Source organism: Bidens hawaiensis, unplaced genomic scaffold (genome assembly GCF_021521415.1).
Source record: "Bidens hawaiensis isolate Kalapana, Puna unplaced genomic scaffold, B.hawaiensis_p1.1 tig00014406_1, whole genome shotgun sequence".
Taxonomy (NCBI): Eukaryota; Viridiplantae; Streptophyta; class Magnoliopsida; order Asterales; family Asteraceae; genus Bidens; species Bidens hawaiensis.
Window position 1 is genome coordinate 504289 of NW_027492248.1, and position 72089 is coordinate 576377.

The 72089-nt window shown below is 34.8% G+C and overlaps 2 protein-coding genes and 3 pseudogenes across 4 annotated transcripts in view; 1 reads left to right on the forward strand and 4 right to left on the reverse strand.

Annotated features, from left to right (window-relative positions):
• Nucleotides 1–1692: 1692 nt before the first annotated feature.
• Nucleotides 1693–31410, reverse strand: LOC143546612 (uncharacterized). Its single transcript, XM_077038245.1, has 3 exons — nucleotides 31035–31410; nucleotides 5758–6656; nucleotides 1693–2064 (listed from the first exon to the last, which is right to left on the reverse strand). The coding sequence occupies exons 1-3, from the start codon at nucleotides 31408–31410 to the stop codon at nucleotides 1693–1695; spliced, it is 1647 nt and encodes a 548-aa protein (XP_076894360.1).
• An 11360-nt stretch (nucleotides 31411–42770) lies between these two features.
• LOC143546635 (putative RNA 3'-terminal phosphate cyclase-like protein) lies at nucleotides 42771–45959 on the forward strand. The gene is made up of 6 exons (XM_077038265.1): nucleotides 42771–43050; nucleotides 43742–43891; nucleotides 43959–44140; nucleotides 44221–44396; nucleotides 44886–45096; nucleotides 45720–45959. The coding sequence occupies exons 1-6, from the start codon at nucleotides 42846–42848 to the stop codon at nucleotides 45927–45929; spliced, it is 1134 nt and encodes a 377-aa protein (XP_076894380.1). The 5' UTR covers nucleotides 42771–42845; the 3' UTR covers nucleotides 45930–45959.
• A 484-nt stretch (nucleotides 45960–46443) lies between these two features.
• On the reverse strand, nucleotides 46444–59640 carry LOC143546649 (myosin-11-like; annotated as a pseudogene).
• A 3224-nt stretch (nucleotides 59641–62864) lies between these two features.
• Nucleotides 62865–64524, reverse strand: LOC143546636 (steroid 5-alpha-reductase DET2-like; annotated as a pseudogene). The gene is made up of 2 exons (XR_013137622.1): nucleotides 64208–64524; nucleotides 62865–63327 (listed from the first exon to the last, which is right to left on the reverse strand). The product of XR_013137622.1 is annotated as a steroid 5-alpha-reductase DET2-like (transcript).
• Nucleotides 64525–67158: 2634 nt separating this feature from the next.
• The window catches only part of LOC143546650 (ubiquitin C-terminal hydrolase 12-like), a 15497-nt pseudogene continuing 10566 nt past the window's right edge, over nucleotides 67159–72089 (reverse strand). Inside the window, exons 17-31 of the transcript XR_013137626.1 lie at nucleotides 72065–72089; nucleotides 71866–71954; nucleotides 70923–71194; nucleotides 70725–70832; nucleotides 70283–70338; nucleotides 70023–70200; nucleotides 69687–69788; nucleotides 69525–69596; nucleotides 69334–69399; nucleotides 69165–69230; nucleotides 68998–69084; nucleotides 68476–68592; nucleotides 68292–68366; nucleotides 67827–67913; nucleotides 67159–67491 (exon numbers count right to left, since the gene is read on the reverse strand). The exon at nucleotides 72065–72089 is cut by the window's right edge and continues 53 nt beyond it. The product of XR_013137626.1 is annotated as a ubiquitin C-terminal hydrolase 12-like (transcript). The remainder of the gene's footprint in view (nucleotides 67492–67826; nucleotides 67914–68291; nucleotides 68367–68475; nucleotides 68593–68997; nucleotides 69085–69164; nucleotides 69231–69333; nucleotides 69400–69524; nucleotides 69597–69686; nucleotides 69789–70022; nucleotides 70201–70282; nucleotides 70339–70724; nucleotides 70833–70922; nucleotides 71195–71865; nucleotides 71955–72064) is intronic.

Here is a 72089-nt window from a genome sequence, read left to right on the forward strand (position 1 = left end):
ATCAAATGCCATTGAAAATATTTTATCTTCTAGTTTATAAGTTTTTATAACATAATCTAAAATTTCAAACAAATTATCTCCCGTATGTGGATACTCAAAGAGTTCGAAAGCAATGGTGCGTTTCATCATTTCCCACGATGACGGGTCTACCCAATGAGCGGTGACACAAAGATAAGATTCGGGTAGACCATGTGGAGCCGACCAAACATCACTAGTTAAGTTTATTCCCGTATTTATATTTTCAAAATATGCAATTAGTACCTCTTTGGCCTTCTTCCACAATTTTAAACAATAACGTTTAAGAGTATGACGACTTACGTGAGTGTATTGTGATTGAAGCGTATCTCGAATCATGGCGGTTAAGCGAGGGTTGTCGAAGTGGCTAAACGGCAATGCTTCTTGAATCACAAACTTCGCCATACGATCTTGAACTCGATCAATTTGGTATGTAAATATTCCGCCTTCACTATCCATTTGCGTTTGTTGCGAATCGACGTTCTTTTTCAACGCCTTGCAATACGGTTTTTAGATGTGTTTCTTCAAATTTGAATTCGAAAGTGGGTTTAAATAAATCCCACAAAACTTGCACCGAGCCTTCAATGAATGGTCACTCAATTCATTGAAATCCCAATTGCACCAAATCTCTTGATTACGATTATGAGGTACAATACGAACGAAACTTGGTTCGGCGTTGGAACCTTGACCAACCGATGATTGTGAGGCAGCCATAACAACAAATATGAATATAGAAAAAGAGAAAACAAGAGATTAGAGAACTCAAAACGTTGTAATAGCGTTTTTTTGTATTTTTTTTGCGTTCGGGTTTGCGTTTTGAGTGTTGTGATGAACCCATGACACCAAATACCTATTTATACTAGTAGTGGGGTGCTTGGGGGAGCCAAAAAACGGCTATTTTTGACCCCAACGGTCAAAAAACGGCCAAAAAAAACGATTTCCAACGGCTATATTCGATCCAACGGCTAGAACCGGTTAGGAACCGGTTCCGGATGGTTCGGTTCCAGAACCGGTTCCGGTTCGGTTCGGTTCCTACCCGCCCCCACTCAGAAATGCAAGAACCGGTCACGGATCATCGGGTTGAATCAGATAGGGTCCGGTTCCTACAAAAAACGGGTAGGAACCGGTTCGGGTCCACCGGTTCGGTTCCAGGAACCGGTTTCGTTGAACATCTCAAGGTTAATGTGTGATTATAAATTTATAATCCATAATCCATCTTATAATTATTGGATTTTAAAATGTATTGGCCCACTTTTTTTATTCATACTTCATTTGGTAAAGTTTAGGTTATTAGGCACAAACCAAAATCTATTTGATAAATAATGTTAGGTGTTAGCTATTAATGGATCTTTACAAATAACCGCTTAGGCGTTAACTATTAATGTAACTAATTTAATTACTATATTTTTTCTATATTTATTGGTGTAACGATTTCGTTTAAAAATATTAGTTTATATGCATTACTCGTTATGGCCTACGAGCCTTTTTATTTCGGTTTGGCCGAGGTACGTAAATTCTCGGAGACACCCCTTGAATTACGAATCTGATCAGACATGTTATCAGTGGCAGATCCAGACATTTAACTCAATGGGGGTAAAATATAACCAATAAAAATACATGACCTGAAAATGTAAAAACGGACTTCATTAAATATAACAAAACAAAACAAAACACATATTACAATTGTCCTCTACGAGATTTCATCTTTTGGAAACGATTAATTACAGCTTCATTCGTAACACTTTCAAACGCTTCTTTTTCGATGCTAAAAACCACACAAGCATTCAAAAAATCCGGACCAATTCGATTACGCAACTTTGTCTTTACGTTCTTCACTACCGAAAAACATCTTTCAACCGTTGCGGTTGCAACAGGTAAAACTAATGTAAGCTTTAATAATCGATACACCAAAGGAAATGAAATATGTTTTTTTGTTTCCACCATAACTCTAGCAAAATCGGCAATACCATTCAAGTTAGCATATCTTTCATCTTTTCGCACACTATCAATGTACAAGCCAAGTTGATGTGAAAGAGCGATTTTTCCCGACTATCAAAATCATATGGATAGAATTCACATAGTCTCATTAACTTCGACTCATCAAACTTAGAAAATGAGTCATACGAGATGAAAGCCGTCATGTTTTGAAGTAATTCCGTGTTTATCTCATTAAAACGATCACCAAACTCTTGAATTAGCATATCAACAACGGTGTTAAAACACTCAAAGTTATAGTAATGTTGATTGGTGAAATCATACCTTTGCCTTTTAGATCTGTGACCTCTTTCATTAATGTACTTTTCTTCCATGTTCAATATTTGTGACAATCGTCAATTTCAGGTTAACTCCGTTAACTCAACTTCGTCAATTCAAACTTAAGATCATTGAATCTATAACGCACACTTCATTATATTTAAACTAGGGTTTAAATGACGCTTAACACTTACTACATGTGTAGTCTTTCGGGAATTGCACCGAAACGCAAACGAGTTGACGCAAACGATTGATGAATAAACGAAAAACGTCAAAACAATAATTATGTGATAATTATGTGTTAGACTTATGTGTTGTGTGATAACATGGTTATAAACGTTAACTCAAGATGTAAACAAGTTAGTTTAAGCTAGGAAAAGTAATACTTAAAAGTGGAGGGGCTAAAGTGTAACATAGTATTCTATAAATACTATGTTATAATAAACCCTAACTCTTATTTTTCTTTCTCCCAAAACCGATCAGCCACCCCCTCCATCCCTCTTGGCTGCCGTCACCTTCACACACACATACAACCACCAAATCAAGCCCTTGATTGAAGAACTAGGTGCTAGGAAGGTATAATTGATTATCCTATACATTCTTATTACTTGATTTTGATGTTTGTTGGGTTAATTGTAAACCCTAAGCTGCCGATTTCATATATACATGTAATCAATATGATTGTTGTTGATTGAGTAATGATTTGATAAGTAGAATTGATATTGTAACATGTTGATTGTTGTGTCTTTGATTTGAGTTCAAACAAAAACCCTAATCTTGTGTGTAATGTGTAATTGATGTGCATGGATGGTGTTTATGGAGTCTAGAGGGTTATATGAATGCATGATAGTTCATAGATTGTTATTATGTTGAGTTTGGATGCAAACAGTTTCTGGACAGAATGTGTATTTGATGTTTAAGTGACTGTAACGAAGTGTAAACATGAAAATTGGTTGAGATTATTAATACTACAGTAAACTAGGTTGAGTCTAGTTTCTAAAGAATATAAACTTGTAATTTTTGGACAAGTAGAAGTTAACTTTTATGATTTTACAAAAGCGTTGTGCAAAGCTGAGCTGTTAGACATGCTGTTAGGTTGTTTTGTAAATTTTATATCTCATGAACTACGAGACCAATTGGGTTGGTTCCACTTCTGGAAGTTGACTCATTGAGTTAGGAACCTAACCCAAGTGGTCTTGCATTTATTGGATTTTTCGTTTAACGGGAATTGCAAATAACATTCTGTTGCGCATGAATTTGACTGTTATGAGTTTGCTGTAATGATTTGATGATTGTGATAAAACTATGTGGAATAAAAATATAATAAAATATGTTCTGGAAACCTAAGACATATAAGCTTCTGTGATGATTTTTGGTAAATTAATTGAGATGCTATGATCGGTGGAATAGTACAATCTTTTAAGTAGAATTTCTGTCTCGGTGAAACTAGCTGCTGAGTTTTGTGAAAATGCATGAAATATGATACTTGCTAATTTATTATCGTGTTTTGACCAAATTGCCCTTGAGGGGAATGATTGCAAGATAATTGTCGTGTTTTGACTAAAATGCCCTTGCGGGGAATAACTGCTAATTGATTGTCATAATTTGACCAAAATGCCCTTATGGGGAATGATGGCTAGTTAATTGTCATGATTTGACCAAAATGCCCTTACGGGGAAAAATTGCTAGTGATGTACTTTATGAATACATGACACGTATATGATTGCTTACACATGTAATGTGTCACAAATACACTTGTTAAAGTCACACACGATTCACAAACGAAACACGAAACATGTTATGTGCATAGGTATTATGTGCCGGGTCTAGAGACTCGATAATATTCCGACACTTAGAAAAATCTCTTTGTTGTTTTAGAACGCTAGAGAGAGTTTTTCTGTGACGCGCATTCTTGGTGATTTAATTTGGGAAATTCTTCGCAAACAGTGAGTTTCACTTTCCCCTCTTTAAACTGTTTTCAAACGATTTTCACTTGAGGGAGATAACATACTCCACAACGCATTTAAGATTTTGTTATAAATTATATATCACTTGTAAAGGCTAAGTGGCAAACGAAACATTTGAAGTCCTACACATCGAACCGGTTAATATTTAGAATAGCGAGTCGCTGTTGAGTAGTACTACTGGGTTTGACAAACCCCACCCAACGCTAAACTCGACTGGAGGTCGAGCGGGTGTAATTTTGGCTAACACGTACCATGGTCTGGAGGACCTGGTGACAAGGCACTTAATAAACGAGTCAGCTTCGGTGTCGAACACTTAGTAAATACTTGCTTTATAGGCTAGCTACCTATAGATATATAATTGACATAACACTATCTGGTAACGCAAAACGCTGTAACGCAAAACGATTTATTTTTATATAACTTGTGAACTCACCAACCTTGTGTTGACACTTTTAGTATGTTATTCTCAGGTAGCCGAGGCGGGCGCGCGGTTTAGGAACATGCATTGCTTGACACATTCTAATTATGCAAAACTTATTTTTAACGGTTATCATTGGTTTTAAGTCGTCCTGCGTGACGCAACTTTTGATTAAAGGTTTTTACGCTTCCGCATTTATTTACTCGTAAACGTTTTCATGGTTTTGAAACTTTATTTTATGGTTTGATTATAACTGATGATTCCGATCCTGTTAGTTCACACCCTCTGACGGTAAAACTCCGTTAGTGGATTTTGAGGGTGTGACAATATTTGAATATTGTTTTTTCCACAAAATAAATGAATTTTCTTTAATAGTGGATTAAAACCACTTTCTCTAAAGTCTTGCAGCTTTCTTTTAGTTGATTCAACTAATAAAACAGCTTCCATAATATCTTGATCTTTTCTTTGAAGAGATCATGATAATATATCTGAGAGCCCTAGAATGTGTAACATCTAGTGCAAATAAAAAACAAATTCAAACGAGCTCAAAAAACCTAACATGTTGATTGCTTGATTTTGGGTAGAAGGGTTAGTGCACTCCTGTGTAACATGTTCAACGACTCTCATGATAGAGGGAAACATATCAACCAAACGTAAAAGTGTTTTGTAATGAGAATTCCATATTGTATCACCGGGTCGTATAAAAGAAAGCTCTTGGTTTAATCCACTCCCTGTTTCAAGTATGCCACTACCAATTTTTTTTTCTACTCTCTCTTTTTCATTTTCACGGAGCATATCTGTTCGTTACAAGAACCACAAACCACATTCATCAAAATGCTAATATTATCGAAGAAGTTCACAACACCTAAATGTTTTTTTTGCAACCGTCACAACTACTAACTGAAGCTGGTGAGCAAAACAATGTACATAATATGCCAAGTTATTTTCTTCTAAGATCTTTGCTTTTAAACCATTGAACTGACCACACATATTGTTTGCTCCATCATATCCTTGACCTCTTAACATTTTAAAACTTAATCCATATTTAGCAAAAAAAAAAAGTGTCGATAGCAGACTTGAGGGCCGAAGAAGTGTCTCCATTACATGAACAAGACCAACAAATCTCTCTTTAACAAGTCCACGTACATCAACATATCGCAAAACAATTGCCATTTGTTCCTTTTTTGACAAGTCACTAGACTCATCAACCAGCAAAGCAAATATATCATCACCAATTTCTTTGAAAATAGAATTTAGAACTTCTTCCTCAAAACAATTAGCAACATCTTTCTGAATACTTGGAGATAAATACTTATTATTACCTGCAGCTTTTGGTAATTTTCGAAGTTCCTCATTATGCTTATAAATTAGGTCCCATATTTCCAAAAAGTTTCCTTTGCAAAGAGACGTTTTACTTTCATCATGACCACGAAAGGATAACGTGTTTTTCAAACATAATCTGCAATCATCAATAGTAGCATTTAGCCGAAGCCAATTTGCTCTCTTCACAATATCATCTTGCTTCTGAAAAACGGTGGGGATAGACTGCTTTTGATTTAGTAGATCTTCACATCTTTTAAGTGCTTTATTGTGAGCACTACCAACATCACCCACATGTGAAACTAATCTTTCTGGTTTATTCCAAGAATTAAATCCTTCTTTTGAAAATACATTACGCCCACCTTGGTTTCCAACATGATATGCAAATAAGTAACAACACAAACAAAATACTTTGTCTGCTTTTATACTATTCTCTAACCAATTACCATATTTATCAAACCAAGTGAGACTGAAATGTTGCTCTTTACTTCCCAACTTTCTTTTTGGGAACTTATGACCACGTGGTTGGCAAGGTTCATTAATCCAATACTTTCTCCGTATCTCATCTCTTTGATTTGGGTGGTAATCCAAAATTCTTTTCCTATCAGCGGGATCCCAAGGAAGATTATCTAGATCAACTAAACTAGGTCCAGATATTGGTTTATAAAAACTTTCCATAGCACCTATAAGACAATAAATTCAAGCATTAAAATATCAAAAATTCAAAAATTATACAACTATTGTTGTAAACTGTAAAATAACTCTCACAGTATTCAAGTAAGTGACAAACAAATAAAATAAAACTAATAATATGAATTATAACTTTTAAGTTCTAAATGATCAAATTTTAACAATAAACAATTGCTATTGTATACAAAACATTACCCAAAGCAAAGAAATAAAGAATTGATAAACAAAGAAACAAAAAATCATATGAACCTTAGTTGATTGAAGCTTCAATGGTCGTGACGTTTAAAGCTTGCCGTCTTCTCTTTTTTTGATATGATCATTAATATTTTAGGGGTTTTAGTTTTTTCCTATCAATAATTCATTAACAATGTAAATTGGGCTTTTTAAAATATATATGGGCTGGGCTATTTAGGCTAGAAGTTGGGAGGATGTGGGGTAACAAAAAAAAACGTAAAGGGGGGAACTTCTATTTTAATCAAAGTTCACTAAAAATATTAATACATATGCATATTATAAATAATTGAGTGGGGACCTTACCACCCCCTCACATATGCCTGCATCCGCCAATGTATAAGACATTAATTATTTTAAAACCCAGTGTAACACACAATATTTTTTAACAGTGTAATATATGTTATTATGTGCCCAGTAACAAAAAAACTAGAAAAAAAAAATTAATCAATGTTACACACGATTAACAAAAAAAAATGTGTGACATGTTACATATGTAACATCTCGCACAAATATAGTGTTTGTGAACTACCACTAGAAACTCTTCAAATTTTTCTGAAGCACCTAGAAATACAAAAAAGAAAAACAAAAGATCAACAATATGAAAAATATAATGTTTGTTATTAGTATTTAGTAGTATCTTCTCACAAAAATATAAATTATTAATAACCATACCAGGTGTCACTAGTGGGTCATAAACTTTGGGTTTTGAGAAGGTTTGTAGTTTTCTTGCTTCTGAAGAAATTAGGACTAGAGTAAAAAGAACAATGAAGATCAACCATTGTTTTCTAGTAGTGATCAATGTAACGCTAGTGAACTTCATTTTAGAAATTGGGCTTATATGCTGGTGTGTTAGTTTGATTTATATAGAGGATAATATGATTGTCTTTTCATAGAAAATAAGGAACAATAAACGAAGGGCAATGAGGTGAAAGTCTACCCAAATTTCCATGTATTTAATCAACTTTACAAAACAATAAAAAGTTTGTCTTTATGACTTGACCCTGTACGCGGTCCTGATTAGACTATTTCAACGTATGGGAAAAAATGTCTTAAAAATAGGGATGACCGTGGGACAGCACCTGTATCCGAATTTGTACTTGTATCTGTACTCGATTGTACTCTATCGAAAATCAATAAAAACACGTACCAATACTTGTACCAAATTTTCGATATGGTACGGGTATTTCGGTACGGTTCCGTTTTTGTACCACTTTACTTTTTATTTCCAAATCTTCGACGATCTTGAAACCGGTACGAGTAACAAACAACCTGAATTAGCCCGGGTATCGCTACTTTCACAGGTACGTGCCGGGTACCAAGTTAGTACATGTACCAAATTGGCCATCGATTTAATGATAAGATAGTATTGAAAAACCATAATTCGGTCGTCGACTTTAAGTGATTTGTTTGTTGGTTTGAGTCTTGGATGTTATATTATTTAATTTTGAAGAAACGTTTGGTACATGTTTAATAATAACATGGTTGGATAATTTATTTTATAATTAAATATGAAGAATCCTAATTAAACCTTTACATACTATAAACAGGTACAAAATACCAAATGTACCCGTATCGTACATGTACACAATTGTACCTATACCAAAATTCAACAAAAATGAGTACCAATACCCATACTGAATAACGTAATCGGTACGGATACATGAGCGTGTACGAATACAATACGGGTACGAGTATGGGTATTTGAGACAAAATGCTCATCCATACTTAAAAATGTGTTATCGCCATTCACATTTTGACGCATTATGAAAGTTCCTTTTAAGGTGGTGTTGAAAAAATAAATAACAAAATGATGTTTAAAAATAGAGTTAACAAATATATGTTTTACTTTCTCTCATTAACTAATGGTCTAATAGTCTAGTGTTTGTCTCTTCAAAAATAAATTGATGTTTGAACTAATTGTTCTTCGACCAACGAACGTTCTTGTGTTTGGATGGGGAATACTTGTGTGGACCTTACTAAAGTGTCTTCTCTTGTCGTGCATAGAAATACCGGGTTTGTTGCAAGGTAGGTCGTGTTAAAGATGAAATCATGAAAAATTGCTAAGCACGAGAATGCATGTGTCGAGAATCAACACACATTCATTTCTTTTGCTTTCGATACATTTGGGTCTCTTGCCCTCGATGTTGCTACGTTTTTAAAATAGTCCAGTAGGGTGTGCACGGTAACTTATCTACGCTGAAGAACTATAACTTTGTTTTCAGTAGGATTTTTGGCATTCAAAGGGGTGGCGATACAACTTGTTGCATGCTTACTTGTCTCTCTATTATAGTTGGATTCTTTTATTTTATATTTAAAGTTAGGGGGAATGGGAGATTTTACATAGAAAAATTTGTTGCTAAAAAGAAATAACTTGGATTTTTGTGTGTGTTTTTTTTACTTGTACGGCACATTTGTTCTTCACCTTTCTAGATACTATGTTGCGAGTAACATCGGTGTTGCCTAGTGAAGGTCTCGGACAGGTTACGCTCTCTTACTCGGAGGACGATTAATTTCATGGAAATCGAAGAAACAAACTGTCATTTCCCGTTCATCGGCTAAAGCTAAATAACGAGCTATGGCATCCACGGTTAGTGAAGTATTATGGATGAGATGGCTCCTAAAAGAGCTTGGTATTAATCAATATGGCCCAACCACATTATTCCGCGACAACCTCGCAGTTCAGCATATAACCAACAATCCTGTGTTTCATAAAAGAACAAAATATGTTGAGATGGAGCTACTTTGTGAAAATAAGAGTGGAGTCTAAAGAAGTCAAATCTATACACATTCACACGAAAATGCAACTTGTCAATCTCCTAACAAAAGCACCTGGAATGCAATAACTTCCTACTTTATTTGGCAAGTTAGGCATTTGTGACCTTCATGCTCCAACTTAAGAGTATTCCCAATGGGTTATCTATACACATCTCCGTTTCTAAAATTTAGAAAAGTCACCTAAATAGCCACTCCAATCCATTCCCTATCTCCAAACTTTATTTCTAAATTTTAGTGAAATGGTATAGGAAGCCTCCAAATTTAAAGTGTTGTCACAACACTATATTTCCAACTACCCTTCTATAAATACATACTAGAAATCAATTTATATGGCAAAATAATTATGAATTAAGATTTTAATGGAAGAAAGAGAAAAAAATAATAAAAAAATAAATATAGAGATGAGAATGGAAGATTGATTGGGGGAGGATTTTAGAAAATGATGTATAAATTAAAGAAATTGTACTTTTTTTAGTTAAATTTTAAAGATGGGGATAAAGAACACATATACCATGTCACAAAATCTAAAGAATTACCAAATTATTAACCAGGCTAAGTGTTTACAAACCCCCAAACAGGAAGAACGAAAACTATATGATTCCGACTATATGAACGGATCAGAATCAGAAATACACCGACATAAGATAACATACAAATCTAGACTCATAAACAGATACACAAAATCGATGAACCCTAAAACATGAGCCAAATTGAGAATCGAGAAGATGAAAAATAACCAACCAAAAAAATAGAAAATATTTCTTTGGTTTTAATAAACCCATATAGGTTGGGCCTTCTCATCTCATGCTTTAGGTCCAAGCTAGCATCCAAGCCCATAAGTAGCCATCCAGCTAATCAACCCAATAACACTCCAAAAGCCCATATTGTCTCCACAACATATCTATCTATTCTAATAAAAGACTACTCATTCTTGCCACTTGTCAATTTCTTAGCCATCCTCACATTTTTTTCAACCAATTTCTATATATGATCCTTATCTTTTTAGTCATTTCAATATATGAATTCAGATTTTATTAAATGCAAATCTTAGCCCATTCATTCATTAACATCAATTTTGAAATAAGAAAATGAGAAAAAATCAAATTGAAGTTGCAAACATGTTAGAATAAAATTTTAAAGTCATGGGTAATTGCAAATTGAATTAAAATAAAGGTGTATCACTGTCGAAGTATTCAGATTTGTATTGGAACTACAAATTGTTTTTAAACTGAGATTCGAGCAGCAGTACATAATTTTTTTAATATAAGATTGGTTTCAAATTTGGATTTAAAATTTTCTCATATGCATTTGAACTCAGAAAAATGTGTATTTTCTTAATTATCTCCAAACGTTATGTACAAATATTGTAAACATGGAGAATACCTACTATATACATCTCGGTGTTTAGCATTAAATTATTGAAGTTGAATATTATAATTATAATTTATATGTATACCGATTTACTATATGAAGTATATGTCATTTATTTATATTATTTTTTTGTGTAGTATAAAAGATTTTAACAATAAGAAAAGAGTTAAGTGCCATTTTTATACCTGTGGCTTGCTCAATTACGTAACTTTGGTACCTTTTTCGAATTTTTTGCAACTGGACACTTCACGTTTCAAAAACATGTCATTTTAGTAATTTTTTCTAACCCCGTTTATTTTGTCCGTTAAGTCAGGGGTAAATTGGTAATTTTATTTAGTTTCTCTTTTCTTTTAAACTACTTACCCTTTATATCATTTAAACCCTAATCCCAAAATCAAAACATCAGATATCATTTAAACCCTAAATCCCCTCTGTCTGACTTTGAACAATCAACAATCAAGCAATTTGATTTCACAAATATGGCTGAATTATACTCATCACTTCTATCATCAGAACCCTTATCGCTTGTTCGTGGACACACACCAGCTACGAATCGCCATTCTAAGAGCTAATTCACCGTTGAAAAATCGGGCTTGGATCCGTCTAGTTTAAATGGAACAAAATAAAGCTCTCGACATACCTCTGTTCAAACGTATGGCTAGAGGAAACTACCACTGGCCAGAGGAAACTACCACCGGATCAACCATCAATAAGCCGGAAATCATCTAGAGGCTTCTTTTTCTCCGGTGCCGACGCCGACGACTTGTGTAAGGAAATTATCCACTTCTTTAGCTTACCATTCCTCACCATATCTTCTAAGTTTACCAATTCAACAAGTGTGCGTTGTAATACATCATAAATAATTGTGAGTGGTTGGTTGAAAGCTAAAGACCTTGTCGTTGGTGATAGAATGGAAAAATAAGGGGTTTGAAGATTTGGGATTGGATGAAGAGAGGATCCAGATGATATGATCGATGTTTTCAGGGATTATGATTTAAAGTTTAAAGATGTAAGGGGGTGTTTGGTAGAGGGAATTGAGGGGTGAGAAATGGAATTGGAAAGAATTCTCTTGTTTGTTTATGAAAGAAAGAGGTGAGAAATGGAAATAAACCATTTCCATTTCTCTGATTTTGTTTCTCTAAAAAAAGCGGAGAATTGATTTCTAGGGTTTCATTTCTCCCATTTTCCTCCTTTTCCTTTCAAACTCTTTCTTTTCTCTCCGTGTATAGAACTCAGGAACAACACCGACCGCAATTACCATCGACATATTGAGATTCGTTGTTCATTGCCCTTTATTGCAGTAGACCGTCGCCGCCAAGCGACCTTTTCTTTCTCCGGCAGTTCCACCAACACTAGAAGGTATAGTCGCTCGAAACCTTGCATCATTCCGATCGCTCGACCAGATTGTTACTGTTACTGGTTCTGATTTTTGTTGTTCTGTTTTGGGTTATTTGTTTGGTTAATTTATTTGTCAGTTATTTATCGTTTGTTTTCTGCTGCAATGAGTACTCGATTTTAGTAATTGAATAGATCAATTTTTAATTCTTTAGGCCTGCACCCTTGATGGCGCTTGTACCCTAATTGTATTTACTTCGTAAGAATAAATGTTACCAGGGGATATGCTAATAGGGATTAGAATGCATGAATCCAATGATAATGGAGTTTGAGAATTTCAGTTATCGATGTTATTATAGGCAAAATGCCAGAACTATCTCACAAGAGAAAACACATCTTATTGAGTTTGTTTCCAAGTGCTCTCACGCTCCAAGTTGTGATAAGATAAACTATTGGCAAATAGTGCTTTGTGAGACAATGATCCATGTAGTTTGTTTAGTGCTAGAATCTGGATATTCTATTGTTGACATAATGATATAAATATATATATATATTATACAGACATGATACTTAACTGATACAACTCCAGCTTGCGCACTGAAACCATCAGTTAGACTCGTAAGCTTTTGCATATTTTATATTGCACTTTTATAGAGAAAAAACGTGTAATAAATTAAATTGTTTTTAGAGGTTTTTTTTTGCACAACCTATACTTGCAAACATAGAAGGTGTATGGGCAGGTCTCTGATCCTTGGCTTGAAGCATGTATGTGAAATTCTTGCCAGGTGGGATTGGACAAGTTGTACCATAAGTACCATCTTGCCATGAGTTTCTTCTGTGTTGTAGTCCATTCCTGAAAAAATAAGTTTAGTGACTTGTGCATTATTATTATTATTATAGCATGAAATCTAACATAATAATGTCACATGAGCATTCACATATATTGTCCGTACAAAATATGCAAGTATTTAATACTCCTCTATTAAAAGGGGTGACCTTTTGAAAACAAAAAACATTCAGCAAGTCGGTGAATAAAGTAGCCTGTAATCATTTTTCTTGCTTTCATGATCACTTTGTTGCTAATATTTGGATTATATTTTAGAGTTATTTGTTTTTCTTGAATTTTCTTATATTTTTATGTGTAGATGGCAAGATCACCTTCCAGACAAAGAATAGTTGCCATAGGTGCATTTTATGTCATTTATGTTACGATTCATTGGTGGATGTTGTGTACTTATCATTTGCGTCGGTCGATTGAGTCAATGACTTTACGTACAAAATATTTAATGAGTTACCATAATAGGCGTGAAAACATGGTGAGGATGGTTTATGAAAGTGATGTTACGAGTGTTGTTAACATAAGAATGAATATACATGCATTTACAACACTTTGTGATATGCTAGAAACTAGAGGGGGACTAAAGAATAGTAAAAACATGCTAGTCGATGAGCAAGTTGCTATGTTTTTACATACCCTTGCTCATAATGCAAAGAATAGGATACTAGTCAACAGATTTCATCGGTCCGGGAAAACTGTAAGTCGGTATTTCAAGTTAGTCTTAAATGCTATATGTCGATTACACAAAGAACTCTACAAGTCATCCGTGCCAGTGCCAGATAATGAAACTGATGAAAGATGGAAATGGTTTAAGGTTAGTCAAACACATTTTTTATTAAAGATATTTTTTGCTAACATAAATTAGTAAGTAATGTTTTCTTTTAACTCAGGGTTGCTTAGGAGCATTAGATGGAACATACATTAAAGTTAAAGTCCCTGCTATTGATAGAAAACCTTATAGGACAAGAAAAGGGCAGATTTGTACTAACGTACTCGGAGTATGTACGAGAGACCTTTTATTTACGTATGTCTTAGCGGGATGGGAGGGTTCTGCAGCTGATAGTAGAGTTTTGCGTGATGCAATCAGTAGACCCAATGGTCTTAAAATAACTCCGGGTATGTGATAGACAATTTTCAAAGAATATACATAGATTTAAGTATGATAATTAACATAGAGTTTATGGTTAATTGTAGGAACATACTACCTTTGTGATGCCGGTTATACAAATGGTGAAGGATTTTTAACTCCATATCGAGGTCAACGTTATCATCTTAACGATTGGTCTCGTCCTCCTACGAATGCTAAGGAGTCCTTTAATATGAGACATTCATCAGCCAGGAATGTTATAGAAAGATGTTTCGGAATGATTAAAGATAGATGGGCTATTTTGCGTGATAACTCATATCATCCCATAGAGTTCATGCCACGTATCATCATTGCTTGTTGTTTATTGCACAATTTCATACGAACAACAATGAGTGAAGACCCTCTTGATAACGAAATCCCAGTAAATCACACACAACCTGCAAATGACCATGTCAATGTTATTTCTATGATCGAGCCCTCACAAGAATGGACCGATCGTAGAGACCTTCTTGCTAATGATATGTTTAATAGTTGGACTGCGATGCGTGCGCATCGTGCCAACAATGTTTCTTAATTATGTTTGACAATTATGTATTTTTTATTTGTAGAACCAAGGATGTTTCTTATTAGTTTATTTATGCACTTTATTTGTTTCTTATTAATGTTTCTTGTTATATTTGTATTTGTAGTTACATGAATTATGATTTTTAATTGTATAATTATGCATTTGTACGTAGACATGGCAGATTCAAATATAGTGAGAGGAGTTACTCGGAGCAAGCATACCTGAACAAATGATGAAGATGCAAAGCTAATTGATGCATTAATGGAGATACATGCATCCGGAAAGTATGCTGGTGCTGACAATGGATTCAAACCAGGTTATTTAAATGGTGTTCAACAATTGCTAGATGTAAGTCTTCCTAACTCTGGCCTCAAAGCAGAACCACATATAAAGTCTAGGATGAAGACATGGAAGACACACTTTAGCATTGTATATGATATGGTGCATACAAGTGGGTTTGGTTGGGATGAACAAAAATGTTGTATTATTGCCGATGATAGTGTTTGGAATGAATACGTGAATGTATATTCTAAAAAAATATATTTTTTAGATTTTAAAATTTTAGTCTAATTTATTTGTAATTGTCTTGTAGTCTCACAAAGGTGCTGTGAATTTTCGTGACAAGTCATTTCCTTTCTTTGACAAATTGTGTACCATATTCGGTAAGGATAGAGCTACTGGTAGTAAAGCAGTTGACCTTGGAGAAGAAGATGTTGTTCAAGAGACGCAAAAAAGCTCACCTGTTGATATTGAAGACTTTGATTTTGTTGATGAAGCCGTTCCAAATGTTGATAGATCTGAAGGACAAACAGGAAGTGTGACAAGCAAGCGCAAAAGAGGTAGAAGCACGGATGCAGATGAGATATATCGAGAGTCTTGCAAAGATATCAAGGAAGTTTTGCTTCGATTTGGGGAGATGGTGGGTGAACAACTTAGCAAAGAAGGTATGGAGGCTCGTGAAATCTATGAAAAGGTTAGTGATGAGTTGAAAGCTTTACCAGGTATCACTACGAAAAAACGGTTCAAAGCAGCTCATTTGATTGGTAAAGATGTGGATCTAGGACGTTCTTTTCTTGCGTTGACAATAGAAGAGAAAATTGAGATGGTCGAGTTGTATACCAATGGTTCAATGGGATAGTTGTGTATGGTTGAAGTATGTTTTGTATGTGAATTGGTTTTAACTATGGTTGATGTTTTTTTGCTTAAAAACTATGTTTTGTATGTGAATTGGTTTGATCAATGCATATTTTGGTTGGAATTTATGCATCTTTTTATATGTTTTTTATTTTTTAATAAATATTTGTTATGAAAAAAATACTTGTGCGAATGATAAAGTTGATATAATTCTCTGTTTATTTTCTATGTACCAAACAAGAGAAATGATTCTCAGCTATATTTCTCTACTGAAATTTCTGTACTACCAAACAGAACCGTCAATTATCATTCTCCAGACCAATTCCCTTTCTCTGCAATTCCATTTCTCTACAATTCCATTCTCTGTACCAAACACCCCCTAAGGGGATATAGTTTAGAAAGAAAAAATAAAGTAAATAAAATAAATGAAATTACCAATTTACCCCCGACTTAACGGACAAAATAAACGGGGTTAGAAAAAAGTACTAAAATGACATGTTTTTGAAACGTGAAGTGTCCAGTTGCAAAAAATTCGAAAAATGTACTAAAGTTGCATAATTGAGCAAACCACAAGTATGAAAATGACACTTAACTCAATAAGAAAATCAATATTTAGTTCAATATTTTCTTCTATAACTCAAACCAAAATGTTTCAGAAACATATATATTTCATATTAATATAAAATAATAGCTAATCCGATTAAAAGTCATTTACCATGCTTCCAACAAATCCGAAATCTTTGATTTTTTTTGTTCTATAAGTTGTTAAAATATGTCTATCGATTAATTAAATAATCCGACAACTCCTAAAATATTAACTAATAACACGTGATTAGTATCCGAATTTAAACATTCCTTATCCGATGCTTTCAACTATTATAAATAAGAATTACTACCTTCACTTTATGCAACTTTAAATCTTCTAATTTTCTACTAACTGGAAATAATCTATCTATTCTAATAAAAGACTACAACTTTTGCCACTTGTCAAGCTTATAGCCCTCCTCACCATTTTTCAACAAATTTTCATATATAGTCCTTATTTTTTAAATCATTTCAATATATGAATCCAAGTTTATGTTTATTAAATGTAAATACTAACTGAATTAGTCATTAGCATTAATGGTGAAATAAGAAAATATTAAAATTGAAGTTGCAGACCCGTTAGAATAAAATTTGAAAGTCACAAGTAATTGCAAATTAAAAAAATAGAGGTGCAATATTGTCGAAGAATTTTAATTTGTACAGTAAACTACAAATTGTTTTTAAGCAAGGATTCAAACAGTAGTGCATAATTTTATATATAAGATTAGTTTCAAATTTGAATTTAAAATTTTCTCATATGCATTTGAACTCATGAAATGTGTATTTTCTTAATTTTCTACAAATATTTTGTATAAATATTACAAACATAAAGAATACATATTATACATATATATCTTGGTGTTAACATTAAATCATTGAAGTTGAATAGTATAATTATAATCTATATGTATAACGATTTACTCTATGAACTATCTGTCATCTATTTATATGACTCTTTTGTATAGTATAAAGGGTTTTAGCAATAAGAATATCAATATTTAGTTTTCAATATTTTATTCCATAACTCATACCAAAATGCTTCAGAAACATATGTTATGACATGATTTATACTTTTTCTATACATTCAACTATATTTAATTTAATATGTCTTATAAGATAAATTACTTAATTAAAAGCATTTGATATTTTAAACCAAAAAAATTGGTTCAGTCCCATTCCATTATTTTCGTTTTCCAAAAATCATTCAGGATATTGAAACCTAAAATATCGTTTTCATCAGTTATTTACATAATTCGTATATTGTATTAAACTATACAAATACAACGAATTGAGGTCATGTCAGTGTTACATGTTGGTTATTACATAAATAAAGTGTTTATTATGGTTTATATTCAAAATAATAAAATTAAACAATCGATTCATTATATGTGGAATGAGAACAATCGACTTGGACTAAATCCCGATAACGCCAGTGACTAAGTCTTAGCCTTTAATACCTAAAAATATATATGATTTAAAAACTATGTTTGGTTGGAAGTAATGGAATGAAGAGGGAATGTAATGAGAGAATGAATGGAATGAACAAGGGAATGAAATGGACCATTACCATTCCTTTGTCTTGTTTGGTTAACCTCTGGGAATGAAATAAATAATTACTTTATGCTGTTTGGTATCCAAAAACAATTGTAGGAATGAAATAGAAAGAATAAAAATATTCCTGTCCCGATATATATATATATATATATATATATATATATATATATATATATATATATATACATATATATATTACTAAAAAAAACTAAAAATAGAAAAACTGAGATGGCGACGGTGGTGGTGGTAGCTCCGACGACGAAAATGGTGGTGGTGGTGGTTAGGCGGGGTGGTTTTGGTGGTGGGGGGTGGTGGTGGTAGCATCGGTAGTGATGGCGATGGTAGGGTGGCAGCGGCGTAGGTGGTTGTTAGGCAGCGACAATGGTGGTGGTGGCGGCGAAGGTGGTGGCGACGGAGATGGTGGCGGTCAGGTGGTGGTCGTGGTGATGGTAGTGGTGGTGGTTGTTTTGAGGTGGTGGTGGTGTTGAGAAAGTAGAGTGAAGGAGGAATGGAATGAAAAAAAAAGAAGGGGTTGGGAAGGAATGGTTTTGATGGAATAGGATTCCATGTGAAATGGGTGATTCCATTCCATTGAGCAACCAAACACTATTTTTTTCATTCCCACGTAATGAATCATTCCATTCTTCCTGTCATTCCTGCATACCGAACGCTACCTAAAAGTTTATTTTTGTTGACCCGAAACCTAGAATTCTGACCCAAGAACCAACCCGAATTACTTTGGTTCAGGTTCGAGTTAGTATTTTCTTAGGCTCGAGTTTCTCGAGTCGGGTTAGTTTGGGTTCGGGTTTTCTTGGGTTGGGTTTCAGGTTACGGGTAAAAATGACAGTCCTACTTCCAACTATTATATATAACAATCACTACCTTCACTTTATGCAACTTTAAATCTTCTAAAATTCTTTTAACAAAGAATAATCACTATTATTTGAACATGGTTATAAGGTTAGTATGTGTTTGTCATTTTCCTGGTAATTACATTCATATGAATGAAACAAATCATTTTGTTATAGTTTAATTTTCGGTTCTTATGCTGCTTGATTATACAATTTTTAGTTAAAAAATATAAAATCAATTAAAATTTTGTCATACACAGAATATTAATGACAACAAATTTATCATGATCAATCAATATCAAATTCTAAAGATTTCAAGGATGATTATAACATCAAAGTGTAGGTAATATGATTTTTGGGATAATCGTGTTTTTTTTATAAACATAAGCAGATGTTCTTAAATGATATCATATTAATTGATTAAAAGCTATGATATTTTATATGTATGAATAGTTTTTTGAATAGTTTCATGGATATATTATCATTTATCTAGAGTTGGTATGTATTTGGAAAACCTTTTTTGTCACACGGACAAATATACCTGGCTATATCGAGAGTTATAAACAGACCTATATGTTACCTTATTAAGAGTTTTATAGAAGACATGGACTGAAGATTTTGATTTTTGATAAACAATGTATACCTACTAATGCAATCACGAATGTCGTGTAAAATGAAGTTTTTACTTATTTGTAACATATTTGTGTAATCTTAGTTATCTAATTTCTTTAATTTTAATGTTAACTGTAATTGTATTAACAATATATGATAAATTTGTTAAATGTATTTCACTTAATGGTTAAAGTTTAAATTTCTCATCAATTACCCGTGTAATACACGGGCCTCAAACTAGTCACTTTTATATTTTATGCACTTTAAATCTTCTAATATTCTACTAACTCGGAATAATCACTTTTATTTGAACATGGCTTTAAGTTTAGTATGTCTTTGTCATTTTCCATTAAATGAAATAAAAAATCAATTTGTTATATTTTAATTTTTGATTTTATATGTTGCTTGATTATACAATTGTTTGTCATACACAGAATATTAATAACATCAAATTTATCATGATCAATCAATTTCAAATTCTAAAGATTATGAGGATGATTATATAATCAAGGTTCAGGTAATCTGGTTTTTTGGATAACCATGTTAATTGATTAAAATGTATGATGTTTTATGTGTCTGAATATATTTTTTTGTTAGTTTCATGGATATATTATTATTTATCGAGGGTGGTATGTACTTGAAGAATCTTATTTGTCACACGGACAACTATACGTGGCTATATCAAGAGTTATAAGAAAACCTATATGTTACCATATTAAGAGTTACAGGTAGACATAAACTAAAAAGTTTGATTTGCGATAAAAAAAATATATAGCAGCCCATATAATCACAAATGTAGTGTACAAAAAAAGTTTAACTTATTTGTAACATATTTGTGTAATCATAGCTATGTAATTTCTGTGATTTTGATGTAAATTGTAACTGTATAAAATATATGATCATTTTGTTTAACTTTATTTAACTTAATGGTTAAAGTATAAAACTTTCATCAATTACTCGTGTAATACACGGGCCTCAAAGTAGTTAAAAATACAATACTAGACAAAAATTGTTAGTATTTATGCAAACAAATGTTTGACATTAAGGGGAAGTATGAAAATCATATATTTTCTTTTATTTATTCCCTTAATTAATTCTTTGTTTCCTTTTTCTTCCCCCTTGACTACGTTAGGTTGTTACAACTTTTGCTATTTATTTATATAAATTATGTATTGCACTATGATTAAAAAAATAAAAATAAATCGTTTTATTCAGTAATAGTGTATACATAATTACATACATAGAAATTGCATCTACAACGGCGTTAGAGATCACGGTATTTTAATGGACTACTTTATGTTGCTATCGGGCTAGCAAAAACACACATATCTCTATATTCCGGCAGACCGCCGCCATCGCCGAGCTTTAGCTACCGGAAAATAGAAGATTAGAATATGGGGAAGGTATTGTATATGAGGCTTAAAGGTAGTTAAAACCTGAGACAACGAGCTTCAGCTAAGACGAATGTATCCCGATATGACCAATTTAGCTAGTAGCCCATTTAAAGGATTCGTTGGTTCAAATAAAAAATATTACTAGTACTTACAAATTAAAATTGATTAAAATTATCAGTTCATAGTTCATACATTATTTTGACTTCAATTTCCTTACAGTGTACTAACAATATGTTATGTTTCAAACAAACGATATATATAAAATAAAACAAAGATGAATAATACGACCCCAAATGAATAAGTGTCCAACTAAATACACATAATAATATCGCAGGCCTTAATTATAGGAGTTTACATATAATTAAATATTCCCTCAAAAAGGTTCATGAACAACGATACATGAAAAATGAAGCACTTTATAGCATACGTACTTACGTAGCTCAGCCCAACCATATGGTCAACAGGTGACGATGACGAGGTGGCATAGGCGAAAACCACCAGCACTTCCAACAATTACCCCGACTCGCACCGTGCCACCGCCACGGGAATTGACTCACTCTCGGAATGTCTTGTTCGTTACTTGTATAAATGGGTCCTGCATATACACAAACAAAAAGAAACTAATGTACATGTAAATTAACACACACACATGATAGGGCATATACAATTTGAAAATCCACACAAAACTCTTAATAACCCAATGTAACGATCATTTTTTCTTAATATATGCTATTATATGTGCCCACTAACAAAAAAAAACTTGCATAAAGAAAACTAATCAATGTTACGCACGGCTAACAAAAAACATTTATGCGTGTGTTACATGTGCTAAATCTCGCCATCATAAGTGTTCCTAGGAGGCTTTTAGAAACATACGTTTTGGCTTTTGGCTCACATGCGAGCTAGTGAAGTACTCCTCGAATGCACTTACATTGTAAACCCATGCAAATAAGAAGTAAAACAAGTTCAAAAACCTCATAGAAACTCTTATGATTTTTCTAAAACACCTAAATTACAAATAATCAAATCAACAATATGAAAAATATAATGCATATTATTAGTAGGGTATCTTCCCATATAAATATAAGTCGTTATTAACCATAACATGTGACACTAGTGGGTCGTAAACTTCGGTTTTCGGGGAGGTATGTAGTATTCTTGCTTCTGAAGAAATTAGGACTAGAGTAAAAAGAACAACGGAGATCGACCATTGGTTTCTAGTAGGGATCAGTGTAACGCTACTGAACTTCATTTTTTGAAATTGTGTTTATGTGCTGGCGTGTGTCTTTGATCTATATAGAGGCTAATATAATTGTCTTTTTTTGTGTAGAATAAGCAAAATAAATGAATGGCAATGGTTGAGTTGACATTCAACTCAAATTGTCAACTATTTAATGATTAACATTTTGAAAACAAAAAAAAATTATCTCTTTACGACTTGACCCCATATGCGGTACTTTGACAATTTCAACATATGAAAAAAATGTCTCGACCATACAATTAATTAGATCATACTTAGACCAAGCGTGCTGGCACGTTATGTGTGCGTTATGGAAGATCACGTCGGGAGCACCCACCCCCAGCCGCCCCGGCGTTTTGAACATAACTCTGACGAGGTGTCACATGACGCATAACGTCTAGAGGTGGAAAGTTATGACTACATATGGCTTGACTACACCCGTTTTTTGCAACAAAAAAAACATAACTTTGACTGGACGTCACATGACACATGACGCATAACGCCTAGGGTAGAAAGTTATGACTACACATGGTCTTAGAGTTTTGAAGAGAAAAATGTTTCATAACGCCTGAAACACTATTCCCCAGGACGTTATAAGGTTTTTTGGCCTTTGGTGTTTTGGTGAAGGCACTTTCCCTATTTTATTCCTTCAACAAATCATTTATTTTCCTACAATCTATATTTAATTTAAATTATAATAATTAATTAATAACTGTGTAATGATTGAAAGGGGAAGGGGTTGTGGCTTTTATATCACTACACCACTTTTTGTATAAAGCTCCCTTTATGACATGTCTGCCAGATATCACATAACGCTCGTAAGTGAATGGTTACCACTACATACGGGCTTAAAAATGTCTTCTTGGCATTCACCTTTTGAGGCATCATGAAAGTTCTTTCTTTTTTTAAGGTGGTTTTGAAAAATGTATACAAGAATTCGGTGTTGTTTAAAAATAGAGTTAACAACTAAGATGTTATTTTTTTTATTTTTTCTCTAAGACCTAATGGTCTAGTAGTACAATGTTTACCTCTTCAAAAATAAGGTGGTGGGTTTAAAACTTCAAATCCTTATAACTACAAAGTTAGAGGGAAATGTGGGATTTTACGTGGAAAAATTTGTTTTTTTTGTTAAAACACTAATAATAAAATAATTTGGTATTTTTGTTTTTTGTTTTACTCGTACTCTCTTGCACTTCTTTCAATCTTGCTTCTTACTCTTGTCAGTCCTTCATCTTCAACAACAATTTCCCATTTCTCACCAAGAAATCATCCCCCAATTCGTCTTGAATGACTTTTTGTAACAAACCTTCATCTTATCCATCTTTGATTTCAATTTCTTCATCCTCCAATGTTACTTCCAATACTTGTTCGCTTGCTTCCGTCATAAATGTTGTTGCTATCTAAAACAAAGCCACACAAATTGAAATAAGAAAATGGGTTCCTGAAACTGGATGACATCAATGTTAAAGCAAATACCACCGAATATGGATAAATGATAATATGCAGTACTTTATCAAAGATTTTAGGTTGAATGCAGTGAAGATGTCGATGAGAGTAAGTAAGAGAGTGAAAACACCTCCCCTAAAGTATTTTTCTTAGATCATGAACGAGACCCCTTACATACATAAATTTCACATATACAATGATGTTAGAGATAGTGGTTTTCTAATGGACCACTTTATAGTGCTATCTAAGAGATATCCCCGTGGTCTTTTGGGGACCACCTATGCTCGTCTTGGGACCACTTGATGTCGTTGTCTATATCGATGCAACTTGATTCTATGTAGATTAGTCGTTTTGGGACATTAATGTCACACCCCAATCTTAGGCCTGGAAGTGCGACTCGATAGTTGGTACCAGAATTGTAATTAAATCAGAGTTACGGTTAATTAGCAGAAGTATTTATAATTAAAAGGATCAAAGTTGTAAAATATTTACAAAACAAAAGATGGAACGAAAGTTCCATTTACGTTTACTTGTTTTATATTTACAAAACCACCATTTAGTTATATTATCTTTTTAACAAAAATTATCCGATCCATCGAAAATATTTTACTTTGTTACCCCTCGAGGGTTACGCGTGCCTCGGCCCATCTTGGCTTAGGAATAACATAAGTTAAAACAATATCATTATAAACTCGAGCCTCTACATAGGTCACCCCAGCAAGACACCGCAGCGTACCGACATACTTAGGTACAATAAATATACACAAAGTCATTCTCACTCGAACATACTTTGGGTCGGCCCATCGTGGCTGGAGGTCGTGACCAGGCGTGGTGCGATGTGCCCACCGCATTTAACCACATATGTAAGGATCCAGACAAAAGTATACTACAGCCTGAGGGCTAGGCTTTTACTCTTATTCGTAATGTTTTTAGAGACACTTAGTCTCATGTAAAGTTTTACACATAACACGTTTATTTATTTGAAAACAAGTTTGTAAAAGTGGGGCGTATTCACCCTTGATCGGGATCGGTTTCCAACACCGTCCTTGCGTACTCTTTCTTGCTATCTCGCACCTATAGTACGAGTATAACTTTTATTAGTCGGATATACAATCCGGCTTAAGACCTTTAGTCTTATGACCTCGATGAACCTTTAGTTCAATAATCTTTTACTTTAAAACCTTTAGTTTTAAAATATTATTTATAAACCTTTAGTTTATTTTAAAACCCGACGTTTCTTTTTCTTTAAGAAACGTATTCTTTATTTATTATTTATGAATACACATTATACTTAAATAATAATAACTATAACAAAGAGTATATAACACATATATATACACACATTTCTTTCTTTATTTCTTTTCTTTGTTATATCATTTATTCTCGAGGTATATATTTTCGACTTAGGGTTTAAGCCTTTAATATTATATTATTATTTTAATCGGGTATTAAGCCTTACCTTTCCTCGGCTTATAATTCCCTAGATACTACTACACCGCTTAGCCTTTTCAACCCTCGTCTTGATCGCCACTTCACTTCGGCACGCAACTCGAGACACAAACGATTCACGACACGTACTTCGAGAATGATCATCAGGACGTCGGTACGGGAGTGGTAAGAATATCGAGGTATAGCACGTTTTTCGAGGAATCGGGGCACGGTTTTCGAGGTGGATCGTTGGCACGAATTTCGAGGTTTAGAGAGAGAGTAGAGAGATGATTGTAAACTGATTTTGGGTGTGATTTATGAAGACACCGGACCTTGCTATTTATAGGCAAATCTGGTGTCCCATCGCGTACCGCGCCCGGGTCCTTGAGAACCCGTCGCGTACCGCGACGTAGTCCTGATGACGCAGACAGTAGGTCTGCCACGTGTAGCCACGTAGCAGACGGTGTGCCACGTGATAACACGTGGCGGACGTAGTGCCACGTGTGGACACGTGGTGAAAAGGTGTCAGGCGTGTCAGGCCACGTCATCGCGGTACGCAATGACGTAGGCTCAACAGCGATCGCGTACGCTGTTGACTTTTTCTAGAAACATTGACCAAGCCCTATCGCGGTACGCGATGGGCTTGTCTTTTGTCCCGTCGCGTACCGCGATGGACAAGAAATCAGATTTTTCAGTTTAGCCCTTGGGGTTTGGAAGTTGGCAGAATTGGTCCTTTAACTTTGGAAAATTGTCATTTTTGGCCCAAAATTCCCGTGATGTTACATCCTCCCCACCTTGAAATAATCTCGTCCTCGAGATTGCTTTACGAGAACAAGTGGGGGTATTTATTTCTCATTTCGGACTCGAGTTCCCAAGTATACTCGGGTCCTCGTCGGGAATCCCATTTTACTTTCACAATTTTCAAGGTTCGTCTTTTGAGTTTCTTTAATTTCGAGTCTTCGATTTGAATTAGGCGTTCAACGAATTTTAAATTCTCATTAATTTCTACATCTTTTAACGGCATTGCTAAAGATTCGTCGGCTAGACATTTACACAGATTCGAGATATGGAATACATCGTGTATCCCTTGCATTTCCTCGGGCAATCGCAATCGGTATGCGACGGTACCAATTCGTTCAAGTACCTCAAAGGGTCCAACGAATCGAGGATTCAACTTTCCTTTCTTGCCGAAGCGAACTACGCCCTTCCATGGCGAGATTTTTAAAAGTACTTTATTACCGACATTGAACTCTAACGGCTTACGATGGACATCGGCGTAACTCTTTTGGCGATCACGTGCCGTCTTAAGTCGTTTGCGGATTTGGATAACTTTGTCGGTTGTTTCTTGGACTATCTCGGGTCCAGATAATTGATTATCCCTAGTTTCAGACCAACACACGGGCGTTCTACATTTTCGACCATACAACGCCTCGAATGGTGCGGCTCGAATACTTTCATGATAACTATTTTTGTACGAAAATTCCATTAGGGGTAAGTGGTTTTCCCAACTTCCACCTAAGTTTATCACGCAATCTCGGAGCATATCTTCCAACGTTTGGATTGTCCTTTCGCTTTGCCCATCGGTTTGCGGGTGATAGGTGATGTAGATGTCGTGCTCTAATCAAAAACAAGTATTTATAAAACTTAAATACCTATAACTAGTATGGGTAAGTAAGGTCGTCTCCACAGGGAATCAGTGGAAAGTGCAAGTAAAGTTCATGATTATTAATTAATTAACTAAAGCGGACAGTCGATGTCAAGCAGTTTGTAAAGATGATCATAAGAACACACGATTACTTTTAAAGCTGTAAACAATTATGAGAGAAGATTCACTTCAGGTTCAGGTAAAGTGATAACCGACTAATCACAGATTCTTTAATATTAATTGCGCAGTAATTACTAAACCTAACAGTTGGGTTGTGAGGACAAACAATACCCTAACCGAATTGTTGACACAACTGAACTCCGGTTTACCCAATTACCAGTTTAATGTATGAAAACCAAATTTAAGCAATAACTAACGATTACTGGTTCAATGACATAAGAGCTAACCCTACATGTGATGAACACAACCAGATAAGTGATGCAAAGTTTGATAATCAAAATCATAAACTGTTTAAACAATCAATTCATAATGTAAAACAAGATTAAAAACAATCAATCAAGTTCATACTCATTCAAAACATAGAATCTGATCAAAGTTAGTTTACACAAAACCCTAGCCTAAAGTGAATACAATGGTTTTAGCCTGACATCGGCATCACGAAGGATTCGCTTATCTGATGAGAGGATGAAAGCATGCGATAAACGGACGAACCGGAGGCTTCGGGATGGTGGAAAATCGTCATAGGGCTTGTACTTGGTTGGAGGAATGAAGGATATGTCGAATGGGGGCTGAAAAACTGATTATATCAAAGTTAGGGTTATTTTTCCCGTCAGGAGGATCTTAGCGCGTCGCTAACATCCCAGGGGTGTGATTTTCGCGCCGCGCTAAAAACTCAAAATTCTGATGATCTAAGAAATACGCTGACATCACCATCAGGACCTTTTAGCACCGCGCTAAAGGCGTCTGACAGAATTTTCTTTATTTTCTTCATTTATTTTGCATAGGAAAGAGTGCCAATCATCATGAGTCTTCTATATCTTCGTTCCAAGCCCGTAATTCATCCCGATAAGCGTCCTTAACGTCAAGTATCCTGAAACACATAAACACGCTTGAAGTACCAAAGTTCACATAATATTTAAATTAAAAGTAAACAAAAACTATAAAAATATACACGAATTTTGCCCGACCATCAATAGGCAGTGCTAAGGTTTAACTTTGTACCAAGCGCTTATTGGAAGCTATTCCAAAAATGGGACGTGAAACGACTGTCTCGATCAGAAATAATGGACAGTGGTACTCCATGTAAAGCCACAATGTTGTTAACATAGATACGAGCTAATTTGTCCATTGAGTACGACTCATTGATAGGTATGAAGTGTGCCGACTTTGTTAATCGATCCACAATCACCCAGATTGCATTATGTTGTCGAGTCGTTTTAGGGAGTTTGGTAATGAAATCCATAGTGATCAACTCCCACTTCCACACGGGAAGTTCGGGTTGCTGAAGCAATCCCGAAGGCTTTTGGTGTTCAGCCTTGACTTTCAAACACGTCAAACATTTCGCCACATGCGAAGCGACATCCCTTTTCATCCCATTCCACCAATAATTTTCCTTGAGGTTATGGTACATTTTGTCGCTCCCGGGATGCATCATGTATTTTGACTTATGGGCTTCATTTAAGATCTTCTCACGCAATCCTCCAACAATTGGTACCCAAATTCGGTTTCCTATTATAAGAATACCATCATCGCCTTTGATTAACGAGTCAATGGTTCCATTATGTTTCTCATCCGATATTTGGTTCTTGTTAATCGCTTGAGTTTGAGTGGATTTGATTTGGTCAATAAGATCGATTTGAAGTTCTAGCCTTAACGCTCGAACTCTTTTCGGCTTTTCGTGTTCCTTACGACTTAAGGCATCAACCACAACGTTGGCTTTACCTTAGTGGTAGACAATTTCGCAGTCATAGTCGTTTAGGGTTTCCATCCAGCGTCTTTGGCGCATGTTCAGCTCTTTTTTGATCAAAGATGTGCTTTAAGCTCTTATGATCAGTGTACACGATAAATTTTACTCCATAGAGATAGTGCCTCCATATCTTAAGTGCAAAGATTATGGCGCCTAACTCTAGATCGTGAGTCGTGTAGTTCTTCTCGTGTACTTTCAATTGACGAGAGGCGTAAGCGATTACTTTCTTTCGTTGTATCAATACACATCCTAAGCTGAAATGAGATGCATCGCAAAAGACAACGAGATCTTCGATACCTTCTGGCAAAGCCAGTATAGGAGCTTGGGTAAGCTTTTGTTTAAGTATATCGAACGCCTCTTGTTGCTTTGTTCCCCATTCATATTTGATGTTCTTTCGAGTCAAGGAGGTCAAGGGAACAACGATTCGAGAAAAGTTTTAAATGAACCTTCGATAATAGCCAGCCAATCCCAAGAAGCTTCGAATCTCGGTCGGCGACTTTGGGATCTCCCACTTAGAGATGGCTTCAATCTTAGTGGGGTTTACTTGAATTCCGTTAACGTTGATGACGTGGCCAAGAAATTGCACCTCGTGCAACCAGAACTCGCATTTCGAGAACTTGGCGTACAATTTCTCGGTTCTAAGAATTTCAAGTAACGTTCGAAGGTGATTTTCGTGATCGGCCTTAGTCTTAGAATAAATTAATATGTCTTCGATGAATACGATCACAAACTTATCTAAGTAAGGCTTACAGATACGATTCATCATATCCATGAATGTAGCCGGCGCATTAGTTAGTCCAAATGGCATAACGGTGAACTCATAATGGTCGTACCTTGTTCGAAACGCGGTCTTTGGAATGTCTTCGGATTGAACCTTGAGTTGGTGATAGCCGGAACGAAGATCGATATTTGAGAAGAAGCTAGCACCTTGAAGTTGGTCAAACAGATCGTCGATTCGAGGAAGTGGATATCGGTTCTTGATCGTAACTTTGTTGAGAGCTCGGTAGTCGATGCACATTCGCATAGATCCATCATTCTTCTTGACAAAAAGTATCGGCGCTCCCCATGGCGATGAACTTGGTCGTATAAATCCTTTCTCGAGAAGCTCGTCAAGTTGTTTCTTCAATTCTTTCATCTCGGTGGGTGCGAGGCGATATGGAGCTTTGGCGATCGGAGCAGTGCCGGGAATGAGATCGATTCTAAATTCTACTTCACGATCGGGAGGAATGCCGGGGAGTTCGTCGGGAAAGACATCGGCATAATCGGAAACAACAGGAACGTTTTTGATTTCCTTAGGTTTAGATTCTTCGGTGACGTAGGCCATGAATGCTAAGCATCATTGATTTAAACATTTGTTGGCCTTTATCATTGAGATTAGGCTAACTTGGCCAGCGTCTTATCCCCTTCGATTCGTATGGTACGTTTGTCAGGGGCTCGAAGTTCAACGGTCTTACTATTGCAAAGAATACGTGCATGGTTGTCGGATAACCAATCCATACCCAATACAACATCAAAACCAGCAAGAGTCATAGGTAGCAATTGAATATGCAAAGTATAACCGGCTAATAAGATTTTTCCGTTTTCTAGTGCTTCAGAGATTTTAATGATTTCGCCATTAGCGGTTTCGACGCTTAGAGTTTTATTAAGTTTGATCAGAGGTTCGTTTAATAGACTACAAAACTTATAATCAATAAAACTTAAATTGGCTCCTGAATCAAACCAGACTCTAGCATAGGCATTGTTAACAAGGAACGTACCGGTAATGGTTTCCGGGTGTCGGCCGCCTTCTTCATATCGAGTACGAACACTCTTGCATTGCCCTTATTGGGCTCATTCTTCTGACCCCTACCACCCGCACCACCAGCCGTGGGTCTATTCTTGAGGCATTCAAAGCTAAGATGTCCCATCTCCTTGCAGTTATAGCAGGTCATTTTCTTCTTTCAACAATCGGCCGTGGCGTGGCCGAGTTTGTGACATGACTCACAAGGACGGGGAGTTAGATGGCATCGACCCCTATGGTATTTCTTGCAAGTTTTGCATTGAGGAATGCCGGAGTTGAAGCCAGACCTTTGTTGGTCGACTCCCTTACCCTTGAAACGGGTATTTCCTTCCTTCTTCGTATCTTGTGTCGACACGACCCTCTTATCTTCTTCTTTGTTGCGGATCATTCCGCCCATTAAGTATCCTGCCAACTCCATCGCGGAGTTGGCGGTTTGAGGCAAGTGCGACCTCACCATGTCACGAATCTCTCGTGGCAGTCCCCATATGTAGCGTGTAACTTTGCTGGATTCCGGGGTAATCAGCTGGGGCACCAAGCGACAGTATTCGTTGAATTTGGTATTATACTTACGAATGTTTGTTCCGACAACCTTGTGAGATAAAAACTTGGTTTGAATTTGGTCCGTTTCATGCATCGGACAGAATTTTGACATTAACAGCTCCTTAAACTCGCTCCAAGACAAACCATACATTACTTCCCTTCCTTTACTCATGATTAGTGTGTTCCACCACTCTAGCACTCCGCCTTTGAAAATCAGGGCGGAGTATTGAATCTTCTCTTCTTCCGAACACTTGCTCGTAATTACAATCGTCTCCATCTCTTCAAGCCACCTTACAGTCGAGATGGCTCCCTTATCGCCGTGGAATTCCTTTGGCCCATAGTATTTAATCTTTGAATGAACATCCACAAATCTTGAGCTTTTTAAATTCTTGACGGACTCCACCATCAGCGTTCGATTCATGTACACTCTCTTCCATACGAGAAGGTCTAGAGCGGGGTTTAGAAACAGATTTTCGGGAAGGATTTACAAAGTGGGAATGTTTTGTTTGTCGAGATTGGGACCTAGCCATTGATTCTTCCCTAACGGCATCTTTTATCATCTTTTGAATTCGTTCCATAAACTTTTCGGGAATTGGATCTTCTTGTTCTTTTTCGGGTCCCTTTCCTTTTTCTTTTTGTTTATCGGCTTCCTTTCGGGGAGCCTCAAAGTTATTACTTTATTGAGACATTATATCTTTTTCTTTTTATTCTTTTTTTCTGAAATTTAACGAATGCTTTTTATTAACACACATTTTTATTTCATCATTTGTATATACCATACAGGGCATATACAAGGATTATTACAACATACATATATATACATTCACATTCGATGTATATATATTCTTGTCCATACATTATTCATCACATTACACATAAACTAGATTACACACATAAACTTGAGTACACACACACACTTCTTCTCTTGAAACACACCACCACCATCTCAGTCCTTCAAAAACTTTTTAACAATCCTCGTCAGTTTGTTGCATTTGTGAAGAAGCTTCTCTCCCATATTCTTCTTCTTTTTCCCTTCCTTGGCCATCTTCTTCTTCACATCGTTGGTTTCGTGTAAGGCGCGATCCAGGTGTTCCTCATATGACTGTGGGATAACGTCGGGGTATCCGTACTGTGGAGGTGGGTCGCGGTAACCCAGCGTCACCATCTCGAAGTGATTTCTCGGTTCAGGATACGGGACGTAAGTCTGGTCAGATGCAAGGTAGAGGTAAGTCTTGGCAGCTTGGTTTTGCTCACAAATCTCATTGGTTGTTCCTCTTCACTTGGAATTACACCCTGGAACGGTGGAAAGCTTAACGAAGCTTGGTTCTTGATCTTCTCAAGATACTGAACATACGGATCGACGGAACTGTAGCTTGGGTTGTGGGAAGTGAGTGATCCACTCATTGACATCTCATTAGGGTTGTCGGGATGCTCTTCTTCCGGTTCGGGCTCTTCCTCAGGATCCTCCTCTTCGGGATCCTCTTTTTCTTCCTCCATAGGTTCTTCCTCCTCTTCCATATACCGGGTGGTTTCGTTGATCATCGCGGGCATCTTGAAACTCTCGTAGGGCATCGTCACCCTCATTCTTGGTTTGCGGGATGATCCTTCGCCATTGGTGGGTTGTGAGTTGACTTCAAGAGCGGTAGAGCTTCCAGTATGCCACCTTCTTTGGTCAGAGTGGCATTGCATCCACTCAGAGGATGGGGATTTCTGTTCTTCCTTGATCGGTCGGTTTGAAAGGAAGGTATAGGATGGGTGTGCATTTGGGAAATATCTGGTTGGAAAATATTGCGGAACCTCTGATGGTTGGTAGGTAGGGATCTCCGATGGGTGATACGTTGGTATTTTGGAGGGATGGTATATAGGCATTGTGGGTGGATGATAGCTCGAGTGTCTTGAGGGTTTGATTCTTGGTTGTGGCGGACTATCGGGTAGTTTAATTAGGCATTGCTCAGTACTGGGGAAGTATACCGGTTTGGGATGTTCAACGTATTGGTCTTAGCTAAAGAAGGACTCAAAGTAGTCTTCATCCATGACGTCTTTTGGGAATTTGTAATATTTCCTTGCTCTTCTTGCTTCACGATCATAATACTCCATTAACTTTTCATACGACATCTTTAATGGGTGGTTTAGAATGTAAAGAGGGAAATAAAGGGTTACCAGCCAATCTTATCCCTATTCAAATAAACAAGTAAATTATTTTCCTATGCTTGGATCGAAGCTTAGGTATTGTTTTATGATACCCAATTCGCTAAGATCGATGGCTCTGATACCAACCTGTCACACCCCCATCTTAGGCCTAGGAGTGCGACTCGATAGTTGGTACCATAATTGTAATTAAATCAGAGTTACGGTTAATTAGCGGAATTCTTTATAATTAAAAGGATCAAAGTTGTAAAATATTTACAAAACAAAAGATGGAACGAAAGTTCCATTTACGTTTACTTGTTTTATATTTACAAAACCACCATTTAGTTATATTATCATTTTAACAAAAATTATCCGAGCCATCGGATTCTTGAGCCTTCGTCCTTTAAGATCTAATCTTGATTACCTGCAAAATGTTATAAAAATACGTCAGCAAAGATTTGCTGGTGAATATGCTGACGCGAAAACATTTTACTTTGTTACCCCTCGAGGGTTACGCGTGCCTCGGCCCATCTTGGCTTAGGAATAACATAAGTTAAAACAATATCATTATAAACTCGAGCCTCTACATAGGTCACCCCAGCAAGACACCGCAGCGTCCCGACATACTTAGGTACCATAAATATACACAAAGTCATTCTCACTCGAACATACTTTGGGTCGGCCCATCGTGGCTGGAGGTCGTGACCAGGCGTGGTGCGATGTGCCCACCGCATTTAACCACATATATAAGGATCCAGACAAAAGTATACTACAGCCTGAGGGCTAGGCTTTTACTCTTATTCGTAATGTTTTTAGAGACACTTAGTCTCATGTAAAGTTTTACACATAACACGTTTATTTATTTGAAAACAAGTTTGTAAAAGTGGGGCGTATTCACCCTTGATCGGGATCGGTTTCCAACACCGTCCTTGCGTACTCTTTCTTGCTATCTCGCACCTATAGTACGAGTATAACTTTTATTAGTCGGATATACAATCCGGCTTAAGACCTTTAGTCTTATGACCTCGATGAACCTTTAGTTCAATAATCTTTTACTTTAAAACCTTTAGTTTTAAAATATTATTTATAAACCTTTAGTTTATTTTAAAACCCGACGTTTCTTTTTCTTTAAGAAACGTATTCTTTATTTATTATTTATGAATACACATTATACTTAAATAATAATAACTATAACAAAGAGTATATAACACATATATACACACACATTTCTTTCTTTATTTCTTTTCTTTGTTATATCATTTATTCTCGAGGTATATACTTTCGACTTAGGGTTTAAGCCTTTAATATTATATTATTATTTTAATCGGGTATTAAGCCTTACCTTTCCTCGGCTTATAATTCCCTAGATACTACTACACCGCTTAGCCTTTTCAACCCTCGTCTTGATCGCCACTTTACTTCGGCACGCAACTCGAGACACAAACGACTCACGGCACGTACTTCGAGAATGATCATCAGGACGTCGGTACGGGAGTGGTAAGAATATCGAGGTATAGCACGTTTTTCGAGGAATCGGGGCACGGTTTTCGAGGTGGATCGTTGGCACGAATTTCGAGGTATAGAGAGAGAGTAGAGAGATGATTGTAAACTGATTTTGGGTATGATTTATGAAGACACCGGACCTTGCTATTTATAGGCAAATCTGGTGTCCCATCGCGTACCGCGCCCGGGTCCTTGAGAACCCGTCGCGTACCGCGACGTAGGCCTGATGACGCAGACAGTAGCCACGTGGGAGACGGTGTGCCACGTGTTAACACGTGGCGGACGTAGTGCCACGTATGGCCACGTGTCGGGACACGTGGCGACCCGTGTGCCACGTGTGGACACGTGGTGAAAAGGTGTCAGACGTGTCAAGCCACGTCATCGCGGTACGCGATGACGTAGGCTCAACGGCGATCGCGTACGCTGTTGATGTCCCACCCGCACTTAGGGCCTAGGCGTGTGACTAATAGTTGGTACCTATTTTGAAAATATATCATAGTTTTAGTGGAAGTCTTATAATAAAATATTAATTTACATTTTGAAACCTTTATTTATAATAAATATTAATTTAATTGAAAAGCTTCTCGGATAATAATTATCCGAGTGTTTGATTTATAAACCTCGTTTTTACAAATCATGTTTAAATATTGTTTTACAATATTTTAATATGTAAAAAAAAACTGAGCCATCTCTACCTTGCGAGCAACTATCTTCTTGGATGGCTATAATTCCTTGCTACCTGTACTATCTTTTATTTCCTGTAATCATGGGGGGAAATACGTCAGCGATATGCTGGTGAATCGTTGACTCTAAAAATATTTTATAAATCTTTCTTTGACTGACAAGATAGTTTTCATGAGACAATCTCAGCAGAAACGTCTATTATTTCTGGGATTTGTACCACTGCCATACACACACAATTACGGTTCTCCGGGAGTTGACACCCATTGGAGAACTTTTACTATGAACTTTAGTCTGCGGCCACGTAGCCTTGACTGATAGACTAGATTGATTATGTTTGGATCTAGACACATGTGTACTCGGTCTGAGTTGTTTTTATTTTCTATCTTGTATTTTAATAGGGAACACGTAATCCCATAAATCTTTATTCGGCTGTCTTTGTTTAGGATAAACAACCTGTTTATCTTGACTGAAAAAGGTTTAACGTATTCACATGTGATTGTCTGTTCTTAATGATGTGGTGATCTCGTTTGAAAACCTTTGTGAATGAATGAATGAATGAATGATTGACTAATTGTATGATTGACCTATAATAAAATAGGTTTATGTAAATACCCGGATCGTCTCTTAATCCGGCTACAGACCTTTAGTCTGGTTTTGACAGCTTAAACCTTGATTGATCTTTTGTTTGAATAAAATATGTTTGATATGAATTCCTTCTCTTTATTTGCTAACCATGTGCTACGTTTCTTCTTGAAGAATAAATGTCTATGATATGTTTCTTCTTTAAGAAGAAACGTCATTTATCTATAACCTTTGTTTGTTAAGTCTTATGTTTCTTAAAAATAAAGAAACACTATCTTAACTATAACCTTAAGTTTCTCAATCATAAAGAAACTATATATTTACTATAATCTTTGTTTATACCATTTTGTATTTCTTAATTATAAGGAAATTTTATTTAGTTGTTATACTTTGATCAAGGTCTAGGCTATACCCCCGACTAGGGTCTAAGTCTTTGGAATAATAATATTTTATTTGGGCAGAACCCATACCTTGCTTAGGTTATTATTTTCTAGATTCTCGGGCAGCACTTCGACGCTTGCACGTACTTTGAGAATCTTGATCAATAACTCCTCGGCACGCAAATCGAGGCAACGTTCGGGAGTCGCCGGGTCGTGCACGTACTTCGAGGTAGAATGTTGGGTCGTCTCGGGTCGACACGGTTTACGAGGTCGTTCCGTGTTTCGAGGTCGACACGCAAAACGAGGTGCGCCGGTCGTCGGGATTGTCATTACGAACTTCGAGGTGTCATCTGTATATGGTGCGGATTACGAGGTTATAGTTTTCGGGTCGGTGGCACGGAAAACAAGGTAGAGAGAGAAAGTTTTTAGAGAGAGAGAGAGATTTTGGTGTGCAAATGAAGGTGTCAAGGCCTTCCTATTTATAGCTGAAAAGTGGTCCCATCGCGATACGCGATGGAACCTTTCTTTTTGGTCATCGCGTATCGCGATGACAAGTGTTACTCAGAGAGTGCCACGTGTCGCCACGTGGCGGACAGGTGTCATCGTCTTAACCACCCTCTGCCACGTGTTGACACGTGGCCTGCCATGTGTCGCGTCGTCTACCACGTGTCACCTCTGAGTGACACGTGTTGATGTGTCATCAAGGACCATCGCGTATCGCGATGGTCTCTTTGGCTATGCCCATCGCGTATCGCGATGGGTCAATAAATCAGGATTTTTATTTTTATTTTTAAACCCCTTTAGTTTTACTAACTTGCCATTTTTGGATTGAACTTTTGGGGATGTTACAGTTGACTTCTTCTAGAAACATTGGCCAAGCCCCATAGCGGTACGCGATGGGCTTGTCTTTTTTCCCGTCGCGTACCGCGATAGGACAAGAAATCGGGTTTTTCATTTTAGCCCTTGGGGTTTGGAAGTTGGCAGAATTGGTCCTTTAACTTTGGAAAATTGTCACTTTTGGCCCAAAATTCCCGTGATGTTACAATTAACCCTACAATATCATAATTAGTTTGAATTGGCTCACTTTCACGTGATAATTAGGGTGGAGTGTCATACCCCAACCTACGGTGGAAATGACGGGGCGCGATATGATTGTCACAGCTCTCAAGGTTACTATCATGCACAATATAAGTTTCAATATCTATTTAATAATTTCAAATAATTCAAGTACAAAATACAACTTATTAAATGTGACATCTGCCCCGATCCGACCCGACCCAGGTACCCGTTTCTCCGATCCGATCTCTTTCTTTTATGATTTAATATTTATACTTATATTTTACTTTTAATAATAATATATATATTTTCCTTCCCGCCTCTTTCTCTCTCTTTCTTTCCGCCGTCCCGTCCCTCTCCTTCTCTCTTTCCGCCTTCTTTTCCCTCTTGTCGCCGTCCCGCCCTTACGCCTTGTTTCCCTCTTTTTCTTCTAACTCTTTGCTTGTCCTTTGTTCCTTCCCGCCTAAGGTTGTCTGCGCAGCTCCACGCGCCAGACCCCTTACAAGGAATCCTGCGTGAAGACCACCTGTTTCAGCGATACGCGAGACGAACTCTTCTCGCAGCGCGCTAAGAATTGTAATTCTTCTCGCAGCGCGCTAAGAACGGTAGTTCTTCCCGCGACGCGCTAAGGATTTGTAGTTCTTCTCGCAGCGCGCTAAGAATCGTAGTTCATCCCTCGACGCGCGAAGAATTATAGTTCTTCCCGCGGCGCGCTAGGAATTTTAGTTCCTCCCGCGGCGCGCTAAGAAATGTGATTCTTCCCGCGGCGCGCTTAGAAATGTAGTTCTTTCCGCGACGCGTTAAGGTTGGTTCTGTCTGCCTTCGCGCTCGCGCTCTCTTGACCTTCTGTGTCTGCCTTCGCGCTCGAGCCTTCTCGCGCTAAACCCTTTGAGTTTTCTTCTGTTTAATCTAGCCGTTTGCTTCTGTGTTGTCTTATCTTTTGTGCTGTTGACCTAATCTGCTTTATGTCTGAAAAGTTACTTTCGGCGCAGCATGCGCACCAACCCCATTGGTTGGCAGAAAAAGTGACTGACATTATCTTTTGAGATCTGCTTTTTCCATGCTTGACCAGTACCTTTTTCTGAACTGCCCATGCCTTTTTACTGTTCCCTGTCAGCTTTTTCTCTTTTTCCCTGCTGCCATATCTTTTGATATCTTTTGCTTTTGGAATCTTTTGCTTTTTGAGATCTTTTCCCCTTTTTCTAGGGAATGTGTTCCCTAGGGTTTCTCTATAAATAATAGTATTATTTTTCCTAACACTACACACACAAAACACTTAATCTCTCCTGTTCTCCTTGCTCTCTCTGCCGCCTCCCTCTCTGCCTCCGTCTTCCTCCCTGTTCTGTCCTGCTTTTCCGGTAATATATATATATATATAATAATTTACTTATGCTAACTTATATCAAGACTTAAAACCGATCATTAAAACAATAATCTTATTTATAGGTTAACTTGTGCTTGTTTAAAGTTGGTTCTTGCTTTATCTTACACCGCATCGTTTATCAAGTGAGTAATCTCGTACCTAGTCCCTTTTTATTTTTAATGTTTTGGGATGTTCATGTGTTCATACAAACTTAGAGTCTTAAACTTGTTTATGAACTTTAGTCGCGCAGTATCCCATGTGTTGAGGACGTAGACTTGGCTGTTTATTTGTATGTGTGGATCATTAACCGTCTTGTCGGTCTATTCCGCAGTTCTCATGGTACCATTAGATGAACACGGGAGAACTATCGTTTATGATTTTCTCTTTTGTTTGCACATGCACAGTTTGTCTTGTTTGTGAGCTCAATTGTGAGCACTGGCAGTCTATGAATCTTAGAGTTGGTCCCGATCAGATTACACCCTTGTTGAAAACCAGACATACACATGTTGCGCGTAGATTTATTGTTATCTATGTATTGTATTAAACTTGATTTCTCACCAACACGCAAGTGTTTGACGTTTATTTTAACACATGTTCAGGTTTGCTGTAGCTGTTTTGGAGCTTGTGGACACGTAGGAAGTTTTCATTATTTTGGACCTAGATTAAAATGTATCAAGACAAGTTTTTGCTGTTCGAATATTATGATTTATAATATATTGATTTATGATGATTTGTGTTATCTGTGTTTACTCTGCGCGTGCGCGAATGAATGTATTTATTAAATATTGACACCCAATAGTGTCACGAGTAATGAAACAATATGTGGCGCCCCGATGTATAATCCGCCTTTGGTCGGGGTGTTACATTAAACAAACAACAATTACAAATTAAAATCTTGATCGTATCATTTCTAACTTAAGCTCTTCGTTAACTCTTCACCAACCTGCATTAAATTTTTACGATAACCTGCATATGCGTTTAAAATAGAATTTTGTCAACAGCACATGTTGAGTGAGCAACACACCAGTTTAGTTGTACATATAGTATATATAACAAAATACGTAGCTGCAGGAAGTCATATGAGAATAACAAATTAACCAAATGAGCAAGTATAACTGAGATGTCAAGAAGCACAAAGGCTAACGACTGGCGTATGATCATACTAGACTGAGATTATGTTGGACCTCTTCGAATGCGGAAGCATACAAAGCAAATAAGCACATAAACAAGTAAGGTATAAGTTGTTAACACATAAGACAAAGTTGCAGTTTTAAGTATAAGTATATGTGAGAAATATATTTACGCATATGTCCCCAAAACATAATAAAACGAGTAAAAATAGGGGAATGTGGTACTCACCTCAATAGACGAAAAAAAATGAATAGATAGCAATAAGAATGACGAAAGTAAATCACGCGCGTTAACGATAAGGCCTAAAAAGGAAAATAGAATGTGGATACACTAAATTAATAAACTAGATCGATTAAGAAAGCTCGATGATTATTATAATATTTATTACGCTAACATTGTATTATTAATTCGAAGAATCCTTTATATATATATATATATATATATACATAAAAATAAGTTTACCTTTTTAATAAACTAAATTAATTTACAATACAAAATATAAATTACATTGTATTAGTCTATATATAAATATGCATATATACATGCAAATCTTTAATCATAATCGGTTTTATAAAATATTAAGGTATGATATATATTTTAATTATATCCTTTTGAATAAACAACCTTTTTAAATTAAAACCTTTAGCAAATTCTTAATAATCCCACAAGTATACATGTATTTATACGACTTTAACCGGAGCTCGGGAACGTAACTAGTTAAAATATTGTTTAGTTATTATAGTTATAATATAATTTAAGTGATTAATAAAATATTATATAATTTAAACTTTAAAACAAAAATTACAAAATAAATGGCCATAAAGGGATATGCCGGGACTCAAATCCGCGCAGAAGGCCGGCTACAACTTAACCCACATACACACCCAGCCAACTGAGCTGTGTGTGCTAGTTGTTGCGAGACAGAAAATAATATTTAAGACTAGCAGTTCAAAACTACCCAAAACCCCTTAAGAACCCTAATTTCCTAATCGATCAATCCGTTATGTTTTGAGTTAATTAACCATAGGGGTTTTGTAGAACGATGATCTGTGATGTTATCCATGAAATAAATTACCTCAAATGATGAACAGGTGCGGGTGAATGAGTTCCAAACAGGGCCGGCTCGAGGAGGGTATAAACGAACCATTTAACGAACAATTGAATCTAATTAAATAAGGGGGTTTGATTGGCGATGGTGAGGTGATGCTAACTGTGAGTTTAATTGGATTATCAAAAACGATTATATGGGTATTAAATTAGGTTCAAGGCCGACGGTGGTGAGGGTATAAACAAGTGATTAACAGCCCAAACAATATAATTAAATATATGGTTAAGGTCGGCCATGATATAAGGAATGTATCTGGATAGTTAATTGCAATATCGCTGATGATATCGTGTCCAACAAGATCATAGAGGTGTCGGCCAAGCATTACGGAAGAACAATCAAAATTGATTGTGTTGACTTGATTAAATGGTTGATTAGACCGATTATAGTAGGTAAAATAAGTTAGATGATCCAATTACCAAAATTATCACGTAAATTGTGGTCCAAGATAACCACAACTGAATCTGGGTTTGAATTTGGGCAAGAACTCGGGTCCGGGTCTTGGATTACCCAGTTAGTGAAATGGGTTATAATCCCAAGTTACAAAATGAATCCTGGAGTTTGTTGATGAATACAATATAAACTAATAGTTTAAGTTTGAGTGAAATTTGTAAATTTTAAGAAAGATATAATTATAAATAATAAATAATAAATAATATAATAATTCAAATTAAACATGATAATTGAAGGGAAAAATCCCCGAACATTGAAAGAGGTCGGGTTTTAATACATATATAGTTTTTGAAAAGTCCGAGTTGTTACATGGAGGGAGTGGGCGACGGGTACCCGCAAGGGGTACTATTTCCCACGAGGAACACCGTCCCCACCCCCACCCCCTATTTTTTTCAGCGGGTGTTTGCTAGTGTGGTATCCCTCGAGCAATTTTTCCTTTTTTTTATCGTTAAAATCTAGTTGTTGCTAGATTATTATTATTATTATTATTATTATTATTATTATTATTATTATTATTATTATTATTATTTTCTTCTTCTTTATAAATAACCAAACACATCTACACAATATTCTGCAACAATTTTTTACATGGAGCTCCTCAACCAAATCCCTAACAAATTGCGTCACGAAGATGGAGCTAGCTGTGAAGAAGAAGCAACATTAGCTAAGGTATGGGTCTATGTTTTCGAAGGCATGGACCCCGTGGAGCAACGAACGTTGGGTTTTTGGCCACGAGTTTGGAACTATTTTGTTTTGGAGGGAGTATCATGCGATCATACACAACACCAAGTTATGGTCGGAAAAATTAACGCTCACGATAACGACACATTTGAACTCATAACAAAAGTAAAAAAAAATGATGGAATTGCGAATAATAATTTTATATATGCTTTATTTAATAAAATGTTGTTTAATTATTATGTGTTTTTAAATCTATAATGTGTGCATTTTTAGATATTAGAAGTTAAAAAAAATAAAATTCTTTAGGATAGTTTGAGTGCACCATTTTTAGCCATTAGGGTAGTCCAACGTAGTTGAAGGTAAAAATGATGTGATAGTGCAAGATTGATCAATGCCAAAGGTAGTTTGACCGCCTTTAGATGATCACTCCCTTCACTCTTAGTTTAATGAACTGAAAGAGTAAGACCTAGATGAACCCCTAATCTGTTTGAATTCGGTTAGGCTAGTAAATTGCAAATTCGGATCGGTTCAGGCATATATCACTGACAAAAAAAAATTCAAAATTTCAAATCCGAATAAATCGATCTGAACAAACCGAAAATAAAACATGTACACAATTGAATATCTAAGGGACCATTTATATAACTTTGTAAAGGTATAAAGTATAAAACCATTGATTCTTCTTCTTCTTCAGGGTTTTAAACCAATAATAATACATCTGTATATTCCGGCAGACCACCGCCGCCGAGCTTAAGCTACCGGAAGATTAGAACATGGGTAAGATATCGTATATGAAGCTTAAGGGTAGTCAAAACCTAAGGCAACGACTGCTTCTGTCAACTCTCTCTTCAACTCCGATATTAATCGAAGACATACGCGCCGACGCCACGTGGCCGGGGCTTCAGTCTCACGAGGTGTCGTTTCTTCGTCTTCTGGAGACTGTTTCTGATGACTGTCTTGTCGAAATCAACGAGACTGGTAATTAATCATTCATTCTAGGTGTTTTTTTTTTTATTTTAATTGACTGTTTTTACTGTGAATTTTGACATGGGTTTGGTGTAAATATTGATTGCATTACAGTGTCTGGTTTTTTAAATTAACAGGAATGCAATAAATTTTGAAGCTTTTTGCAATATCAAATTTGATGTTGTTTTTAGATTTAAATAATGTGGTTGTTGTATTTAGCTTGAAAATGTTGTAGGTAGGTTTGTGCTGTAGAACTCGCTAGTCTGGCAGTGGGGTAGGGACTAGTGATTAATCAGATGGCAATATATATGTAAAATTTCAAATACACACACATATACACACACACACCAAATTTCATATATACAATTTTCTATTTTGACTGATTTAGACCAAACAGGGATTAAACGGCGCCTAGTCGGGATTTTACAACCGTGGGTAGGGACAAAATTAGCTTTTGTGATGTCAAATTTTACAAAGTACAATCTAGAGTGACTTGGATTTTTGAAAATAAGTTTCTGGTATAAGTATTGCATTCAGAAAGTACAAGTTTTTAATTCTTAAATGAGTAGAAAGGCATTGATTTTTAAGACTTACATGTCATTTTTCTGTTTTTGCAATGCCAAGTTTGATGTTCTTTATAAATCAATATGACGGTTCTTGTTGTATTTAGGATGAAAGTATTGTAATTTTGTGGAATTGGTAGGTACTAAGTTGAAGTACAAGCCTGGGATAGTGATGGGTGGAAGATATCTGGAGCATGATTGCGGACTGAGTAGGTCAATTGGTTATTTTCTGGAGCCGTTGATTGTTCTTGGTTTGTTCGGGAAGAAGCCCCTTTCAATTAAGCTCAAAGGTACTTTTGCTCTAGTGATTTAGCTGCAAAAGTTGATTAGTGCAAATGACAACGTGTTGTATTTCAGGTATCACAAATGATTCAAAAGACTCGTCTGTTGATACATTTAGATTAACCACTATACCATTGTTGAAGCGATTTGGAGTCCCATTAGAAGGGTTGGATTTAAAGATTGTGAGCAGGGGAGTTGCTCCTAAAGGCGGTGGTGAAATTTTACTTTCTGTTCCTATTATTCATGATTGTTTGAAGGTAAGTTTCATTATTTTTCACATTCAAATGTTTAAAAACTTGATCTTATTATCATAACCGTGGTTGGGTTGGGTTTGTAGGCACTCACATGGACTGATGAAGGTATGGTTAAAAGAATCAGGGGAATCAGTTTCTCCACTCGTGTATCACGCCAGATTGAAAATACAATAATTCACGCAGCTAGAGGAGTCTTTAACCAATTGCTTCCTGATGTTTACATTCATGCTGATCATAAAGCTGGTGCAGAAGCTGGAAAGTAAGTATTTTCAGAGCCCATTTACTAGGAAACGGGTCAATTTGGTTTGTCGACCGTTAATGTGTTGAATAAAAATATAGACCTAAAAGAGACTCAAGGGTTTTGAAAGTCGCACATACTTTTTTTCTAATTCATACAATTCTTTTAAATTGGTTGATTAAAGATTCAGATTATTATTGTAATAATATTATTTGCAGAAATATTAGTGTTTTACTCTTGAACCGGTTTTGACCTTTTGTTTGACTCACCCATCTTGCCACGTGGTCCTATCTTTACTTTTTATTACTTTTTACTCAACTTGTCTATTTTGCCACCTGGGTCAGTTTTAAGCTTTTACCAGACCCACCTAGTCTGTTATTTAGCCAAATTTTTACCAAATTTATTCATTACTATTAGCGTTATTTAAGAAATTTACATATGTATAACTTTGTATAGAAACATTGTATGATTCACGTGGTTTAATGATTTACATTTGTTCTTGTTTTGAAGTTCACCTGGTTATGGAATATCATTGGTTGCTGAAACGACATCTGGATGTTTCATATCTGTGGACACGACAATTTCTTTTCCCCGAGGCAAGGATGACATGGATATTGATGAAAAGAAAGAGCTTATGCCTCCAGAGGAAGTCGGTGAGGAAATTGCATCCTTGTTACTTGGTGAGATTGAACAAGGTGGTGTTATAGATTCTACGCACCAGGTTTGTTTCTGGACTTCCACATATTTATATGCATAACTTTTTTTATTACAGGTGGCAATATTGGTGGGTCGGGTTGGTTGGGTAGTGGCTCAAACAGGTTCAGGTTAAAAAAAGATGATCTGCATTTTGAGAAACAAAAATGCTTTTTATCTAAAGCTATTGGTTTTTCTAATAAATAATAATGCCAATTTTGGTCACGATAACTATACTTTTTTCAATAATAAACTATTTATTTATGAAATAAACTACTTTCTTTTGATTTCATATAGGCCACTTCAAATTTTGCTAAATGTATATTTTGCGGGAGTTGAGGGGTATATAAATGAAATACAACACTCCTTAATCAAATGTTTAAAATACATTTTGGTGAATTTTTGAACCTGTTTGACGTGTTTTATTTTAAAGTTCCTCGTTTTACAATTTAATCTGTTCGACCTGCTAGAGACAAAATATAGCATGGCTTGATCCATTGGAAAGTAATTGTTTTGAAATTGCCAACTCTAATTCTTATGTAATTTTAGATAACGTCCACGATCCAGATAAAATCTATCCTCGAGATAATTTCATTTTATTTATTTTATTTTGTATTTTGTTATAATAGTTGTGTATTATTTGAATTTCAGGGTTTGTTATTTCTTTTATGTGCATTATGCCCACAAGATGTATCAAAGGTTCGGGTAGGGAAGCTTGTGCCTTATGGGATTGAAACACTCAGGAATATCAGAGATTTTTTGGGTGTTAAATTTGTAGTCAAGCCGGAGCCAGCAACGGGTACAGTCATGCTTAAATGCATAGGATGCGGATTGAAAAATTTATCAAGAAAGTTGTCTTAGATTATTTTATAATATATTATGTTGAGTTTTTCTTTTAACTCTTTATGCTTTCTTGATGTATGAGTGATTGTGCAATCAATTTTGTGCCTTATATTAAGTTTCATTTAATCATGTTTAACAACTCATAACCTTGGTTATTTTTACATGTTACTATGTTAGTGTTGCAATCTGTTTTTCACATGTAAACCTTTCAGCCACAAATCAACACATTCAACCTGAAACTAGCAACCCAGAAAGGCGGAAACCCAAGTTAGTTATTAACCGATAACAGTTAAGATTTGACATTTTAGATTATTTGATGGTTAAAAAAAAATATATATAAAAATTTTGTTTCTGATAATTGAAATGGAGGTTAAAGTCAAAAAGAGTAATGTACTAGTAAATATGTAATCTTTACCATTAATGCAACCAGCCAATGGTGATATATGAAATCTTGACTATACAGTTTTTACAAGAAACAACATATTTAGTTATACAAAATACGATATAGATATACATGATTATTGCTGTGGGACCAAAAAAGGGCTAATTCGAGCCCAGATTGGTACCCGAGATGGGGGGTTTCTTCACACTTGTTCTTCTGTTATTGAACGAGAATGAGCACCCGAGAAGGATTAAGGCCAAATGAGTAAAAACAACAGTTAGTCGGCTTGTGGCAACAAAAAGCTAAAACCGGAGTTCTCACGGATTAAAGGTGGCGGTTCAACATCTGTGATTTCAATTTGTTCCATTGACTTTGATATATCATCAACGGAAAATGGTATGCTGTAAAAATATAATCATGAAAAAAATTAACAAAAAGTTTCAGAATCTCGATATTACTCGAAAATGGAATGATGCTACAGTTCCAGCCCAACTCGACCTGACACATTACCCCACATGGCTGGCCCGCCCATTTTGCCACCTCAAGCGGGCCAGACGGTAAATATAAATATACATGAAGAAGATGCTTTTAAATACGAGAAAATAACCTGGAATCATCATCCAAAAGGAAAGAATTGCTTATTGCATTATTTTCTTCCGTCATCATAACCCTCATGCTGGATATAACCTATAACATAATATCAACAGTTACATAACAATATATTATTACAAAAATAATATTACTGGAATAATGAGTTTTGCTTGAGATAACTCATAACCCAAATCGACCCGTATATGAGCAATCAGGCGAAACAGCCCAAATCAACCAAGATTGGCGGTTGGGTAACGTTGTAACATGCTCGGGTTAAAATGAACATATTTTTTTGTATATGCTGAAACGGGCCTGCGCGGGTTGACCTGAAACACCATCTTATCCATTTTCATAAATAACATGATTACAAAGAAATCTATTTAGGAGGTTACTATATTAAAAACAGGTTAAAGTGAATTTTGGCCCGTTTGAGATAAAGCACAACCCCAATTGACCCATTTGGCGGGTCAAAAATTTCACTTGTAACATCTATATAAACTTACATCCGGGGACACACTATGTGTGCCATATTTGTCATCCCAATACATTGTACTGATCCGGTACAACTGTTGTACACTAAGAACCTGTAAAACAAAATAGAAAATGACAACTAAAGACGCACGTAAAACTGTAATGTAAATAAATTAGATTTTTTTATAGCATGTCACTCACGGGACACAGGCCACGACTTATTTCCTCCAGGGTTTTCTTCGGCTTTTGATGAATTACCTGAATTGAATTACAAATATTTGATTTATTTTGTGAATCGTCTCAATAAAATAACAAGTTCTATAAAAATAAGATGATTATTTACCAAAAACCTAATAGCCTGTCGTATATGCTTAAGTTCTTCCCACGCAGAACCTGCATACTGCAGTAATTTTTGTTTAGCAAGATAGTAGAGGTGCACAAAGATCGAGCTTGGGCCTAGGCCTAGGCCCAGCCCCGGTCATGTGCGTGGAAAAGGGACTGATTCAGGCCCATTGGTCCCAGCCGATCCTAAACTTTTCTTAATATATTTAATTTCAGATTATAGTTAGAAAAATGTTTTAAACTAAAACAAGTTAAATCTTGAAATCCAGGCCCAGGCCCGTTTGTATCAAACAACAAGAAATTACAAGACTTTAAAAAATACCTCATCGGTTGCATTGTAACACCAGTCTTTTAACTCAGCAAGTCCTGATTTCACATACTCACCGTTGCTGAACGAGCAGCATTCACGTCTCAAAAGAAGACTGCAACCAGAAGTAACAAAAAATCAAAATTATATTCATATCATCATATGTTCATATGGATACACAAAAATATACATATACAATCTAGGCATCAAGTATACCTGTTAAACAATTGAACATTGATGAATGAAAATATTTGTGTGAAAATTTTCCGGACCAAAAATGGTGGTACCTAAAATTATCAACAAAATCAGACATGTAGATAAGCTACCACTAAATAAACAAAGTCTTAAAGTACATCTAACAGCTAGTAAATAAAAGGAAGTTTCACTAACATGATTTGTTTTTAAAGTGTTCAAGAAATCTCCAAGGCTCTTCACAATTCCTTGCCAATGAGCAATCAAAGCTAGTTGAGCTGCGTTATTAACCGGATGTGATGTTCCCTTTACTAGGCTTGCTCTGGAAGTTCTTGGTGCCTTTGATTAATACATAAATTAGCACAACAAAACTATTAACATAAAATAAAAGGGTTAATTTTGTAAAATAGCAACCTACATTGTCTTCATCCTACATGTTTTGCACTAAATTGGTTGGAAAAATTTCACGAAAGAATGTCAAATGATGAAAATGCCATTAAAATTTGAAAGAATGTCAGCATGTTATAGGTTAAATGTGACAAGATACATACTTGGATGGCACCACATCAGCATTTAACCAGAAACATGTTAAACATTGACATTAATGATATAAACGTGAAAGTATGTTGCAGTTCTGCACATTTAAGTTAAAATTAAAAGAAAAAGAGATGAGATTACCTGAATACACATGCCAAGCAATGGAGATATTTCTTTTTTTAAATTATCTCGGATCATTCCATATATTTTTTCAACATATGCGGTAAGTTGTTGCTTGAAAAGCAAAGCAGGATATTTGGCTTCTACTTGGCTTACGGCATCTAATGCACTCAAACTTCCATTAACGAAAGAAAGATTCACTCCTGGAGGAGTTCCACGAAAACTCTAACAAGAAATAAACAAACACCCTTTAACCAAATCATAAAAGTAACCAACATGACAATTTGAGTTATGTAACGGGTCAAACAAGTAAAATCAAATGGGTCAAAATCCAAAAGTTGTTCAAAGTGTATTTTAAATGTATACCTAAATCATTTTATTGAGAAGAGAAATGATATTATTTATGAAATCATACAACTTTTTTCTGTTTTAGTCATTGTACCCATTTTGTACATTTAAGTCAATAAAATACGTATTTTTGTCATGTTTAGGTCATTATAGGGTATTTTGATGATGACCCAAACGGGGCAAAAATACTATGCAAATGTACAAAAGAATAAGCACATTGACTAAAACGAGACAAAACCGATAGTATGTTGGTATTTAATGCAACGACACACATCATTTATTCAAAAATCATATTATTGTTTAAGTAACCCGTTATCCAATCTACCCATTATGTCCGTATAGAAAATAGAAGTTAAAGAAAACTCGTGAAATTACAGTATTGGCCCTCCCAAAAAGAGTAGCTGATGATCGACGGCGTTGTGGGCCTAGTCCAGCTGTCACGCCACTTGCTTTCAGAGTGCGTTGAAGTAGAAGCAATAGAGTTGATGCATTCGACAACCAATAAGCCAATATGTCATTATTATCCTGGGATTTCTTTTGTAAAAAAACACAAAAAGACATTTTAGCACAAAACAGTTGCAAACATAAGTACAACCCAATCACTTATCAATGGGCCGATTTTCGGTTATGGTCTATATCTAACGGGTCAAACGAATACATTAAACAAACTAGATTTAAAAGGAAATAGGTCAAACGAGTTTAAAATCGCTGAAATTGTCTATGTAGTGTGATAAAATCCTGCATCTACTTCACTGTCTTAATTTTTTTATAAGTTTTACTGAACAACAGGGACGATTTCTGTAATTCACCCTACGATATGGTATCAATTTTGAAGTTTTTGGATAAAAAGTGTGACGAGTCAAACCGACAGGTACGAAAACATGTTTGGACTCATTTTGTTACCTCTAAGAAATACCAAAAAGAGTGGAAAATTTAAATATGATTATTAATATGTTTGGGAATAGTTAGAACCTCAATTGCTTGACCGATGGTCTGGATGATGCGGTCAAAAACAGATGTTCTTTCAACTTCAAAAGATCTCCATTGCAGAAGGCATTTGTAAATAATACAAGCTGCAAGCGGTCTGTTTCCTGCAAATCCTATACCTTGTGCAATGCATTTGATAAGCAATTCTTGATTCTCTACTTGTTTTTCATTAAGTGATTTTTGTGGTTTGTCGTCCAGCTCTGAAAGATCCCTTTGGTTCATTGACATGCTATGTAGTTCCTAAATTCAAATAAGACAACAATTAAAAGAAACGGCTAAAAATATACATTTTATGCATTCAGAACTGTGTTTAAGAGAAACAATACAAGAGGTGGCTTTGCGTCTGTATATAAATGACCGCTCTCGGACCTCTGCAAAAAGATTGAAAGATGGAAATCCATTAAATATGATTGTATTATTGTAAAAATAGTATTATTAAAGTACTGAAATATATGTTCTATATTGCACCCTGTCCCGTTTGACCATTTATCAATAAAGTTTAGTACATTAACTCGTTTTCATATGAATGGGTTAAATCAGGTTAACTGGTCAGAAGGAGTAACTTCTAAGTGCGGTCAAACAGATTGGGTTGTCCCCCAAACATTTTTCTGTCCAGAATCTTTGAGATAAATAATTACCACATTAGATAATATTAACATGATTGATTTTATATAAAAGGATTTAGGAGGTTGTAAGCATATAAATACACTTTAGGAGACTTTCCACTCTCTTGACCTGTGTGAGTTTTGACTCATTTTCTTTATAGCAAGTATAAACTATTTTACCTGTTTGACTTATTGCCAACAAAATTTAACCCAAACTAACATGTTTTCATATGAATGAGATGAACTTTTCAGAATTGGCATTATTATGACACATTTGATGAGTGAATTTCTGAATATAAATACCTGAAGGATAGATTTGGAACGCAAGAGAAACTTATTAGGTGTCATTGACACAGCTTGTTGGCGGAAAACTTTATTTTCTGAATCTATATTCTGTAGTTTCTCTTCCAGCCTATGTAGGATAAGAAAATAACAGTAAATGTGACAGAACATAACAAAAGTAAAGACTCAGTGATGTTTACAAGAACATGCAGTTTATCTTGATAAACGGTGTAAATTTGCATATTCAAAACATTGGTTGGTGTAAATACTACTTTACAAATATATTAATAAGTGGGTGCTTTGTTAACATTAGGCTGATGTGGATGCCACATCGCCTATTCAGACATATAAATTGCCCAAGTCAGCAGAAGTTGTATATATTGTTGTCTGCAGTAGTCGAACCATATCAATCTAAAGAAAATAAAATTTTGAATTCTGAAACGAAAAGGAAAAGTCAAGAATGAATCCACTAACCTGCTCACACAATCTTGTAATTGTTGTATTTTATCTTCTGAATCTTCCAACTTTCTAAATAGATCTTCACTACGATCTTGAGATTGAGCATATTTCTTTTCTAAATTAGCAGAATTTTCCTTTTCAGCTGCTAATGCCGCCTGCATGGAAAAAATGGCGCATTTCATGATCTTAACAACAACATAAAAATAAATATAAAAAAAACAGCAAGGGGATACTTTATTTGAGTAACTTACCTTTAAATCATTGACTTGTTTAGTGAGGGCTTCAATTCTTTTAGTATCTTCAATGATTACTTCTTTCTGTTGAATAACAGGAGGTGCTTCTTTAATAGCTTTCCTCGCTGCCTCTTTTTCCTTGATTATTGTTGCATTTGCTTCATCGAGTTTTTTTTGCAAAGCTTCTAAAGAATTTCTAAATTTGTTAGCCTCACTGGCTTTCGCTTCTTCTAAATCGGTCTGGAGATATAAGCTCAACATTAGTCATTCACTCATTTGTACATGTTAATTATAATAATAATTTGTCAATGTTTCCCATAGTGTATTTCTAAAGCTTAAAACCTCCAAAATCACTTATTAAAATAATAGACTTTTTATTAGTCATATTTGATACACAAGTATTTATAATATCAATACTTACCCTTAAGCGTTTTTCCAACTGTAAACGCCATGTTAGATCCTCCAATTGTTTCTCAAGTTTATCTTTCGCTTCTTTAAGGAAACCTGCTTGCTTTAGTTCATGCAGAAAAGCAAGACAAGTTCATATATAATTTATACCAGAAAAATGACTCGTGAAACTAAATTCTTTTAATTTAGAATGTAGACAAATACTGAAACCGACCTGTTTAAGTCTTCGTAACTCCCTCCTTGCCTTTATCCCCCTCCATCTGCATTGTGTAACAATGGCTCCCTTCTTTAGCCTTTTATGGTATGAATAACATCTACGACCACGCCATCGAGACTGGAAAAAAATTGACCTTAGAATATATATATATATATATATATATATATATATATATATATATATATACATACATAACTGATAAGTTGCAAAATTACATGCATCACTTTCTACGCTTTGTGGGTAAAGTGGATGATTTCAATAATACTTTGCCTCAACTGAAAGCAATCAAACTTAGAAATAACTGTTAAACCGGAAACCAGTCGAAAATCACCAAAAATTTTATTAACTGCCATAATGTTCAAAAGAATTAATTATTTGTATCAATCCGTGAAAGTAAGACAAAAATGTTCGCAAGTCATCGAAAATGCCATCAAAATCACCAAAAATCGAATGCCACCGAAAATGCATAAAACCATCCTCAATCATTCTTATTCAAAACTCAATAAAGTAAAAGATAAAAACGTGTTTGCAGATAGGCCTGGCCTGATATAAAAAACCTTTCCATTTGACCAGAATCTAGTTTGGCCCATAACCCAACCCGCCCATTTGCTACTATAGAAAATGAATAGTTAAATGTATGCCAGTATTATTAAACTAACCTGCACCATAATTGCGGCTTTAGTTAGTTTATTTAATTGGAACTCCTTACGGGCCTTCAATGCACGTATGGCTGTTTGCACCCTAAGCGCTGACACACGGAGCTTACTGTAGACCTTCGACGCGTGGTATTTACGAAAGTTTTTCTCTATTCTTATTGCAGCTGCTATTCTTCTCAGGTCTTCAAAACGTTTGACAGCCAACCTACCTAAAAGTCATTGGAGTTACACGTGTACAGTTTGAATAATATTTCAAGCAATTGGAATCTTTTAAGACTAATTTTAAAGATGACAACGAAATATGAGAGTTGATCAAGTAAAGATCATATTATTATTGAAACAAATTTGAAGATCGCAACCATCAACGTGTAAATGGATAGAATTGGTTTATATTTTCTCTCTAACGGATCAAACGTGTACCGACAAAAGTTAACTTAAAAGAAAACTTGTCTGCCTGGTTGAAAACTGTCCAAAATGTATTTCTGATGCATAAATTAAGATAATTTATTTTCCATGAAAGATATAATGATATAATATATTTTTTAAACCATAAGGGACACAATAATCACTTATAAAAATGCAAGTTTTCCTAGTCAATGGTGTCTTAAATGGAAGGTAAAACTGGCATTCTGCTAACCAAGTGTGTCACGTCAACCCAATCTGAACTGAACCGTTTCGGCCCATACTAAAGAATTAATTGTTTTGACCTGAACCCAGCCCATGTGACTTGACCCATATTCCACCTCTAAGATTAAGTAGTAAGAGTTTCACCTCGACAAAAAGATTGCATGACAATTGAACCCTTTCGAGTTTCAATGAACTGTTTGTGAGCAATATAAGTTAGCATTCGCCTTTGAATAATTTGCGCTGCCCTACTTAGGACTTCAGTTCTCCTTGCATCTAATTCCGCCATCTGTCCAGCTCTCAGGAAAACCTTTGTCTTACCGACCTGTATAAAAGATAATGTGATTATCAAGATTCATTCACATACTTGAAAACTTAACAAAAACCACTTTAAAACCATAATTTTTTTTAATTCTTTTTATATGTTATTAAACTTTGCCAAAACAAATGTGTGTGTGTGTGTCATGGTTTTCAAGTTAATGGTGGTTTTTGTTGGAACTGCACCCTATATATATATATATGTGTGTGTGTGTGTGTGTGTGTGTGTGTGTGTGTATAATACCTGATAGCCTTTAATTCCCTTCTTTTCTAGAATCTTTTCACATGCAACCTTTTCATCAAAGCTGATTGAGACAGTAAGGAAATGTTTTAAGAATGTAAAATATCTCAAATTTACATGTAAAAAACTGGATATAATTTAGTGTTACATTTGAGGGTGAAGGAAAGATCTACCATCCTTTTAAGGCTTCAGGGCAAAGAAGTCCAAATCTGTTTATAAATTCATAGAAAGGACGACGAGTAGGATAACCAGCACAACTGATTCTGATAGCTTCTAAGACACCCTATATAATAGTCACATACAATTAGCTATAAATGAAACTGATAAAATAAGCAGTAAGAGACAAAAGGGAAATATAATTTGTGTGCTCACCCCACAGCGTAACTGTTGCAAGACGTTGGGATTCTCAAATATGGCGGGTTTGAGTTGATTATTTGGTTTTACACATCTAATATAATGAGGTTGTGTTGCGTTTAGTGTCTCCATCAGTTGTTGCAATTGCAACTGCATCAATTAGTTGCATGTTAGCGCACAGAAACATGTAGCTTAACATCATAGTTATCAAAGGTGCTAGCCGCACTCAAGGAGCATAGGCCTCGCCTGGAAAATGGACCTATGCGCAAGAAGCGAGGGCTTTTAACAATTATACTTAAAATAATATTGAATAAACTCCACTCTCTTGAATGTATGTACCCATTCAGCGAATCAACATTGTTCATACACATATAGAGGGCTTGATACATGTTTATATAAGTAACGGTACCTTAAAACGAGACCCGATTGAAGAAAACTTGGAAGATTTGGGAGATTCTTCAGCAACTGGAGGGAAAAGACCAGATACAAAGGCACACCTGGAATCACCCAACAGGTCTTGGTGTTCAGGGACCACATAGTCTTTATTTTTGTCAAGAAATTGATTGGATTGATATTGGACCTGAAGTTACAATTAGAAGAGTACAATTAAGATGCATGGGTTTACATTTATTAGCAATATGTCTCACTAAAACACATACCTCTCCAGCATAATGTCCAATTGTGAAATCCGTACGTGACAGCTTGGGCTTCACAAAGCGTTTGTGATTTCTGAAGGTCTGATAAAGCTTGTTTGAAAATGTTTCATGTGTAGACTTTGGGAACATACTAAAGGTAAAAGATACAGAAGTGAGATTTAATGACTGTTATAAGCCATGGTTATAAACTGAGGTAGCAATATGGGCAGGTCGGGGTCAAGATGGATTTGGTTTGAGCAAGTCATATTTTGTTACGCTCAAAACGATTCAGACTGGGTTGACGATCAAACAACTGTTTTTCCCTTTTCTATGATTTTTATAAAAAAATTGAAGTTTTAGTAATGATTGCGAAAGCAATACTATCACACAACAATCTAAAGGTTTAACAAAAACATGAAGAGGTTGTATGCATTACAAAAACATTCTTTGGGAGAATTTTAACTCGTTCAATCATTTTATAAAAATACAACCCAAATTGACTCATTGATAAGTAAATGGGCCGAAATTGCCACCTCTATGATTTGTTAACAACCGCTTTATTTATAATTAAATTACAAAATTTAAAGAAAGGAATACTTACCAAGCCTCATCAAGGAGAGCAATGATTCCACCAGGTTTCTGTGATACAAATACATCTTCATAGAGTTATGTAGTTCACAAAACATTAATAAACGCGTTTTATATCCAGTAGATACATTGTTATAAGTACTTTTATTATTAGTTGTAGAAATAAAACTACAATTCTATATACCTATAAAATATAAAATATTAAAACTAGACTGTTTGCAGACCTTGCCCTTTTAGAACACTGATTGCAGATATTGAAATAGAGTTTGTAATGTTTAAAATTACTTTGCACTATAGAGAAGTAGAAAGGAATGCCACGTGTTCGTGTTGGATCAAGAGTGAAGATATTTTAACAAAAAACTAGTGCTGCATATGCATACACACATATAGATACATCTCTATGCATATATGTATGCATATTTGCAGCCACGAATGGGTAAATGCAACTGAAATTGGTAATACCTTTTCAATGAGATCTAAAACATCTTGGTTATCAACAAATTCAATGTAACTCCAATTAATAGCCTCTTTTGTATATTCTTCTTGCTCCATCTTAAACACATGCTGATTAAAGTGTTGCTGCAGTTTCTCATTTGTGAAGTTAATGCAAAACTGCTCAAAGCTGCACTTTAATGTTTGTTAAAAAGTATATGTAAAATAAAATTTACTTGAACTTTCCCGATATATAGCATCTGGAACATGAAATATATATCTGGTTGTCACCTGTTGTTCTTGAAGCTTTCAAAGCCATATATATCAAGGACCCCAATCAGATTTTTTGAGTTGCGATCTTGTCCAATTGAGACATTGATTTTATCCACTAGCCTGCAAATATCTCAATACAAACGTCATTTGCATTTGAAATTTATCAAAGAAGTTTTCTGATGAAAATTGCATATTCTGTTGACCACATGTTTTGACCCATTACCCAACCAGTCAAGTCAACACACCCATTTTTCTACCTCTATTCTGTTTAACAGCTTCATACCAATCAAATAATCTGGTATATATTGTTTTAGCTAGCCCATCCCTGCTGACTGCTGCACTAAGAGGGTCAAGACTTCTTTTTATAACTTCTTCGGGAGTTATCATCACTCGTTTACACAATGCATCTTCCAAACCCGCAGAACCACACCTAACGAAAAATAGTTATAAAACTAACAAATTTTCAAAGAATTTCAAAAAAGATATATATACCTAAGAAGTTCTGCAGTCATTTTTAAATGAAATTTAGCCCTGTCGTCTTTTAAAACTGAAGAATCAGCATCTTTCCCTTTGGCGAATTCAACATTGCCAAGATGAAGAATAGCAGCAGTAACTCTAAAAATAGCTTCCTGTGAGAGTGTTACATGGCGTTAAAAAACATATTATTACAACGCAATCAAAGTTTCATATTAAAATGATTTAGGAGGTTTTATGCATTTTAATACACTCTCGGTGAGTTTCACTCATTTGAGCGTGTTTCCATTTTAGTTCATATTCTAAGGCTTGTAAATGAACTGAACGTACAACGAGCCGTTCTTGCTGAAAGTTCATTTATGTTCGCTTATTTAAAAAACGAACGAAAATTTTTGTTCATTTAGTTAAATGAACAAACATGAACAAATGTATCGTTCGTTCATTTATGTTCGTGAGTGTTGTTTACATTCATTCGTTATGTTCATTAAGATTTGTTTTTAAGTTCATTCTTTTACATTAGTTAATATACTCTTTAAATTTTTAGGCCCATTACAACATAGACTAGTTTTAATAACCTTTAAAACCCATCACATTGTTGTTCACATTTACTTTTAATTGGTCTTAGCTCTGTTATATTCACTCATCTATGTTCATTTATGTTCGTTACGTTCCCAAACCGTCCATTTATATTGTTAGCAACCAAAACACGAACATGCTCCGTCCGTGTTCATTCGGTTTGTCTACAAGCTTGAATTATTGTTAAATTAAACCCCATTTGACCTGTTTTCATTCTAGTTGGTTCAAAAGTTTATCAATTTAACCAAAATAAACCAGTGTACTCATAGACGGGTCAAAACGGCCACCTCTAAGTTTATGAAAAAGAAGAAACTTTTGAGGGAAATACCTGCTCTTCTTTGCTAATTCCAACAATATCCATAGCTCTCCTAGTGGCAAGATATTCATGGGCATCATTTATATCAACCAGTTCATAGCATTTTGACTGGTTAAGATAATGAAAAGATTTTGGGTTTCCCAACTGATATTTCTCAATTTCCTGATTAAAGAAGAATATATAATGTCAGGTGAGAAAATTATTTTGCTAACAGTTTAGTTTGAAAAAAAAAGGATACCTCTTGTGGTGCTGCACATAAAAGGTAAAAGCAGTGATAGTTGCGCTCAGGGTCATTTATTTGGCAAACACGAGACCTTTCTAGAAGATAGGTCCTGATGGCTGCTCCTGATATTCTCCCGTGCTTATCAAATTGGATTTCAACAAATTTTCCAAAACGACTGAAACATTATGAAGACAACAGAATTTTGATGTTAAATTTGAAGAATGAAAGGGTAACATAAATGTGACTTGTTTTTTGAATGAAACTAGAGGTGGCCATATAAGTTGTATGAACTTCAGAAAACTTGTAACCCGTTTGACCCATTTGTTGTCTCTAATTGAAATCTATTGAACACAAAAGGTATTTAATTGTCTCTTTATGGAAGCTACTATGTCTACTACTGGCTTGCTGCTTAACAATATATATTAAAACAATGCTGAAGAAACACGGATCCGTTCCCCTTACGGGTCCTGGATCTAAAAATGTAAAATTTGAAGCCTGATAAAATGAAGCAATCACCTGGAATTGTTATTTCTAACAGTCTTTGCATTGCCAAAGGCTTCAAGAACTGGATTTGACTGCACTCACAGTGGTGACACAAGCTTAATCAGAATGATATAATGATATGTATATATAATGCGCACGCACACAAATACACACACGTATTTTATATTTTTTACATAAAATACATATACATATATACATATGCATGCAGGGTAAGGGTCCAATATGAACATAAATACATATGAGAACAGTAAGAAACTAAGAATCCGTCATTTTTTTTAATCCAAATCCTACAAGTCGAATAATTCACTATGTAGTGTTTGATCATTTTATGAAACATTTTCCATCAGAGGAAGTCAACAAACTCATAGATGCATCCGGATGAGCAAATAAAAAATGTGAATTTGTCAATTTATATGACTCCATTTCAAAACTTGGATTACTTACTTCTGTTCATACCATTACTTCTGTTCTTATTTGATCCTGCACGCATTCCTGGTTCTATATACACATATATACATATGGCATATATGTACTTCTATACATGTACATGTATATATTTATGTGAGTATATATATGCCAAGTTCCATAAATTACACTATTCCAGAATAATTAAGTAGTGTTAATATAGAACTATACGTCATGTATCATACTTCGAGAACTTGTTGTTCAACTGTGCGCCCTTCAGTAGCTTTCCGGCCACCCAAATAGGCTAAGTACTGCATAAGCATTTTGGTTGTCTCTGTTTTACCTGCTCCACTTTCACCACTAACAAGAATGGAATTGCTTGTACCCTCCTTAATCATAGCCCTAATTTCATTGAAGATTATATTATATGTTGAAAAATGCCAAAATTATTGCATAGTCACTCAAAAACCAACAGACCTGTAAGACGCATCAGCAACTGCAAACACATGGGGACTCAGTTCACCAAACGGTGCTCCCTTATATTCTTCCATCATATGACGATCATACAAATGAGGTAACTTTTGGAACGGGTTTATTGCAATTAGAATATTTCCAGTGTACGTCTGCAATGGTTTTGAAACATGTTAGGATCAAACAAAGTAATTATATATTCCAACATGAGAAAAAGGTAACCTACATAAATTTCATTGAGTTCATATCTGGTTCTTAAGTTCTGCAGGACTCCAGGCTCATGCAAATATGATAGTTTTGTCATGTCATCAACACCGCCAGCTGGAGCTTCATTATCCTTTGGATATATATTTGATAACTTCACTTTAACCTAAAAGATAACCATAACAAAATGCGTGCAATCAATTGTTGATATTAACTTAAACATCATCAAAAAGTAAAAAAAAATATGAATTGCTAACCTTTTTGAGGTCAGGAGTCTCGATCTCAGCTTCTTGGGCAGTAATCTTTGTAACTTGCCCATCGATCCACGCTTTGCCTGGATCTTCAACCCAGACATGGGATCCTACTATGATATTCACCAAAGAGCTCTGTTGAACAAATAAGTTAGTCAATAAATTACAGTACTATTTACACATGAATGCGCATAATGATGCATCTATTTACACATAACGATGCATCAATCATCAATGAACAGATAATCAGACGGGTGATGCGTGTTTGCATAAATCTCCACCTAGTGAGCACCATAACAGCAAACAGAAACCATCTTGCCAATAAAAATGCATATATACTAGAGCTCTATACGGTCGTTAATTCGTTATATTCAAACACCACCCCCATGGTGTGTTAACAACTCTATACGGTTCGTATAGGGGCTATACGAGTCGTATAGCCCTCACATGGCTAACTAAAGTACGGATGACAGCTTTTCCAGTCTATATGGGTCGTATAGCCCCTATACGAGCCGTCTAGACTTCAAAAACCTGATACTCTCCAACACAAAAGGACAAAATTTTGCACCTATACGACTCGTATAGCCCCTATACGAGCCGCATAGATGCATATGGTGTCTAAGTAACCTATATGGTGTGGGAATAACCTATAAACTTGTTCAAAACAGAATGTGTGTGTTAATTGAATTTTGCATAATATTCTAATAACATTACAATTGACAATCATAGCCCTAATTTAGGGCGCGGTTAATATTATAAACATATGATTATAGTTCATATATATTATATATATACCGAGTATGATCATAAAAAAACAGAATGCACCTACGTACCATTTCGAAAAGGTGAAGGAAACCCTAGGTTAATCCGGATGAATCTATCTGTCTAAATCATTGCAATGCAGCTTAATTAACAGAATACTAATAAATTCATCATCAATTCAATTTCTCTCTGGTGTTTGTGGAAATGACATGGTTCGTTCAATCAATAATTAAGTAGCCGATGAAATCGGATCTGTTGTAGTCTGTCTGTTGTCTGTCATACACGAATTTCTGACCATCAAATTCGTCTCAGTTTCTCTCTCGTTTCATCCAAAGGTTATATATATATATATATATATATGATGATGATGATGACGACTTATGCATGCAAAATTTTGTTGTACGATCTGATAAATGATTTGATAAACTGATAATTGACGAGCCCAATAAAGCTCACCAGTGGCCCATCTCTGGCCCGTATTTGAAAACCTTAATCGCATTTATTAATTATTATCATCTGAACTCTCTCCTTTTCGGGTCGGGTCATTCCGGTACTTTTAGGTTAATTTCATAAGGTCTCCTTTGATGGTTGGTTGTACGGCTGTCCAAACTGCTCGCCGCTCGTTCGTCATTCGCTCGAAAAATGCTCGTCTGATTTAGGCTCGGTTTGTAAGTGAGTCATTCGGCTCGGTTCGGATTAAAAACAATCCAAGCACGAGCAAAGCCTCGCTCGGTTTGGTTTGGTTCGTTTTGCTCGAATTATTTTTTATTTATTAGTTTTATATATAAACTTTATGTATATATATAAAAGTATACTATTTTTTAAAAGTTTTAAATTTCCCTCTTTTGTGTTGAATTCAAAGTCCAATTTTAAACCATAGTCGCTCGTTTTATATATGTTTTGTTGTTAACTTTGAGTTTTATACATTTTAAAGGTGAAAGTTTAGATAATTTTGAGTTAAACGTCTTGAATTAATGATATTTTGAAGTTTTAGAAATTTAAAATTGGAAACTTTGTACGAAATCAAGCAAAACCAAACCGAACCAAGCCATTCAGTTTCAAAACCAAACCAAGTTCAAGCATAAAGATATCGCTCGTTTCTTTAAATTCAATCCGCTCAGTTCGGCTCGCTTTCAAACCAAACCAAGTATGAGCATGTCTGCGTTCGGTTCAGTTCGGTTCGTGAACAGCCCTAGTTGGTTGGTTGATTTGGGTAATTTAGATAACTTGGATAGCAGTCGTGGGCCCCTTATATTGGATCGAGTCGCCTCTACATTGACCCCTGTTAATATTTTAGTGTAATTCAATTTTAACTGACCGACCAATGTAATTATGTAATCATAATAAACATTAAGCAAGTTCGGGATGTGCGGAGTGCATGCTTGCTTTAGTGTGTTATGATGTTCGGGGCAAAACCCCTAACAAACAGGGGTAAAGGGGCGGCACCCCCGGTTGCGCGTCTTAGGGGTGGCAGGCTGGCAGCCCCTAGCGTGGTCCAAGGAGCAGATTAAAAGGTAAAAGATAAAATTTTTAATATGAAAGTTATCACTAGAAAATGAATTTTATAATTATGTAACACATAATAAGTTTTAATATGAAGGTAATATTAATGAAATTCAAAATTCAAAATATAATTACTGATGACAGTTATCTAAACCTAGAAACTGTTCGGAAATAAACCTTTACGTTTATTCCATTTGGTCGCTCTCTGGTTCATTTTCCTCACGAATTCCGTACCTAGTTTTTAATTTCATTCGAAGTTTTATTCGGTTAGAGTATTTTAGAGAACAACTAATATAACTTTTAATCTAAAACTTATCACATAAATATCTGAATTATCGAAGTTGCAATTTCCACAATTCCCCCAACAAAGAAAGTTAAAGAAAGACATGACAATATCCTAAATTTATGTTACCATGTAAATATCATTACAACCTACTTTATAAACAATTTGTCTTTCACACCTAATGTCAACCGGACTGGATTATTTTATTATCACATAAATATTATTAACCAAATAAAGTACCATAAAAGCTCACAAAAGTAAATACATATGTAACCAACAATTTCAATTATTCAAAGAGCAAACACAATTTATTTATAAAAATTTGTTTCAACTCCATCATAAAAAGAAATACACGTGATCATAATTCTGGGTACAATTTTCAAAATACATACGGGATAACTTCTTTTGAAAAATCTTCAAACTTGTTTACGTACCATTTTCTAGTCGCGTAACTTCTTGCAATTAGGTACAAAGCGTCTCCAAAAGTGCTTGCGAAAGCCAATGGTGTTTGGCCAATAAGTGATATCCCAACAAAAATAATGATTTCAAAATAGATAATGAGGGCAAGTAACGAGATTAAACAATCCACCTCGAGGAATCTTGTACGTTTTTTCATTGTTTTTCCTTAGTTTGGATAGGATAGTGTGGTGATAAAAGTTTCCTAATATTCCCAATATAAAAAGGATCAAACAGATGTATTTTGTGTCGATTGATGGTTCAGGGAGTCCTAGGGTCAGATATTGAACGATGATCAAACCCGCAGCCGCAGAAAAATAAAACAATGTGATGATAATGGTTGAGCCTAGAACCATATCGCCACTATAGTTGTGAACAAACAAAACCTGCACATATACACATCACGTGCATCATTTAACATATACGTAATCGTATAAAGAAACGTTTATGTTTGTCATAACACATCATTATTATTTAATCTTTGCTTTGCGTGATGTCTAGCATTTGAATTGGTCATTACTACGTTATAATTTGTGCAATGCTATTTAATTAATAATTAACTTAACATTTCAATTAAGTATAACAAATGTCATATCCAACATCTAATCATGATTAGAACAATTGCATAAACAACTGTCCAATTAATTTGAATGACCATGACAACAATATATGTTTAATGAATAAAGATTTAATAAATAATAAACTTTGAATAGAAATGTGAAAATCATTTAAGTAATTGGACCTAGATAAAACGAAAACTTACATAAAATTTGAAACACGTATCGAAAGAAATATGTAAAACATATGCTATACTATATAAAAGTAAAAACTAAAAGACAAGTATATATATATTTTTCTTTTTATATATATCTTGCATCTTTTTTTTATATATATGAGGTGGTTTTATAAATTAAATAGCATGTTCTTGCATGTATGCATCAATTAACCCGATCTTTTGTCATTATTTTTCATTATTTGATTTCAGTTTTGACCAAATTAATTAATTTCCAGATATTTTTGCAAGTTGTATACAAGAAAAAATTAAAAAATCTGGATAATAATATTTTATATAAATGCATAAATGATGCCAACCTCTTATATATGGCAGGTTGTCACCATATCTAGTAAATATCATATAAGACATTTATGTGAGTATGTGACGACCATTACAAGAATTCTGATAATCAGATATTGATCAATACAAACATATAATTATCAAATAAAATCAACCAACCTTAAAAAGAAAATTAATAAAATAAAAAATACCTCTAAATCTCTTTTGAAGAAATGAAAGGTGACAGCAAATTTAAGAAGAAAGAATCTGAGATCACCGGCAGGGAATAGGAAGAAAGAAACAAGTCCAGCTAGAAACGCGGGCGTGTAGAGCGTCAACATGCCTACTTTGCTTGAGATCTTAACCGATGGTTTGTTTGAGTGATTTGTAAATTGGAATACTGGAGATGATTACCGATGATCTCAGCAAAGCCTAAGTAAAGAGTTGATATTAATGTAGCCACTGTGGTGGCTGTAACCCATACTGATGGTTCACTAAACATCACCTTCTCTAACACCGGTATCTTCATATATAATTTTGGTTTCTCGTGAAATATATAGCTAGCTAACTAGATGGAATAATATTTAAGTAACACTGCAGCCTGTGTGTGTGTATATATAGGTTTACGGTGGTTGAAAGTTGAAACCAAAATCAAATTTGTTATTATTAACTAATAAAATAGCTTAAAACTTGATTACAACACTTATAATGACTCGATATATATAGTTAAGTATAAACTCATTTAGACTATAACTAGGACTAATAAAAACAATAACATAATTAATCCAAACTTTATAATTGTCTATAACTATCCAGTTAACTTTATATGCACTCCAAGACTCCTTCCTTGTACCGTAAGTCACATATAAATAAAGAATAGTCTAAATTAATTAATTCCAATATGTTTAAAAGGCTACACCACTCACATGTACATATCCTAGTGAGTTATAAAACTTGACTTGTTTCTCAAATACGGATAGGCTTGGTAACTTAAATAATTTTATTGCATAAGTGCTTATGTATGATAATGAATATTTTATATATTATTTTATTTAAGATTACATCAGGGTCAAGTTATTCTACAAAGGGTAACAAAAATGACAAGTGTGAGAAGCCATAAATAATTGACATATGTCAAGTGTTGACCAAAAGGAAAAGGGTATAGAGGTAATTGTATGCATTTTCTCTCTCCACATGCAAGACACATGTTAATACCCCTATCATTTTAGAACGTTTATAACTTTTTCATATGATATTTAAAAAAAAATCATCATAATAACAAGCGTTTTTTATCTTTAATATGAGTATAATTTTTGTTATATAAAATTTAAAACAAAAATCACGTCATTGTGTCTTTTCGCTTATCATTGTGTCTTTTTTCGTCATTGTGTCTTTCCGCACACCATTGTGTCTTTTTTCGTCATTGTGTCTTTTCGCACACCATTGTGTCTTTTTTCGCCATTGTGTCTTTTTTCGTCATTGTGTCTTTTCGCACACCATTATGTATTTTTTCGTCATCGTGTCTTTTCGCTTATCATTGTGTCTTTTTTCGTCATTGTGTTTTTTCGTCATTGTGTCTTTCAACTCATCATTATGTTTTTTTAAATACTAATAACACCCTTATGTAATAACAATATGTAAAAATAATGATAAAATAACAACAAATTATCTAATGCATAAAACACAATGATTAATACATGTTACACAATAACTTGAAACGTAAAACACAATGGTGAATACGTATAACACAATAACCTAAAACGTAAGACACAATAGTGAATACGTATAACACAATGGCCTAAAACGTAAGACACAATGGTGAATATATATAACACAATGACTTGAAACGTAAAGCACAATGGAAACAACATATTACACAATGACACAATGAACAACAAAAAAACAAAATTAAAAAACCCATTAATTTTTTTTATTTTTATATAACAATATGATACTCATATTAAAGATAAAAAAACGCTTATTATTATGGAGAATTGTTTTTAAAAAAATAATGTCGTATGAAAATGTTATGGACATTTTAAAATGATTGGGGAATTGACATGTGCCTTGCATGTGGAGAGAGAAAGTCAACAAACGTGGGTTATTATCTTCATGCCATTTCCATCAATTTTTATTTATTAAATTAATCTCAACTATTCAAATCTAAGATCAATAGACTAGATTCATTCTCACCATTCTCATTTTTATTATCCTTTATATTTAAACTTTACCCTACATCATATAGTATTTACTCATATAGTATTTAATGATGCTTTAGTTTCTTATGAAAACGATGTATTTATCTTGGTTAGCCCGCTTGACTTTATCTTTTAATCATACTTTTAAAACGAAAATATATATTGTTTGAGCATTTCTTGTATTGGACGTGATTAGGTAGTATTTTTTTTCTTTTTTTATTTGTGTACATTAATTCGACAAAAAAATAATATATTTAACACCATTAAAACAAGTACGAGTGTATAATATAAAAGTGATATTGCCACACTAACAAAATACAGTAATGATATTACATCAATACATAATTATTAGATAGTTACTTTTATTTTTGGCTATTATTAACCATATTTTAGTCATTTAGAATCATTTTTGGATGTATTGTGGTATTAGTAAACTACAATCCGAGGTACTATACACATAACAAGTATATGTGATTATAATGACATAGTGAAATGGTTCTTAATCAAATTTTCACATGAAATCACATTTCGTATTCAAAGATAAACAAATATACTGATTTATAATTTAAGATCGCATGGGTACCGACAAGATATAATGACAAGTGATGAGTGAAGAATGACTTTATCATTTAGCAAAGACCTTATTAAATTTTGTTAGTTCTGATACGTCATATCACATTATAAACTCACATAACTGGGCATGCATTATTAAAATATGTTTCTATTAACGAATGTCTTTAAATACAATTTTTGTACATGTAAAATGGTTTGTACCAAAGATATACTTACGTGAATTAAGATGCAATGCATCATGTGAACATTTATTTGAATTGACACTTAAATGTAAACTTCAGATACACACTATTTTATGAAACATGTGATTTTGTACTGTATCAAGGAATAAACACATTTTGGGTATGAAGATGCTTTATCACATGTATGTGGACAATAATAGATAGCCACAAATAAATCACTATATAACTTATAATGAAATCACAAGAAGACAATCATCTGTTAAATATTAAAACAAAAACAAAAAAGGTTTTAAAATTTGAAGTTGAAGAACACACAACACATGAGACACATCTATACCTATCTATACATCCCAATCTCCAAAATCTTATGCATGATAAATACTCTCTAATAAGATACAATCATCTACAACTACATCACCCCATAGAGGGATGCTACACAAACCACATCTACCACAACCATAATTATGTTTCCCAAAATGTCCTTACACCTTATGCTTGTAGCTAGTTGTAGATTCTAACTGGTTTCTCAAATGTGTGGCGGTTCTGCATAAACCAAATGATATAATAAATTAATAGACAGCAACCGTTGAGTCGCTTCTATATGATGTGTTTATTCCGATTACAAGTCAAAGCATATGAGTCAGGTTGGGTTGAACGGAAATACTCTGGTTAAAACATTCTTTCTTTTTGTAAATACTAAATAGTTAACGTCATATATGCATTGGGTACCATCTATTTTAATTTTGTTATCCATTTTTAACCTAAGGGTATCTTGGTCAATTTAAAAAATGAAAAGTTAACTTAACACAACCATCAACTTCTGGGATTGATTGTTTGACAAATTGAAAACATGATTATGGTATGGCAATATAATGTACCTGATTTGCAGCATATGAGCGTTTAGGTGTATTGTCAGCATGTTCCACTCCTAGGTACTGTTCCCAGGCACCATAAACATCTCTTCTCTGCAACCAAACACGCCCACTTAATACATACACATACAATATATACATACTCTTACATGCATATATGTGAACATAACTATTAACACAATTTTACATTTACACTAACTTAGCACAAACCATTACAAGTTAATATTGGTTCCGTTTTAGCAATCATTGTCATTTAAATATATTTCACCTCTAGCTGATGTGGCATTGATTGAGGCATGCCAAAAAACATATATATATTTGTAAATGATTTTTTAGAATGTATCAAGCACCAAAATGAAAAACAGCTATTTAGTGTCACATCAGATGCCATGTGGCATAAACACACACAGTAGAATGACAATTAAGATGTCTTGACAAGATTATTGCAAAAATAAGCAAAAGAGAGTTAACCTGAAAACGGGTGGAGACAACATCAGAATCCTGAAGATAAGTAGGACGACCAAGAGAGAGAAATGCAAACTTCCACTGTTAAATTATGGTTTGAAAGTAAAAAAAAAAAAAAAAACAAGACAAATAATAATGATAATTTGGTATAAGCTTGAGAGAATATTCCTGGTAGAAAGATAAAGCATACCTTCGAAAATTCCTCATCTGAAACCTGTAATTTTTTCTGGATGCGTACTTTAACTTCAGCTAATGTTTCACCCTCTCGAATCACAAGAAAAAACGGTTCCCCAAAGTTTTGAACTTGCTGTTATACAAAATAGAAAATTTTCAAAATTAAGTATATGTTAACATGACTAAGAGTACAAAGAGGTTCATTCCAGAAAACCAAATCAATGCAAGAACACAAACAAACTTAAATCATTTAACTTCTTGCATGCAAATGTCTATGTTATGTACATAAAGAAAATCACTAAACTAATTTGCTTAAATGTTTTTTTTTAACGTTTACCTACAGTCCTACACACAAGATATATTCCTGGTAAATACACACATATGTAGGTTACGTTTAGAATATTAGAAGAGACGAATCAACATTGCATTTCAACCATTATCTTGCATTTTAAATTTGCTAAAATGAATTGTATATATACGCGTGTGTGTGTGTGTATCATACGGTCACGCATGTGCCACTAAAACCATAAGTGCTTACTGCCTGGTTCTGAGACGAGTCTTTAGTAAAATGATAAACATTAATTAGGCGATCCTGAGGACCTAAGTCCTTTTCCTCTTCTGGAATCTGTAAATAACAAAATAGCATTGAAAAAAAGGATAAAAAACAAAAGGTTGGCACGAAACATAAAAGCATTTAGAGCAAACCTCCTCAGCCCGTAAAGTCCAGTACTGATCGTTGATGTTCTCAATTTTTTCATTTAGAGGGAAAATCTGAAAATAAATAGAATTTGAGAAACAAGATCAAAGTAATTAAAAGTCAAAGTCAACAAATTTATAAACGTAAAAGAATATTCAAATATCAAATTTCAAATACCTTGTAAATCTTGTGGTAAAAAACCTCAAGCAAACGAAGCTCTGCATCTTGGTGAGACAACTCCACCTGTTCCATGATACATTGGCCAGTCAACTAAAGAGGGCGTGGCAATTTCAACCCGTTTACTTATTTATGGGTTGAATCTTGTTATTTTGCATCTCTAATGGGTCAAACAAAGTTGGTAGACTTACCTTTGTCTTTAGGTCATTAATCACATCACCCACAGTGCTTTGTTTTGGCAATCTAATGGTGTGTATGACTACCTACCAATGGTCAAACAAAAAATATCAAGAAAAATGAGAGATTTAAACATAAAAATAAAAAACAAGTTAAAAGGATAAGCCAGCACTTACTTCATCTTTTGTTGCATGATGAAAAGCAACCTTTAAGGTTTTCAAACCTTGCAGTTCAGGAAGAGGAATATCAAGTACCTCATAATACAAAATGTCAGAAGTCTGCATAAAAAGCCATCATTATTAAACAAATATAAAAAATTGTAAATGTAATAAAAGTAATCCTAAGTGACAAAATTTGTGTGATGGGAAATCACATGTTCAAGTCAAAGTCAAACTAGTGATTTTTGGTATGGCTTGTTTTTTGATGACCCAAAAATTGTCCAAAACTTTCTAGCGAGCCAATCTCATGAGTGGCTTGGCTCGTTTATGCGAAGATAAAAATTACAAAATAACCTGATTGTAGTGGGCCAGCATGTCGGACAGATGTTCCACTCCTCGGTACTTGATTGGTTGAGGTTTGGGTTGTTGGGAATAACAATTATGAGATGTAAGCCTGATTTTAGATGGATCATCTAACATCAAATGGGACGCAACCCTTTCGACAACATCATCATAATTGTTGAGTTTTGACCTGAAATTCAAAATAAAAAGTGCAAGATAAAAAAATATTCATTTTGGTTAAATAAATAAGAGCAAATCTTCAGGAAACTCACAATTCCAATGAGAACTCATCCTCCTTGGGTTTCTCCAGTGAACGAAACCGCACAACCTATGCCATATAGTAATAATATCAATATGTTAAAATGATAAAACTGGCTCATTTAATTAAAAGTTTAAAAATGCATACAGTTCACTAAATGAACAATGAGAACAGTATGCCCTGTGATGATTCATGCTTGTTTTCCAACTTTTTAAAATCAATGAAACAAACGATTATAAAAAATTGATTTTATTTCATTATTTATAGAAAGTGTAAGTAAACGTGTCATTTTTAATGTTTAAAAAGTATAAATATGATCATGAAATTCGTAAGGATGCGTATGAAATTAGTCTTACGCCTTCTTATAGAAACCCTTCACTAACAAACTTATGATAACCATGAAACTTCATGAACTGATAAAAAATAAATTAATGAAAAAAGGTTTCACAGTAAACCTGACGATTATGAACATATTCCAGAAAAGATGGAACATCGGGGTAACGACATTTTACAGTTCCAGCTTGAAGAGGTTTCTGAAAGCAAATAATGTCTCCATCTTCAAGCTAATAAAACATAAACCAAAACAAAAATGCTGGTCAATTTTGTAACAGTTGGCCAAAAGAAGAAACTGCTATAAAGGTGCAGAAACATACCTGACTAGCCCGGAATGTGAGCTTTTTATCAACATGTTCACACATAACATTAGGTTCAAACTTGATTTCCTGAAAGAAAAAGAGGGCAATTTAGAAAACAGTTAAAATGATTAATAGTATATAGCATAAAATCATATCAAAATAAACAGTCAAAAAGATTGACCTCAAACAGTTTTATTTCTTCATCAGGTGCAAACCCAGCAAGCTCATTTAACTTTGGCAGTATTTCTGTAGGCTTTCCTGTACCCTTCACAAAGAGCCGTCCAACATAGCTGAAATAGAAAAATAATGTAAAATATCACTAAAATGAGCCCTTATGGGCACATATAAAGAGTCTTTAGTTATTCTAAATTTCCATTTACAATACTACTTACAATTTAAATTAATTCCAATCTTTTTCATTTCACCAATTCCACCCGTGTCTATTTTTTCCCCTCTCAGTTCTCACCAAATAAAACATTTCTGTATGTTTATATTTGTGGAAGATTAGAAAAAATAGATGTGAACATCTTTTGCCATCTTTACCAAAAAGAAAAGAAAAAAAAGACTATATATGAAAATTTGTCCAACAAAAATAAAAGAAAACTATAGACATGTAAGATTTATAGGAGTGATAAAAGTGAGTACACCGAGAGAAAACTGTAAGATCTTTGACTTATAAAAGATTAGATAAAATAACATATGAACATATTTGCAAAAGAAAAACAAAAACTAAATATGTATATCCTTAAAACAAAACTAAACTTTTATAACATGCAATATGTATTGTTGAAGAAAATGAGAATTGGAGAGCCGGGCAGGATTGGGGATTACTGATTAGAATCATGGATTAACTAAAGCAAAGGCAAAACTGGTAGGATGTTAAAAAAAATTAGAAATCAAATAGTTGTACTTATAAGAGAGAGAGAGAGAGAGAGGGAGGGAGGGAGAGGGAGGCAGCTACCGAAGCTCCTCTTTTAAAGGGTCATAAAGCTTAAAGAAAAGTAGGATCTCCTCCTTAGTTTTCACAGGTGGGGGAACTGGCTGTGAATCCTACATCAATAAAACAATCAGCGAAATTAATAAAATATTTGTTTTAATATTATCATATAATAAAGAGGTGAAGGTGTATTTATATATAAATCCATATCAATGAATAATACCTGTCCCATTTCTACCTCCAAAAAC

What these genes read in the sequence shown, in the direction of transcription:
- LOC143546612 (XM_077038245.1), bottom strand. Translation starts at nt 31,410, where the DNA reads ATGGTGGAGTCCGTCAAGAATTTAAAAAGCTCAAGATTTGTGGATGTT. An exon ending in GGTTGTCGGAACAAACATTC is followed by an intron (nt 6,657 to 31,034) that starts GTAAGTATAATA and finishes ATTGTCTTATAG; the next exon opens with GTGCTATGGAAAGTTTTTAT. An exon ending in GATTTGTTGGTCTTGTTCAT is followed by an intron (nt 2,065 to 5,757) that starts GTAATGGAGACA and finishes TGATTTTGATAG; the next exon opens with TCGGGAAAAATCGCTCTTTC.
- LOC143546635 (XM_077038265.1), top strand. Translation starts at nt 42,846, where the DNA reads ATGGGTAAGATATCGTATATGAAGCTTAAGGGTAGTCAAAACCTAAGG. An exon ending in TGTCGAAATCAACGAGACTG is followed by an intron (nt 43,051 to 43,741) that starts GTAATTAATCAT and finishes TGGAATTGGTAG; the next exon opens with GTACTAAGTTGAAGTACAAG. An exon ending in TTATTCATGATTGTTTGAAG is followed by an intron (nt 44,141 to 44,220) that starts GTAAGTTTCATT and finishes TTGGGTTTGTAG; the next exon opens with GCACTCACATGGACTGATGA.